Here is a 72,089-nt window from a genome sequence, read left to right as displayed (position 1 = left end):
CCGTTAATCAAACAACAACTCTTTGTTCATGGTTAGGAAACATAACCATCTTTGATTAACGAGCTAGTCAAGTAGAGGCATACTAGTGACACTGAGTTTGTCTATGTATTCACACATGTATTATGTTTCCGATTAATACAATTCTAGCATGAATAATAAACATTTATCATGATATAAGGAAATAAATAATAACTTTATTATTACCTCTAGGGCATATTTCCTTCACTTCACACCTTGTAACACAGGCAAGAACTTCTTCTTTGACTGTTCCATTTTGAACTACTTCAAAATCTTGTCAAGGTATGTACTCATTGAAAAACTTATCAAGCATCTTGATCTATCTCTATAGATCTTGATGCTCAATATGTAAGCAGCTTCACCAAGGTCTTTCTTTGAAAAACTCCTTTCAAATATTCCTTTATGCTTTGCAGAATAGTTATACATTATCTCCGATCAACAATACGTCTTTCACATATACTTATCAGAAATGATGTAGTGCTCCCACTCACTTTCTTGTAAATACAGGCTTCACCGCAAGTCTGTATAAAACTATATGCTTTGATCAACTTATCAAAGCGTATATTCCAACTCCGAGATGCTTGCACCAGTCCATAGATGGATCGCTGGAGCTTGCATATTTTTTTAGTACCTTTAGCATTGACAAAACCTTCTGGCTGCATCATATACAACTCTTCTTTAATAAATCCATTAAGGAATGCGGTTTTGTTTATCCATTTGCCAGATTTCATAAAATGCAGCAATTGCTAACATGATTCGGACAGACTTAAGCATAGATACGAGTGAGAAACTCTCATCGTAGTCAACACCTTGAACTTGTCGAAAACCTTTTTGCGACAATTCTAGCTTTGTAGATAGTAACACTACTATCAGCGTCCGTCTTCCTCTTGAAGATCCATTTAATCTCAATGGCTCACCGGTCATTGGACAAGTCAATCAAAGTCCATACTTTGTTCTCATACATGGATCTCATCTTAGATTTCATGGCCTCAAGCCATTTCGTGGAATCTGGGCTCATCATCGCTTCCTCATAGTTCGTAGGCTCGTCATCGTCAACTAACATGACCTCTAGAACAGGATTACCGTACCACTCTGGTGCGGATCTCACTCTGATTTACCTACGAGGTTCGGTAGTAACTTGATATGAAGTTACATGATCATCATCATTAGCTTCCTCACTAATCGGTGTAGTAGTCACAGGAACAGATTTCTGTGATGAACTACTTTCCAATAAGAGAGCAGGTACAGTTACCTCATCAAGTTCTACTTTCCTCCCACTCACTTCTTTCGAGAGAAACTCCTTCTCTAGAAAGGATCCATTCTCAGCAACGAATATCTTGCCTTCAGATCTGTGATAGAAGGTGTACCCAACATTTTCTTTTGGGTATCCTATGAAGACGCACTTCTCCGATTTGGGTTTGAGCTTATCAGGTTGAAACTTTTTCACATAAGCATTGCAACCTCAAACTTTAAGAAACGATAGCTTAGGTTTCTTGCCAAACCATAGTTCATATGGTGTCGTCTCAACGGATTTAGATGGTGCCCTATTTAACGTGAATGCAGCTGTCTCTAATGCATAACCCCAAAACGATAGTGGTAGATCGATAAGAGACATCATAGTTCGCACCATATCTAATAAAGTACGGTTATGACGTTCGGACACACCATTATGCTGTGGTGTTCCAGGTGGCGTGAGTACTGAAACTATTTCACATTGTTTTTAACTGAAGGCCAAACTCGTAGCTCAAATATTTTACTTCTGCGATCATATCGTAGAAACTTTTATTTTTGTTATGATGATTCTCCACTTCACTCTGAAATTCTTTGAACTTTTCAAATTTTCAGACTTGTGTTTCATCAAGTAGATATACCCATATCTGCTCAAATCATCTGTGAAGGTCAGAAAATAACGATAGCCGCCGCGAGCCTCAACACTCATCGGATCACATACATCAGTATGTATTATTTCCAATAAGTCAGTTGCTCGCTCCATTGTTCCAGAGAATGGAGTCTTAGTCATCTTGCCCATAAGGCATGGTTCGCAAGCATCAAGTGATTCATAATCAAGTGATTCCAAAAGCCCATCAGCATGGATTTTCTTCATGCACTTTACACCAATATGACCTAAACGGCAGTGCCACAAATAAGTTGCACTATCATTATTAACTTTGCATCTTTTGGTTTCAATATTATGATTATGTGTATCACTACGATCGAGATCCAATGAACTATTTTCATTGGGTGTGTAACCATATAAGGTTTTATTCATGTAAACAGAACAACAATTTATTCTCTTACTTAAATGAATAACCGTATTACAATAAACATGATCAAATCATATTTATGCTCAACGCAAACACCAAATAACACTTATTTAGGTTCAACACTAATCCCGAAAGTATAGGGAGTGTGCGATGATGATCATATGAATCTTGGAACTACTTCCAACACACATCGTCACTTCACCCTTAACTAGTATCTGTTCATTCTGCAACTCCCGTTTTGAGTTACTACTCTTAGCAACTGAACCAGTATCAAATACCGAGGGGTTTCTATGAACACTAGTAAAATACACATCAATAATCTGTATATCAAATATACCTTTGTTCACTTTGCCATCCTTCTTATCCGCCAAATACTTGGGGTAGTTCCGCTTCCAGTGACCAGTTCCTTTGCAGTAGAAGCACTTAGTATCTGGCTTAGGTCCAGACTTGGGCTTCATCACTTGAGCAGCAACTCGCTTGCCGTTCTTCTTGAAGTTCCCTTTCTTCCATTTGCCCTTTTCTTGAAACTAGTGGTCTTGTCAACCATCAACACTTGATGTTTTTCTTGATTTCTACCTTCGTCGATTTCAGCATTACGAAGAGCTTGGGAATCGTTTCCGTTATCCCTTGCATATCACAATTCATCACGAAGTTCTACTAACTTGGTGACTAGAGAATTCTGTCAATCACTATTTTATCTGGAACATCAACTCCCACTTGATTCAAGTGATTGTAGTACCCAGACAATCTGAGCACATGCTCACTACTTGAGCGATTCTCCTCCATCTTTTAGCTATAGAACTTGTTGGAGACTTCATATCTCTCAACTCGGGTATTTGCTTGAAATATTAACTTCAACTCCTGGAACATCTCATATGGTCCATGACGTTCAAAACGTCTTTGAAGTCCCGATTCTAAGCTGGTAAGCATGGTGCACTAAACTATCAAGTAGTCATCATATTGAGCTAGCCAAACGTTCATAACGTCTGCATCTGCTCCTGCAATAGGTCTGTCACCTAGCGGTGCATCAAGGACATAATTCTTCTGTGCAGCAATGAGGATAAACCTCAGATCATGGATCCAATCCGCATCATTTCTACTAACATCTTTCAACACAATTTTCTCTAGGAACATATCATAATAAACACAGGGAAGCAACAACGCGAGCTATTGATCTACAACATGATTTGCAAAATACTACCAGGGCTAAGTTCATGATAAATTTAGGTTCAATTAATCATATTACTAAAGAACTCCCACTTAGATAGACATCCCTCTAATCCTCTAAGTGATTACGTGATCCAAATCAACTAAACCATGTCCGATCATCACGTGAGATGGAGTAGTTTCATTGGTGAACATCACTATGTTGATCATATCTACTATATGATTCACGCTCGACCTTTCGATCTCCGTGTTCCGAGGCCATATCTGTATATGCTTGGCTCGTCAAGTATAACCTGAGTATTCCGCGTGTGCAACTGTTTTGCACCCGTTGTATTTGAACGTAGAGCCTATCACACCCGATCATCATGTGGTGTCTCAGCACGAAGAACTTTCGCAACGGTGCATACTCAGGGAGAACACTTCTTGATAATTATTGAGAGATCATCTTAAAATGCTTCCGTCAATCAAAGCAAGATAAGATGCATAAAAGATAAACATCACATGCAATCAATATAAGTGATATGATATGGCCATCATCATCTTGTGCTTGTGATCTCCACCTTCGAAGCACCGTCATGATCACCACCGTCACCAGCGCGACACCTTGATCATCATCGTAGCATCGTTGTCGTCTCGCCAATCTTATGCTTCCACGACTATCGCTACCGCTTAGTGATAAAGTAAAGCATTACAGCGCAATTGCATTGCATACAATAAAGCGACAACCATATGGCTCCTGCCAGTTGCCGATAACTTGGCTACAAAACATGATCATCTCATACAATAAAATTTAGCATCATGTCTTGACCATATCACATCACAACATGCCCTGCAAAAACAAGTTAGACGTCCTCTACTTTGTTGTTGCAAGTTTTACGTGGCTGCTACGGGCTTAAGCAAGAACCAATCTTACCTACGCATCAAAACCACAACGATAGTTTGTCAAGTTGGTGTTGTTTTAACCTTCGCAAGGACCGGGCGTGGCCACACTTGGTTCAACTAAACTTGGAGAAACTGTCACCCGCTAGCCACCTTTGTGCAAAGCACGTCGGGAGAACCGGTCTCGCGTAAGCGTACGCGTAATGTCGTCCGGGCCACTTCGTCCAACAATACCGCCGAACCAAAGTATGACATGCTGGTAAGCAGTATGACTTATATCGCCCACAACTCACTTGTGTTCTACTCGTGCATATAACATCAACACATAAAACCTAGGCTCGGATGCCACTGTTGGGGAACGTAGTAATTTCAAAAATTTCCTACGCACACGCAAGATCATGGTGATGCATAGTAACGAGAGGGGAGAGTGTGATCTACGTACCCTTGTAGACCGACAGCAGAAGCGTTAGCACAACGCGGTTGATGTAGTCGTACGTCTTCACGGCCCGACCGATCAAGCACCGAAACTACGGCACCTCCGAGTTTTAGCACACGTTCAGCTCGATGACGATCCCCGGACTCCGATCCAGCAAAGTGTCGGGGAAGAGTTCCGTCAGCACGACGGCGTGGTGACGATCTTGATGTACTACCGTCGCAGGGCTTCACCTAAGCACCGCTACAATATTATCGAGGATTATGGTGGAAGGGGGCACCGCACACGGCTAAGAATATGATCACGTGGATCAACTTGTATCTCTAGGGGGTGCCCCTGCCTCCATATATAAAGGCTCAAAGGGGGGGCGGCCAAGAGGAGGCGCACCAGGAGGAGTCCTAAGTAGGACTCCTCCCTTTTCCTAGTTGGAATAGGATTCGTGGAGGGGGGAGAGAGGAGGAAGGGGGGCCGGCCCCCTCTCCTTGTCCTATTCAGACCAAGGGGGAGGGGCGCGCGGCCCATCTCTGGCCACCTCTCCTCTCTTCCACTAAGGCCCACTAAGGCCCATATACCTCCCGGGGGGTTCCGGTAACCTCCCGGTACTCCGGTAAAATCCCGATTTCACTCGGAACACTTCCGATATCCAAACATAGGCTTCCAATATATCAATCTTTATGTCTCGACCATTTCGAGACTCCTCGTCATGTCCGTGATCACATCCGGGACTCCGAACTACCTTCGGTACATCAAAACGCATAAACTCATAATATGACTATCATCGAAACCTTAAGCGTGCGGACCCTACGGGTTCGGGAACAATGTAGACATGACCGAGACACGTCTCCGGTCAATAACCAATAGCGGGACCTAGATGCCCATATTGGTTCCTCCATATTCTACGAAGATCTTTTATCGGTTAGACCGCATAACAACATACGTTGTTCCCTTTGTCATCGGTATGTTACTTGCCCGAGATTCGATCGTCGGTATCCAATACCTAGTTCAAACTCGTTACCGGCAAGTCTCTTTACTCGTTCCGTAATACATCATCCTGGAACTAACTCATTAGTTGCAATGCTTGCAAGGCTTAAGTGATGTGCATTACCGAGAGGGCCCAGAGATACCTCTCCGACGATCGGAGTGACAAATCCCAATCTCGAAATACGCCAACCCAACATGTACCTTTGGAGACACCTGTAGAGCTCCTTTATAATCACCCAGTTACGTTGTGACGTTTGGTAGCACACAAAGTGTTCCTCCGGCAAACGGGAGTTGCATAATCTCATAGTCATAGGAACATGTATAAGTCATGAAGAAAGCAATAGCAACATACTAAACGATCAGGTGCTAAGTTAATGGAATGGGTCATGTCAATCACATCATTCTCCTAATGATGTGATCCCGTTAATCAAATGACAACACATGTCTATGGTTAGGAAACATAACCATCTTCGATCAACGAGCTAGTCAAGTAGAGGCATACTAGTGACATTTAGTTTGTCTATGTATTCACACAAGTATTATGTTTCCGGTTAATACAATTCTAGCATGAATAATAAACATTTATCATGAAATAACGAAATAAATAATAACTTTATTATTGCCTCTAGGGCATATTTCCTTCAAGCACCTCCACCGCCGTGTGGAATTTTTTAACTCACATGTCATCTGTTGAGTTCTCCACACAAATATAATATTTTCTATGAGCGTCCTTCTCCTTTTATCAATGCTTGAAAATGATTACCAACGAGTGGTGTTTTATTTGCAGATATGATGATTTAGGCAATACCGCTAGGAAGAAAAAGATGATGGGCTATCAACTCAAATCTGATGGTGCAAGTCCAATTGGTGGCTGCCCTTTTGTTGTGTTAGTTGTTGGATGCTGGCTCGTTTTAATTTTCCTTCTTGTCAATTGTGCTCTCACAAGTTCTATAATGTTTATATGGTAACCTCATCTCAGCTTCATATAAATTAATTTTTCGGAAGTTACTACCATCCTTGGATTTGTCGGGAATGGGAATCTCTACTATTAAAGAGGGATCAAACATCGTGATGGTTCGACCTCGTTCGATGGTTCGACCTCCTTCGATGCCCCACCTCCCTTCCTACGAGAACCATCCCGCCAGGGCCAAATCGCTGGGGGAAAAAAACCACGTTGGAAACAGCCTGCACGTTCTCCACCTCCTCCCCAGATTACTCTATCCTCTAGCTAACTCGAACCACCTCGGTGCCCCCGCTCCTGCGATCGCCCGTGCCATCCGTCTCTCCCTCTCTATCCTCCCTGCTATCTCCAACACTGCCGCTCCAGCAACCAGGCCGCCGCCATCTCACATCCCTGCAACCTATCTTGGCGTAGATGTCGTAGTTTGCCGAGGATGACGCCCAGGTAGAGCGCCGCCTCACTGTCTGGAAGGACTGCCGCCACCTTCGCTTCCCGGGCAAAGATGGAATAGGCGCCGCTACCTAGGCCGATGATCTTCCGGCGTGCGTGCACTGCTCAGGGGAGCATCTGCATCAACCTGGCATGGTGTCCATCGATCTTCCATGCGTCCGCCTGACCCCAATCTGCAGAACTGCTGCTCCATCTTCTCTATGCATTATTCCCCGATTCTCGTTGCTCTTGCATGGAAACCGTGTCATTTTACTCTCCTTAGCCTCCTAATCTTCCTCTCCCATCTCTCAAGCTCCGGCAATGGCTGCCTCCAGAGGTGCAAACATCCGCAGTGAGTGGCTGCAACGAGAGGCGGAGAAGAAGCTGACTTTTGTACTTGGCACCTCCACCGCCGTGTGGAATTTTTTAACTCACATGTCATTTGTTGAGTGCTCCACACAAATATAAAGCATTTTCTATGAGCGTCCTTCTCCTTTAATCAATGCTTGAAAAATGATTACCAACGAGTGGTGTTTTATTTGCAGATATGATGATTTAGGCAATACTGCTAGGAAGAAAAAGATGATGAGCTATCAACTCAAATCTGATGGTGCAAATCCAATTGGTGGCTGCCCTTTTGTTGTGTTAGTTGTTGGATGTTGGTTCATTATAATTTTCCTTCTTGTCAATTGTTTTTTAGGGACCAGCAGGAGCACTGCCTTTTCTTTATAGAAGGAAAGCGAGAAACGCGATGTACAGAGGGGCGCACATTTTTAGGGAATGCGGCATAAACCACCAGAACATGGTACTAACCTAAAGCTAAATTAGTCAATCCCCTCGGTTGGCCTGGCTCCGGCAAATGCCAATTCGCATTGTTTAATTGCCTCCAAGGCCAGCATGGCAATCTCCATATGCGTCGAACGAATACCGGTGAAAACTCGCCTATTTCGCTCCTCCCATACTGACAATAAGGTGTAGATGATCCTCCCGTTGCGTTGCCGACGCACCTGCTTTGATTGGTTTGCAAGCAAGGTATCCCACCAATCTGACGCGCTTCCGGGCTCAGATAGGAACCCCGATATTGGCAAGCCCTCTAGACGACAAAGTAGACAGAGACAGGTAGATCCAGTCGTGCCAACGCTGGATGAACCCCAGACGTTGGAGAACCTCTAGCAGGAATACCCAATTGACAGAGTCGGAAGCCTTTGAAATATCAAGCTTGAGGAAGAGACCCGGGATGTTTCAGCGGTGTAGGTCTTTGATGAGGTTCTGAACATGCATGAAGTTATCGTGAATTGAGCGCTTTTGCACGAAAGCACTCTAGCAATTGGAAACAAGGTTGGGCAGAATGGGAGCCAGCCTGTTTGCTAGCAACTTGGAGAAAATCTTGGAAAGGCTATGACTGAGGCTGATTGGTCTGTAATCCCCAACGACCCTGGCGTCGGCCTTCTTGGGTAGGAGAATGATGTTGGCCGAGTTGACGAGGAAGGCGCAGTCACCTCCGAGGCTGGCAAGCGGCAAAATAGCTACCACGATGTCTTGCCTGATGATCTCCCAACATGACTTGAAGAAGGCTCCAATGAAACCATCTGGACCTGGCGCTTTTACAGAGGGCAGTGAAAAAACCGCGTCTTTGATCTCGGCCTCGCCGAAGGGAGCATCCAGCTCAGAAAGGTCATGCGGCGTCATCTCAAGGTTGTCCCAGATAAGACTCGCAGTTCGGGGCATCGGTGTTCCGAGGTGATCGCGAAAATGAGAGAGGAGGACCCGCTCCTTGTCCTCGGCCGTGATAGCAAAACCCTGGGTCATGTGAAGCGTCTGAATGTAGTTCTTTTGTCGGCGGCCATTTACCTTCGCATGAAAGAATTTAGAGTTGACTGATCCCAGTGAGGCGAGAACGCTGGCGAAGCTTCACCTTCTGGAATGACAGCAGGCCGAGGTACGACTTCCTCAATCTGCGTCGAAGCTCTAGCTCGGCAGGGGAGAGGGATCTCCCCTCCTCGGCAAGATCAAGCCTCCAGATCACCTCCTTAGCAATGTCAATCTAGGTTTTCAGGACCCCAACACTTTCCCGTTGCCATTTCTTCATAGCCTTCGCGGTGCGCGCTAACTTGATGTGGATTCTGCGGATGGCATTTTGTGCCTGAACAGGCTTCCCCCAGGCCGCACCCACCGTGTCTTTGAAGCCTGGAAGCCAAAGCCAGAACTCTTCGAACTTGAAGGAAGGCCTGCGCCGCACCTTAGTGTCCCCTTGCAGGAAAAGAGGGGCATGATTCGAACATGTGGATGAGATGGCCTGGAGGTGCGCATTGGGGAAAAGCATGTCCCAATCGTCGATGTGGAAGAAGTGGTCTATTTTAGTAAGCACCGGGTTTTCCTGAGCATTTGACCATGTGAACTTCCGACCGGATAGCCGGATCTCCTTTAGCTGCAGGTGGTTTAGCGCAGCCCAGAAGTGTCCAATGAGGCGCTTGTTGATGTTCTGATTGTTTTTGTCAGCCGCCTTAGTGATTAGGTTGAAGTCACCGAGGATGAGCCACCGAGGCTTCACCACGCTCTTCAATCCCCTAAGCTCATCAATGAAGAGTTGCTTTTCTTGCTCCCCTTGAGGGCCATAGACACCAGATAGGGTCCAGACCAGGCCCTCGGCAAGCATGGTGATGGTGGCCGAAATCGATCCAGGCGAGGTGTGGAAATCAGACATCTTGAAGAAAGCGTCTGAGACGGCCATGATCATACCACCCCTAGAGCCCGCAGCGGGGAGTGCCGAATAGTTCGCAGTGAAGGAGGGCCCAAGCATACTTGTAATTAATGCGTCATCGACGATCGCCAGCTTAGTCTCTTGGAGACACACGATGCAGGCTTTCCAATCTCGGATGATGTCCCGCACCGCGTCGCGGCGGGCGGGCGTGTTTAGGCCACGCACGTTCCAACAGACAATCTTGACATCAGGTTGCACCATATGGGAAAACAAGGGACACGTAGGGCTTGGCAAGGGCTTCAATCGCGTAAACACGCCCGCCCGAGACACGTCTCCGGTCAATAACCAATAGCGGGACCTAGATGCCCATATTGGTTCCTCCATATTCTACGAAGATCTTTTATCGGTTAGACCGCATAACAACATACGTTGTTCCCTTTGTCATCGGTATGTTACTTGCCCGAGATTCGATCGTCGGTATCCAATACCTAGTTCAAACTCGTTACCGGCAAGTCTCTTTACTCGTTCCGTAATACATCATCCTGGAACTAACTCATTAGTTGCAATGCTTGCAAGGCTTAAGTGATGTGCATTACCGAGAGGGCCCAGAGATACCTCTCCGACGATCGGAGTGACAAATCCCAATCTCGAAATACGCCAACCCAACATGTACCTTTGGAGACACCTGTAGAGCTCCTTTATAATCACCCAGTTACGTTGTGACGTTTGGTAGCACACAAAGTGTTCCTCCGGCAAACGGGAGTTGCATAATCTCATAGTCATAGGAACATGTATAAGTCATGAAGAAAGCAATAGCAACATACTAAACGATCAGGTGCTAAGTTAATGGAATGGGTCATGTCAATCACATCATTCTCCTAATGATGTGATCCCGTTAATCAAATGACAACACATGTCTATGGTTAGGAAACATAACCATCTTCGATCAACGAGCTAGTCAAGTAGAGGCATACTAGTGACATTTAGTTTGTCTATGTATTCACACAAGTATTATGTTTCCGGTTAATACAATTCTAGCATGAATAATAAACATTTATCATGAAATAACGAAATAAATAATAACTTTATTATTGCCTCTAGGGCATATTTCCTTCAAGCACCTCCACCGCCGTGTGGAATTTTTTAACTCACATGTCATCTGTTGAGTTCTCCACACAAATATAATATTTTCTATGAGCGTCCTTCTCCTTTTATCAATGCTTGAAAATGATTACCAACGAGTGGTGTTTTATTTGCAGATATGATGATTTAGGCAATACCGCTAGGAAGAAAAAGATGATGGGCTATCAACTCAAATCTGATGGTGCAAGTCCAATTGGTGGCTGCCCTTTTGTTGTGTTAGTTGTTGGATGCTGGCTCGTTTTAATTTTCCTTCTTGTCAATTGTGCTCTCACAAGTTCTATAATGTTTATATGGTAACCTCATCTCAGCTTCATATAAATTAATTTTTCGGAAGTTACTACCATCCTTGGATTTGTCGGGAATGGGAATCTCTACTATTAAAGAGGGATCAAACATCGTGATGGTTCGACCTCGTTCGATGGTTCGACCTCCTTCGATGCCCCACCTCCCTTCCTACGAGAACCATCCCGCCAGGGCCAAATCGCTGGGGGAAAAAAACCACGTTGGAAACAGCCTGCACGTTCTCCACCTCCTCCCCAGATTACTCTATCCTCTAGCTAACTCGAACCACCTCGGTGCCCCCGCTCCTGCGATCGCCCGTGCCATCCGTCTCTCCCTCTCTATCCTCCCTGCTATCTCCAACACTGCCGCTCCAGCAACCAGGCCGCCGCCATCTCACATCCCTGCAACCTATCTTGGCGTAGATGTCGTAGTTTGCCGAGGATGACGCCCAGGTAGAGCGCCGCCTCACTGTCTGGAAGGACTGCCGCCACCTTCGCTTCCCGGGCAAAGATGGAATAGGCGCCGCTACCTAGGCCGATGATCTTCCGGCGTGCGTGCACTGCTCAGGGGAGCATCTGCATCAACCTGGCATGGTGTCCATCGATCTTCCATGCGTCCGCCTGACCCCAATCTGCAGAACTGCTGCTCCATCTTCTCTATGCATTATTCCCCGATTCTCGTTGCTCTTGCATGGAAACCGTGTCATTTTACTCTCCTTAGCCTCCTAATCTTCCTCTCCCATCTCTCAAGCTCCGGCAATGGCTGCCTCCAGAGGTGCAAACATCCGCAGTGAGTGGCTGCAACGAGAGGCGGAGAAGAAGCTGACTTTTGTACTTGGCACCTCCACCGCCGTGTGGAATTTTTTAACTCACATGTCATTTGTTGAGTGCTCCACACAAATATAAAGCATTTTCTATGAGCGTCCTTCTCCTTTAATCAATGCTTGAAAAATGATTACCAACGAGTGGTGTTTTATTTGCAGATATGATGATTTAGGCAATACTGCTAGGAAGAAAAAGATGATGAGCTATCAACTCAAATCTGATGGTGCAAATCCAATTGGTGGCTGCCCTTTTGTTGTGTTAGTTGTTGGATGTTGGTTCATTATAATTTTCCTTCTTGTCAATTGTTTTTTAGGGACCAGCAGGAGCACTGCCTTTTCTTTATAGAAGGAAAGCGAGAAACGCGATGTACAGAGGGGCGCACATTTTTAGGGAATGCGGCATAAACCACCAGAACATGGTACTAACCTAAAGCTAAATTAGTCAATCCCCTCGGTTGGCCTGGCTCCGGCAAATGCCAATTCGCATTGTTTAATTGCCTCCAAGGCCAGCATGGCAATCTCCATATGCGTCGAACGAATACCGGTGAAAACTCGCCTATTTCGCTCCTCCCATACTGACAATAAGGTGTAGATGATCCTCCCGTTGCGTTGCCGACGCACCTGCTTTGATTGGTTTGCAAGCAAGGTATCCCACCAATCTGACGCGCTTCCGGGCTCAGATAGGAACCCCGATATTGGCAAGCCCTCTAGACGACAAAGTAGACAGAGACAGGTAGATCCAGTCGTGCCAACGCTGGATGAACCCCAGACGTTGGAGAACCTCTAGCAGGAATACCCAATTGACAGAGTCGGAAGCCTTTGAAATATCAAGCTTGAGGAAGAGACCCGGGATGTTTCAGCGGTGTAGGTCTTTGATGAGGTTCTGAACATGCATGAAGTTATCGTGAATTGAGCGCTTTTGCACGAAAGCACTCTAGCAATTGGAAACAAGGTTGGGCAGAATGGGAGCCAGCCTGTTTGCTAGCAACTTGGAGAAAATCTTGGAAAGGCTATGACTGAGGCTGATTGGTCTGTAATCCCCAACGACCCTGGCGTCGGCCTTCTTGGGTAGGAGAATGATGTTGGCCGAGTTGACGAGGAAGGCGCAGTCACCTCCGAGGCTGGCAAGCGGCAAAATAGCTACCACGATGTCTTGCCTGATGATCTCCCAACATGACTTGAAGAAGGCTCCAATGAAACCATCTGGACCTGGCGCTTTTACAGAGGGCAGTGAAAAAACCGCGTCTTTGATCTCGGCCTCGCCGAAGGGAGCATCCAGCTCAGAAAGGTCATGCGGCGTCATCTCAAGGTTGTCCCAGATAAGACTCGCAGTTCGGGGCATCGGCGTTCCGAGGTGATCGCGGAAATGAGAGAGGAGGACCCGCTCCTTGTCCTCGGCCGTGATAGCAAAACCCTGGGTCATGTGAAGCGTCTGAATGTAGTTCTTTTGTCGGCGGCCATTTACCTTCGCATGAAAGAATTTAGAGTTGACTGATCCCAGTGAGGCGAGAACGCTGGCGAAGCTTCACCTTCTGGAATGACAGCAGGCCGAGGTACGACTTCCTCAATCTGCGTCGAAGCTCTAGCTCGGCAGGGGAGAGGGATCTCCCCTCCTCGGCAAGATCAAGCCTCCAGATCACCTCCTTAGCAATGTCAATCTAGGTTTTCAGGACCCCAACACTTTCCCGTTGCCATTTCTTCATAGCCTTCGCGGTGCGCGCTAACTTGATGTGGATTCTGCGGATGGCATTTTGTGCCTGAACAGGCTTCCCCCAGGCCGCACCCACCGTGTCTTTGAAGCCTGGAAGCCAAAGCCAGAACTCTTCGAACTTGAAGGAAGGCCTGTGCCGCACCTTAGTGTCCCCTTGCAGGAAAAGAGGGGCATGATTCGAACATGTGGATGAGATGGCCTGGAGGTGCGCATTGGGGAAAAGCATGTCCCAATCGTCGATGTGGAAGAAGTGGTCTATTTTAGTAAGCACCGGGTTTTCCTGAGCATTTGACCATGTGAACTTCCGACCGGATAGCCGGATCTCCTTTAGCTGCAGGTGGTTTAGCGCAGCCCAGAAGCGTCCAATGAGGCGCTTGTTGATGTTCTGATTGTTCTTGTCAGCCGCCTTAGTGATTAGGTTGAAGTCACCGAGGATGAGCCACCGAGGCTTCACCACGCTCTTCAGTCCCCTAAGCTCATCAATGAAGAGTTGCTTTTCTTGCTCCCCTTGAGGGCCATAGACACCAGATAGGGTCCAGACCAGGCCCTCGGCAAGCATGGTGATGGTGGCCGAAATCGACCCAGGCGAGGTGTGGAAATCAGACATCTTGAAGAAAGCGTCTGAGACGGCCATGATCATACCACCCCTAGAGCCCGCAGCGGGGAGTGCCGAATAGTTCGCAGTGAAGGAGGGCCCAAGCATACTTGTAATTAATGCGTCATCGACGATCGCCAGCTTAGTCTCTTGGAGACACACGATGGAGGCTTTCCAATCTCGGATGATGTCCCGCACCGCGTCGCGGCGGGCGGGCGTGTTTAGGCCACGCACGTTCCAACAGACAATCTTGACATCAGGTTGCACCATATGGGAAAACAAGGGACACGTAGGGCTTGGCAAGTGCTTCAATCGCCTGGATCACAGGCGCGGCCATGGGCGTGTTGAACAGAGCCGCATAGGCGTTCTTCACGCCCTCGTTCATCACCTCGTCAGGCCCAAGCAGGCCGCAAGCCCGGGCCAGCAGCTCCTGCACCACTGAGCTGCCCTGGAGGCACTACTTGGTCTTCTGTTGCGCCAAACGACCACTTCTCTGAGGCGAGGACAGATTGATGCCCTTGGCCCTGGGTGGCTTTTGCACCGGAGTCGGCAGCAGGGGGGCCGGCGGGGTGCCGACGACCGTGCTCAGGAACAAGTCTAGAGCCCCCAAGGTAGGCAGGGCAGCATCTCCACAGGTAACATCAGTGCCCAGCGCCATGGCCGCAACCCTGGGGAAAGGTCCCAGCAGCGCGGAAGCAGGCAGGGGCGTAGCCTCCGGGGTACGGACGGGGGACACAGGGGTGCAGGGGGGGCCACCGCGGCCTGGACGGGGGGTGGTTCGGGTGGCGCACTGCACGATCGCTGCCGGCAAGGGGCGGTCAGGGGACACGCAGATGGCTGCAGCAACAGGGCAAGACAAGGATGGCTCGTGCGTGGCCGAGCCAAACTCCGGAGGGGGAGCCGAGGGAGAGCGCCCCCAGCCCGCAGGCCAGCCCCGCGCCCATGTCGGAATCGTCCCAGGCTTCAGTCACAACCAACAAAGGCGCCACAGCACCGAGCATCATGGGAGGGCCGGAGGGGGAGCCGCGCAGGGCCTTCACAGGAGGGGCAGGTGACACGGCCGGCGCGGCCGGCGGAGCGGGCAGACGGCGGAGGTCAGCCGCATCCTGCAACATAGCCGCACGCAGGACCACCCGATTGTCCTCCTCGCGTGAGCCAAAGACACGGCGGATTTTGGCCTCGGCGAGCGCGATGACGCCCATCTGCCGGAAGCAGCCACCAGCCTCAGACGAGGGCGGAGGCAGCCCAAAGACATGGCGCCGGCCGCCATCGCCGCGAGAGCCGCCGTCGCGCCGACGAGGGGAGCGTGAGCGGGGCCGCGGGGGAGCATCATTGTCACGACCCGAGCATCTGTTGTCGCGGTTGCGGCCCCAGCATAGCCTTCGTGGTCGTCACGGTCGTCATCGTGGCGACACGTGCGGAAGTGCTGGCAACCATCGCCGCTGCCGCGCGCACGGGGTGCGCCACCCGTCGTAGTGCCACGGGAGTCGAACTCCCCCGGGATAAGGACGCCGTCAGTGGAGACCGGGGCATGGCCGTCGATGGTGCCGCGGTGGCACGGCGGGAAGACCGAGGTTGGCGGGGAATAGGGCACGGGCCTGCCGTCCTCCGTCTCCCAGTCGAGAGGGGCCGAGGTGTAGTCCTCGACGCGCTCCAGGTGCACCAGAACCCGGAAAGTGGCGCCACGGAGACAGCGCGTCGGCTACCTCGGAGTGACACGCACGCCGTCCGGCGCGTGCGACATAAACGTCAGCCAGATCACCTTCGAAATCCGACTCGGGTTGCTCATCCATGCCCACAGACCGATCTCGCGCCTGTCCGTCATGGAGATGGAGCGCTCGTCCATGACGTCGAGGGCGCGGGTGTGCCCGATGACCCGCTCAACGATGGAGTGCGTCTAGACGTAGGTCGGCACCCCATCCAGAAGCAACCTCGCGCGGAAAGGCATGGCCGCGCCCAGCGCATGAGCCAGAGGCCTCCACGGCTTGACGAAGACTTGCATGCTGTCATTCATCTTCAGCCGGCCATTGTCCAGTGCGACAGTGCACATCTCCTTGCTCTCGAACTTGAGGAGGAATTCCTCCGAGTAGTGGTTGCTGACGACCACGTAGCCAAACGCAGGCGGAGACGGTCTCGAAGGAGGCGCTCCACAGCAGCAGGAGCGAGTCGGCGCGATGCATCCGCAGCCCAGGCGATGGTCGCCGTCTACTCCCAGGTGCGCCTGTCGCGGTCGAGCTTGAATGTGGCGGCGGTGATGCAAGTGTCCTCCTCGGGCCTGGACTCCGGCGTGCCAAGGCCGTGCTGCGCCATGGCAACAGAGGCCAGCTCGGGGAGACGTCGGGGAGGGGGAGGGCAGCCGTGGCGTGGGGAAGAGACAACGTCCACCCAGGACCACCCGTCGCCCGGCCTGCCGGAGGAAGGAGGGCGAGGACGAGGTGGTGGAGGAGGCGGCGGCACGTCGCACACCGGGCAGAGGCAAGCGCGGTGACCAAGCCCGTCGCAGTCCAGGCTTCTATAATGTTTATATGGTAACCTGATCTCAGCTTCATATAAATTGATTTTTCAGAAGTTACTATCATCCTTGGATTTGTCAGGAATGGGAATATCTTGCTATGAAAGGGATAGGAAATGACATGGATAATGGGCTCAAGAAGTTCACTTATTTGCGGTAAAATAATGTTTATGATAACTGATGGATTCCATAATCACTGATCAATTGTTGGTGCTTGTGCAGGTGTTCGTTAGTTATTGTTTATGTTCTCTTTTATTTCATCTGAATTGGAGTTTTCCTCCCGTGTTTCATTGAACTGCATGTTGGATGGTTCATGAAATGGATGATGTACACACATCAAGATTTTTTTTGTCTAGCTGGCTGCAGGTTCTGTGACTGGTTGGACGATGCCATCGCCTAGCAATGGCAAGGACTGATCGCCTGCTGCTGCACTCAGTCACTACTGGTCAAGACCTTGAGTTATAGCGCAAGCATAATTCATGGGCTTATGGTAAGGATGTGACATTGTTGGTTTATGGCGATTCATCCCTGTTTAATTCTATGATTTGGTCAGTTTATGGCAAGGATGTGGTGGTTTATGATTTCTTGGGTACATAGATTTCACAGTCAATTCTGAGTACATGGATACTGGCCTCAATAAGTTCATCCTTGCTCACCGCCAGAACCACGAGAAGTTCCTCCATAAATTGACCCTGACATATGGATTGAGCGTCTGAATCCACATAGTGGTAGACGTATTCTACCAAATGTATCGTCAGATAGACAGTTCAATGGCTGGTGTACATCAAGATTTATTAGAACTAGAGTAAACACTTGATCATTTTGGTATGTCTTATTATGCTTCACATTGCCATATTTTATGCTTCACATTGCCATATTCCTGTGTAAACTTGGTTTTCCTCATGTATTCTATGGGCATGCTCTCCAAATTAATGAACCTGACAAACATTCACCAAATTATGACCATCTTCATGTGAAAAGAGAGACCATGTGATGAAGGTTTGTAACATCCCAAATTTTCAATTGGGAATGTTATACATTAGATCATCACTGCATAGCATATTTTTATTTGCTCTTGTCCTGATCCAGAAATTCTATGCAATTCAAGGACCCACAAAGAGAGTTGGGGATTTTGTTATTTTCATATTTGAGTTTTCTCAAATTTTGAAAATAGGATCATTTGATTTTATTTACTTTATCTTTAATTATTTCTATTATACAAATATGAGAGAGGGAAAAAAATGACTTTCCCAAAATGAAGAAATATTGAAGATTTAATAAAAAAATCAAATAAGATTTTATTTTGGACTTTTTGGCTAGTTTATTTCAATTTAGGAAAAATTGCACGTTTTTCAAAACTGCATTTTAGGGCCAAGAAAATATTCATCTCGTTCTAAATTTTTTATTTAGGTGGTGAAAATTTATTTTGGCATTTCTAGAATTTTTCTTAGTTTCGGCGGGATTGTTTTTAAAAAAAACTGTTCGCGCGCCTGACTGGGCCGAAGGCCCAGCCGAGCCGGGCAAAGCCCGCGCCACCGCCCGAGTCCGGGAGGAACACGCCTCCCGAGACGGCCCCTTCCCCAAGCCGCGTCGCCCCCCCCCCCTCTCATAAATAGCCGCCGCCACCCCACCCTGCCACCTCGCCTCGCCCCGCCCCACCTCCCGCAGGCGCCTCGCCGCCGCACGCCGCCGCTTGCCGCGCCGCTCGCCGCCTCCTGCCGCGCCCGCCGTCGCCGACGCCACCCCAGCCTGCCGGAGCCCCGAGTCCCGCCGGAGTCCGACGAGGTAGCCGAGCCGTTTCGCCGCCGGTTTTCCGAAGAAAAACCGATCCGGTTTTTTCGAAAACCCTAGGTTTTATTTATTTATTTTATTAGATCGGTTTTATCGGTTCTTTTATTTAGCGAGCGTTCGCTCGTTCGTTCATTTTAACGGACGAGTTCACCGTTTAGTCTCAGATAACGAACGTTTGTTCGTTAATTTGTTCGTCAGTTTTTCTTTTTCTCGGATTTTCCACGATTATTTCTGATCGCGATTTCTAATCCGATTTCCGTTTTAGTTTAACTTTTCGCTCGTTTGTCGGAATGAGGCGATTCAAGCGCCTAGAGTTTTGTCTCAAAACCCTCTTTCCGTTTAACCAACCCAAACAAGTTTTTGCTTCTGTAAAATTTGACTTAGTTCCAGATTAGTAATCGAAGCTTGTTTTCTCTCGCCGTTTGACTTTCGTTGTTTCGTTTGATTTGTTTCTTTTGCAAACCAGAGTTCTTAAGTTGAACTTTCTGGTTAGATCTCTTATTTGAGTTTTATCTATGCATTAGATGAGTACTCATTGTATGCTTGTTTGTTTGTTTGCACTAGAGTACCCGGAGTGCGCCGCTTGCTACTTTGAATCTCTAGGTTTCGCGAATCATCGGCAAGGCAAGTACACTTTGATCATACCTCTTACTACCCAGTTTTATTGCATTAGATCAATCCTCGAACCGTTGCATGATTAGGATCTGTTTAATATGTGGGTTTTGGGAAGTAGATGAGGTAGTACCTATTACCTGTTTTATTATCAAACACTGGAAGTTACTTCTACGTTTGCTTATGCCATGCTATGCTTGTAGACGTGGATTGGATTTGAGTGTATCCATGACAGATGTGAGAATGTTAATTAATGGTTCAACTTAAGGTGGCAACTTTAATACACATCTGGGTGGATTGAGGCACCTGGGTATTCCAGCGATTGCCTGTTGTTTTCTTTATGGACCGCCACCCAGGCTCAAAGGGATCATGAGATTATTCATACTAGAAACTTCCGTGTGCAGCCACAAGCTACTATGGGCTCTAGCATAGTTGATTAAGTCGTGCGAACTCTTACAGTGGTAGACTAGCAGATGTATGGGAAAGTAGGTTAACGGTCTACCCGATCGTAAGGTGCTAGCGCTTCTAAAAGACTATGTCTCGGTCATCCATTTCGCAAACACCATGTAGTGCGAGAATCCCAACGGAGGAGATCGAGTCTTGTGGGGAAAAGTGCGCAAACCTCTGCAGAGTGTATAAACTAATCATGGTTAGCCATGTCCCCGGTTATGGATGTCTTGAGTATCTAGTACTTGGATTATCATGTGAATCTCATCATGTGACTTTAATTAATTCGGTTGGGTTTTAATGATGATGTTTAATTGGGATTGAGAGGGTGTCTACGCTCTCAATGTTTAACAACTACCATGATAGTTAAATAAAATTTATTCCTTTGCAGTAGGGAAAAATTGGCTTTACGCAAAATGTAACCATAGAGCTTTCCACCAGCCATATATGCATGTAGTATAGCCTATTTATGTTCATTACTCTCTATGTGTTACATTGCCAGCATATTCCATGGGCTGGCCCGTTTTCGGGTTGCAACGTTCATGTTGTAGACTTTTCAGACGATGAGTAAGGAGCTTTAGGTCGTGGTTCTATACTCAGTGATGCCGTTGGAGTTGATAGACTCACTTATCTTCCAAGCCTTCCGCTGTTATCGTTATTAGATGGCCTTAAGCCATATTATTTGTAATAAGTTCTCTTTTGAGACACTCGTTGTAATAAGTGTGTGATTGCTACTCTATTATAAATCCTTCAAGTACTGTGTGTGTCAGCATTACTGATCCAGGGATGACACTAAAGCACAGAGATCAGATTGTTTGAGGTTTGGTCGCTACAAGATGGTATCAGAGCACATGCTGACTATAGGACACGACCACTAAGATAAAAACCCAGATCACTATTCTCTTCTCATTTCTGACTTCTCATCTTTTCTACTCTTTTAGGATGGAGGATGCAAGGATAAAGTTCACGCAACCGAATGAAGATACACCCTTTGGACGCCACCTGAAGGAAGTCACTAAGTACCTGAACATCGGAGTACCAAGATTCATCGGGACATACAATGCCACCTTACCCGAAGAGGAGCACTGGATGATTCAAGTTCAAGTTCCAGGAAGGACATTCGTGCCAGTCACCGAGCCCATAGAGTTTTCCTTTGATGCACCAACCTGGAGTCTAGGAAAGAGCATGGCAACCCACATCGCCATGGGACGTATTGGAGAAGTTTACCGCAATGATCTCAAGGATACTATCTACCAGATTTGTAGGCGCCGAAATGAGCAATGGGAGATGATCAGCACCAGGAAGGATTGATCAATCGCAGATTTTATCCAGGAGTTAAACCAGCACATTCGACGTCAGGAGAACCAGATGTGCGCAGGCATGATAGATCTAAAGAAGGCGATGACAAGAATCATGGAGCTGGAGGAAGAACTCAAGGCTACACGTGAAGATTATGAGGAGGAAATCGTTGTACTAGTGGAGAAGAATGACGACCTGATTAAGAAGATCGGAATATTCATGGGAGACCCCACACCAGTAGAAGAAGACGAAGAAGCCAAGGAGATTCGCCCGGAAGACTACATCATCATCGACGACACAGACTCTGACCTGGGCGATGATGACTATGAAGACGAAGCTGGAGCAGATATCATGGAGTCTGCCACCGAGGAATATTTCTAGTAGACCACCACATCAGTAGTAGTATTCCACCATGTAAATAGAGTAGTCCGAGCACTTTTGTGATAGTTCTAGATCGATTGTATGCCCTTGTTTGATTTGAGTGAAGTGATTTTGTTTGCAATTGCCTCATGTGCATATGGGTAGTGTTTTCTCTCTAGACCTCGCTCTATTCTTAATTCTCATCTTTTCTAAACCCTCATATGCCTCCGAGACGTGACAATGGATTTGCATTTCCACCGGAGCTCACTCAGTTGATCCAGCAGCAGAATGCATTGATGCAGTTGCTAGTCCAGAATCAGAATCAGGGGAACAACAACACAACCCACCACCACCACATGTTGATCACTTAACTTGTTTCCTTAGAATGAATCCGCCGGTGTTCTCCAGTAGCACCGAGCCTATAGTAGCAGATGATTGGCTTCGCAAGATTGGAAGGGAGTTAACCACTATAGGATGTACTAATGCTGAGAAGGTGCATTTTGCCGCACATCAGTTGGATGGACCAGCAGCATCATGGTGGGAGAATTACACTGTCACCTACCCTATAGCCACGGTGACATGGGACCAATTTCAGCAGGCTTTCCGTACAGCCCATGTTTCAGCAGGAGCTATGGCCATGAAGAAGCGTGAGTTTCGCAACTTGCGCCAAGGAGGACGGACAGTTGGCCAATACGTGGGTGACTTTAGTAAGTTAGCACGTTATGCCCCGGATGACGTTGCTACGGATGTAGCCAAGCAGGAGAAGTTTTTGGAAGGACTGAATAATGAGTTGAGCATGCAGTTGATGGTAGCAACTTTTAACAACTACTAGGAGTTGGTAGATCGTGCTCTCATGATAGAAGGGAAGCAGCAACAGATTGAGAACCGCAAGAGGAAGTACGGACAAGGGAAATACAATTCAGGAGCTCAGCAGAAGCTACATTTTACCCCAAAAACGGGAGGACATTTTCAGCATACCCATGGAGGAGGGAGTTCGCATAATCATAATGGCCCCAAGAATGGTAATGGGAATGGGGGGAGCAACGGTCAGAATCGTACCAACCCATCAACCCCATGTTGGGGAATGTTGCAGAAAACAAAAAATTTCCTACGATTTCACCAAGATCCATCTATGAGTTCATCTAGCAACGAGTGATCGGATTGCATCTACATACCTTTGTAGATCACGTGCGGAAGCGTTCAAAGAACGGGGATGAGGAAGTCGTACTCGACGTGATCCAAATCACCGGAGATCCTAGCGCCGAACGGACGGCACCTCCGCGTTCAACACACGTACGGTCAGCGTGACGTCTCCTCCTTCTTGATCTAGCAAGGGGGAAGGAGAGGTTGATGAAGATCCAGCAGCACGACAGCGTGGTGGTGGATGCAGGGGTCACCGCAGCAGGGCTTCGCCGTTCTACTACGAGAGGGAGAGGTGTAGCAGGGAAGAGGGAGGCGCCAAGACTCAAGGGTGCGGCTGCCCCTCCCTCCCCCCCTTTATATAGGCTCCCCAAGGGGGGCGGCGGCCAAGGGTGGAGTGGCCCCCAAGGCAAGTGGGGCGCCCCCCCCCCCACCCTAGGGTTTCCAACCCTAGGCGCAGGGGGTGGGCCAAGGGGGCACATCAGCCCACTATGGGCTGGTTCCCCTCCCCACATCAGCCCATGGGGCCCTCCGGGATGGGTGATCCCACCCGGTGGACCCCCAGGACCCATCCGGTGGTCCCGGTACAATACCGGTGACCCCCGAAACTCTCCCGATGGCCGAAACTGCACTACCTATATATAATACTTCACCTCCGGACCATTCCGGAACTCCTCGTGACATCCGGGATCTCATCCGGGACTCTGAACAACTTTCGGGTTACTGCATATTCATATCTCTACAACCCTAGCGTCACCGAACCTTAAGTGTGTAGACCCTACGGGTTCGGGAGACATGTAGACATGACCGAGACGTTCTCCGGTCAATAACCAACAGCGGGATCTAGATACCCATGTTGGTTCCCACATGTTCCACGATGATCTCATCGGATGAACCACGATGTCGAGGATTCGATCAATCCCGTATTCAATTCCCTTTGTCTAGCGGTATTGTACTTGCCCGAGATTCGATCATCGGTATCCCGATACCTTGTTCAATCTCGTTACCGGCAAGTCTCTTTACTCGTTCCGTAACACATCATCCCGTGATCAACTCCTTGATCACATTGTGCACATTATGATGATGTCCTACCGAGTGGGCCCAGAGATACCTCTCCGTCACACGGAGTGACAAATCCCAGTCTCGATTCGTGCCAACCCAACAGACACTTTCAGAGATACCTGTAGTGTGCCTTTATAGCCAGCTAGATGCAGTAATCGGTAACTTTTTGGTTGAGTCTTTTACTGCAATCATTCTTTTTGATACTGGTGCATCGCATTCATACATATCAAAGGGATTCATGGATAAGTATAAACTACCCACCAAGGTTCTTAGAACACCTATGTTAGTAAGCTCACCAGGAGCGGAGTATATGGCTAGTAAAGGATGTTTTCAAGTGCCATTGAGTATAGGTAGGCATGTGTTTCCCTCGGATTTAATCATTTTGCAATCGCAAGGTTTGGATGTAATTCTGGGTATGGATTGGCTATCGATGTATGGAGGAAACATCGATTGCGCCAGTAAGTCGATTTTGCTTACCACCCAGAGGGAAGAAGGATCAAGTATGTATCACGGCATGTGCCGAATAGGACTCAAGTAAATTCCTTATCAGGAGTTGTATAGGAGGAGGTACCGGTGGTAAAGGATTTTTCGGATGTATTTCCAGAAGAATTGCCAGGCATGCCGCCGGATAGAGACATTGAGTTTTTGATTGAGCTTATGCCAGGCACAGGACCAATATCTAAGAGACCGTATAGAATGCATGCAAAGGATTTGGAGGAGATTAAGAAGCAGATTAAAGAGTTACTGGACAAGAGATATATTCGCCCAAGTTCGTCACCTTGGGGATCACCAGTACTTCTAGTGGAAAAGAAGGATGGATCGTTAAGGATGGTTGTTGATTATCGAGGATTGAATGAAGTGACGATCAAGAATAAGTACCCACTGCCGATGATCAATGATTTGTTTGACCAATTGCAAGGAGCTAAGGTATTTTCCAAGATCGATTTGCGATCAGGATACTACCAGTTGAAGATTCAAGAGCAGGACATACCTAAGACAGCTTTTACAACAAGGTATGGGCTGTATGAGTATACCGTTATGTCATTTGGTCTGACTAACGCACCTGCCTATTTTATGAACATGATGAACAAAGTGTTTATGGAGTTTTTGGATAAGTTTGTTGTAGTGTTCATTGATTACATACTGGTTTACTCGAAGAATGAAGAAGAACATAAAGAACATTTGTGTTTGGTACTTGGTAAGCTCAGAGAACATCAGTTATATGCCAAGTTCAGCAAATGTGAGTTTTGGTTGAAGGAAGTGGGATTCCTCGGACATGTTATATCCGGAGAAGGAATAGCTATAGATCCCACCAAGGTTGTCACTGTGACAAATTGGGAAGCCCCAACAATAGTTGGAGAGATCCAGAGTTTTCTTGGACTCGCAGGATACTACCGGAGGTTCATTGAAAATTTCTCGAAGATTGCAAAACCTATGAAGGAGTTGTTGAAGAAGGATACCAAGTTCAAATGGACTGAGGAATGTGAGGCCAGCTTCCAGGAGTTGAAGAAACGCTTGGTTACCTCGCCAGTGTTGATTCTGCCAGATCAGCACAAGGATTATGAAGTATATTGCGATGCTTCATGTCGAGGACTTGGAGCAGTGCTTATGCAGGAGGGAAGAGTTGTTTCATATGCCTCACGACAGCTTAATCCCCATGAGTTGAATTATGCTACACATGACTTGGAGTTAGCAGCAATAGTGCACGCTTTGAAGATGTGGAGACATTTTCTCATCGGAAACCATTGCGAGGTGTACATGGATCACAAGAGTTTGAAGTACATCTTCACGCAGAAGGAGTTGAATCTCAGGCAAAGAAGATGGTTGGAGCTCATCAAGGATTATGATATGAGATTACATTATCATCCCGAAAAGGCTAACGTAGTAGCTGACGCATTGAGCCGCAAGAGCCATGTTAACACACTAATGACCGGAGAGTTACCAAAGGAGTTAGCCTAGGATCTTCGTGAGCTATGTTTGGAGATAGTTCCAAGAGGTTATGTAGCAGCATTGGAGATTCAGTCTACTCTGATGGATAAGATCAGAGAAGCTCAGAAGACCGACAAGGAGATTGCCACCATAAAGGAGAAGATGAGCAAGGGAAAAGTTAAAGGATTTCGTGAGGATGAACACGATACCTTATGGTTTGAGGACCGCGTTTATGTGCCTAATGACCCGGAGATCAGGAAGCTAATTCTGCAAGAGGCCCATGATTCGCCGTACTCGATTCACCCAGGAAATACCAAGATGTATTTGGATTTGAAAGACACATTCTGGTGGACCGGAATGAAGAAGGATATTGCAGAGTATGTAGCAGTTTGTGATGTATGTCAAAGAGTAAAGGCAGAGCATCAGAAGCCAGCAGGATTGCTACAGGCATTGCCGATACTCGAATGGAAGTGGGATAAGCTAGGCATGGATTTTATCACGGGATTACCCAGGACCCATTCAGGCTATGACTCGATATGGGTTGTAGTCGATCGCTTGACGAAGATAACTCATTTCATCCCAGTGAAGACCACTTACACCAGTGCTAAGTTGGCAAAGATATACATGACCAGGATCGTATGTCTGCATGGAGTTCCGAGAAGCATTGTATCAGATAGAGCAACCCAGTTTACCTCAAAATTTTGGAATCAGTTGCATGAAACTTTGGGTACCATACTAGAGTTCAGTACAACTTTTCATCCGCAGACCGATGGACAGACTGAGAGAGTCAATCAGATTTTGGAGGATATGCTGGGAGCTTGTGCGCTAGATTATGGATCTAGTTGGGATGACAACTTGCCATATGCGGAGTTCTCTTACAACAGTAGTTATCAATCCAGTTTGAAGATGGCCCCTTTCGAAGCCTTGTACAGAAGATGGTGCAGAACGCCATTGTCGTGGGACGAAGTTGGAGACCGCCAGTTGTTTGGACCAAATTTGATTAAGGAGTCTGAACAGAAGGTGAAGTTGATTCGCGATAGGCTCAAGGTAGCCCAGTCTAGGCAGAAGAGCTATGCAGATTCTAAACGCAAGGAGATAGTTTACGAAGCCGGAGATAGAGTTTATCTTCGTGTGTCTCCACTTTGAGGAGTTACGCGCTTTGGAGTTAAGGGAAAGTTAGCGCCACGTTTTGTGGGACCATACAAGGTTTTGGAACGCATGTGAGAAGTTGCTTATAAGTTGGAATTGCCTAAGGGATTGTCGGGAGTTCACGGCGTGTTCCATGTTTCCCAGTTGAAGAAGTGCCATGCAGAGATGGCGGATATACTGCTGAGAGATAGAGTGCCGCTGGAAGCGATTCAGTTGGATAATGACTTGACCTATGAGGAGAAACCAGTCAAGATTCTCGAGTATGCCAGCCGAGTCACCCGCGGCAAGGTTATCAAGTTTTGCAAAGTTCAGTGGAGCCATCACACCGAGGATGAAGCCACCTGGGAGCGAGAGGAAGATCTGCTGAAGGACCACCCTCACCTATTTTCTAGCCAACCCGAATCTCGAGGGCGAGATTCATCTTAAGGGGGGTAGGTTTGTAACATCCCAAATTTTCAATTTGGAATGTTATACATTAGATCATCATTGCATAGCATATTTTTATTTGCTCTTGTCCTGATCCAGAAATTCTACGCAACTCAAGGACCCACAGAGAGAGTTGGGGATTTCGTTATTTTCATATTTGAGTTTTCTCAAATTTTGAAAATAGGATCATTTGATTTTATTTATTTTATCTTCAATTATTTCTATTATACAAATATGAGATAGGGAAAAAATGACTTTCCCAAAATGAAGAAATATTGAAGATTTAATAAAAAGGGTTTTTATCATTTATGCCACTAGTTGTGTCCCGCTACTCAGTTTTGCCATTAGAAGTTACAACTGCTCAAAAATGCCATCAATCTGTGAGATGCTTGCTCAAAAATGCCATTAGATATCTAAAAAATGTCATCATTCTGTTAGATGTTTGCTCAAAAATGCCATTAGACATTGTTATTTTTACGTCAAACCCGTTGACCATGTTCTATGACAAAAATAAGCCTAGACCCACATGTCAGTTCTCTCTATCTCACAATGATATGGGTGGCCCCACTTGTCAGGAGTAACCAAGCAAATAATTTTATAGGAAAATAAGAATGCTGTTGGGATCAAGTGGGCCCCATACTTTATTGTAGTGAGATAGAGGGAGAGCTGGCATGTTCGTTCATAGTGTTGGGGAACGTAGCAGAAATTCAAAATTTTCCTACGTGTCACCAAGATCTATCTATGGAGAGACCAGCAATGAGGGGAAGGAGAGTGCATCTACATACCGTTGTAGATCGCTAAGCGGAAGCGTTCAAGAGAACGGGGTTAAAGGAGTTGTACTCGTCGTGATCCAAATCACCGGAGATCCTAGTGCCGAACGGACGGCACCTCCGCGTTCAACACACGTACAGCCCGATGACGTCTCCCATGCCTTGATCCAGCAAGGAGAGAGGGAGAGGTTAAGGAAGACTCCATCCAGCAGCAGCACAACGGCGTGGTGGTGGTGGAGGAGCATGGTGATCCAGCAGAGCTTCTCAGAATAATCTGGATTAGTGTCGAAGTTTGCATCGGCGTAACCCTTTACGACGAACTCTTTTACCACCTCCATAATCGAGAAAATTCCTTAGTCCACTAGTTACTAAGGATAACTTTGACCGTTGTCCTGTGATCCATTCTTGGATCACTCTTGTACCCCTTGACTGACTCATGGCAAGGCACACTTTAGGTGCGGCATACAGCATAGCATACTGTAGAGAGCCTATGACAAAAGCATAGGGGACGACCTTCGTCCTTCCTCTTTCTTCTGCCGTGGTCGAGCTTTAAGTCTTAACTTCATACCTTACAGCTCAGGCAAGAACTCCTTCTTTGACTGATCCATCTTGAACACCTTCAAGATCATGTCAAGGTATGTGCTCATTTGAAAGTACCATTAAGCATTTTGATCTATCCTTATAGATCTTGATGCTCAATGTTCAAGTAGCTTAATCCAGGCTTTCCATTGAAAAACACTTTTCAAATAACTCTGCATGCTTTCCAGAAATTCTACATCATTTCTGATCAACAATATGTTAACAACATATACTCATCAGAAATTCTATAGTGCTCCCACTCACTTCTTTGGAAATACAAGTTTCTCATAAACTTTGTGTACACCCAAAATCTTTGATCATCTCATCAAAGCATACATTCCAACTCTGAGATGCTTACTCCAGTCCTTAGAAGGATTGCTGGAGCTTTGCATACTTATTAGCATCTTTCAGGATTGACAAAACCTTCCGGTTGTATCACATACAACCTTTCCTCAAGAAAATCGTCGAGGAAACAATGTTTTGATATCCTATCTGCAAGACTTCATAAATATTGCAGTAATCGCTAATATAATTCCAACAGACTCTGAGCATCGCTACGAGTGAGAAAGTCTCATCGTAGTCAACTCCTTGAACTTGTCGGAAAACATCTTAACGACAAGTCGAGCTTTCTTAATGGTGATACTTACCATCACTGTCCGTCTTCCTTTTAAAATCCATATGTACCTAACAGCCTTACGACCATCAAGTAGTTCTTCCAAAGTCTACACTTTGGTTTCATATATGGATCCTCTCTCGGATTATATGGCCTCGAGCCATTTATCGGAATCCAGGCCCACCATCGCTTCTCCATAGCTCGTAGGTTCATTGTTGTCTAGCAACATGACTTCCAAACAGGATTACGTACCACTCTGAAGTAGCACGCATCCTTGTCATCCCACGAGGTTTGGTAGTGACTTGATCTGAAGTTTCATGATCACTATCATAAGCTTCCACTTCAATTGGTGTAGGTGCCACAGGAACAACTCCCTGTGCCCTGCCACACACTAGTTGAAGAGACGGTTCAATAACCTCAACAAGTCTCCACCATTCTCCCACTCAATTCTTTCGAGAGAAACTTTTCCTCGAGAAAGGACCCGATTTCTAGAAACAATCCCTTATTGCTTTCGGATCTGAGACAGGAGGTATACCCAACTATTTTGGGTGTCCTATGAAGATGCATTTATCCGCTTTGGGTTCGAGCTTATAAGCCTAAAACTTTTTCACATAAGCGTCGCAGCCCCAAACCTTTAAGAAATGACAACTTAGGTTTCTCTAAACCATAGTTCATACGGTGTCATCTCATCGGAATTATGTGGTGCCCTATTTAAAGTGAATGTGGTTGTCTCTAATGCCTAACCCATAAAATATTGTGGTAATTCGATAAGAGACATCATGGTATGCATCATATCCAATAGGGTGCAGTTATGATGTTCGGACACACCATCACACTATGGTGTTCCAGGCTGTATTAGTTGTGAAACAATTTCCACAATGTCTTAATTCTGTGCCAAACTCGTAATTCAGATATTCATCTCTATGATCATATCATAGATATTTTATCCTCTTATCACGACGATCTTTCAACTTCACCCTGAAATTACTTGAACCTTTCAACAATTCAGACTCGTGATTCATCAAGTAAATATACTCAACATCTACTCAAATCATCTGTGAAGTAAGAACATAACGATATCCACTACACGCCTCAGCACTCATTGGACTGCACACATCAAAATGTATTACTTCCAACAAGTTGCTTTCTAGTTCCATTTTACTGAAAACGAGGCTTTCAGTCATCTTGCCCATGTGGTATGATTTGCATGTCTCAAGTGATTCAAAATCAAGTGAGTCCAAATGGTCCATTTGCATGGAGTTTCTTCATGCATATACACCAATAGACATGGTTCGGATGTCTCAAACTTTTCAAAACGAGTGAGCCCAAAGATCCATCAACTTGGAGCTTCTTCATGCGTTTTATACCGATATGACTTACGTGGCAGTGCCACAAGTAGGTGGTACTATCATTACTATCTTATGTCTTTTGGCATGAACATGTGTATCACTACGATCGAGATTCAATAAACCATTCATTTTAGGTGCAAGACCATTGAAGGTATTATTCAAATAAACAAAGTAACCATTATTCTCCTTAAATGAATAACCGTATTGCGATAGACATAATCCAATCATGTCTATGCTCAACGCAAACACCAATCTCGATGGTAGAGGGAGCGTGTGATGCTTGATCACATCAAGCTTGGAAAAACTTCCAACACATATTGCCAGCTCACCTTTAGCTAGTCTCCGTTTATTCCGTAGCCTTTTGTTTCGAGTTACTAACACTTAGCAACCGAACTGGTATCTAATACCCTGGTGCTACTAGGAGTACTAGTAAAGTACACGTTAACACAATGTATATCCAATATACTTCTATCGACCTTGACAGCCTTCTCTTTTACCAAGTATCTAGGGTAATTCTGCTCCAGTGGCTGTTCCCCTTATTACAGAAGCACTTAGTCTCGGGTTTGGGTTCAACCTTGGGTTTCTTCACTAGAGCAGCAGCTGAATTGCCGTTTCATGAAGTATCCCTTCTTGCCCTTGCCCTTCTTGAAACTAGTGGTTTCACCAACCATCAACAATTGATGCTCCTTCTTGATTTCTACTTTTGTGGTGTCAAACATCGCGAATATCTCAAGGATCATCATATATGTCCCTGATATATTATAGTTCATCACGAAGCTCTAGCAGCTTGGTGGTAATGACTTTGGAGAAACATCACTATCTTATCTGGAAGATCAACTCCCACTTGATTCAAATGATTGTTGTACTCAGACAATCTGAGCACAAGCTCAACAATTGAGCTTTTATCCCTTAGTTTGCAGGTTAAGAAAATCATCGGAGGTCTTATACCTCTTGACGCGGGCACAAGCCTGAAATCCCAATTTCAGCCCTCGAAACATCTCATATGTTTTGCGACGTTTCAAAACGTCTTCGGTGCCTCAACTCTAAACCGTTTATCTGAACTATCACGTAGTTATCAAAATGTGTATGCCAGATGTTCGCAACATCCACAGACGACGTTCGAGGTTCAGCACACTGAGCGATGCATTAAGGACACAAGCCTTCTATGAAGCAATGAGGACAATCCTCAGTTTACGGACCTAGTACGCATAATTGCTACTACCAACTTTCAACTAAATTTTCTCTAGGAACATATCTAAACAGTAGAACTGAAGCGCGAGCTACGACATAATTTGCGAAGACCTTTTGACTATGTTCAGGATAATTAAGTTCATCTTATGAACTCCCACTCAGATAGACATCCCTCTAGTCATCTAAATGATTACATGATCCGAGTCAACTAGGCCGTGTCCGATCATCACGTGAGACGGACTAGTCAACATCGGTGAACATCTTCATGTTGATCGTATCTACCATACGACTCATGCTCGACCTTTCGGTCTCTTGTGTTCCGAGGCCATGTCTGTACATGCTAGGCTCGTCAAGTCAACCTAAGTGTTTTGCATGTGTTCCGAGGCCATGTCTGTACATGCTAGGCTCGTCAACACCCGGTGTATTCGAACGTAAGAATCTATCACACCCGATCGTCACGTGGTGCTTCGAAACGACGAACTTCCGTAATGGTGCACAGTTAGGGGGAACACCTTCTTGAAATTTTAATGAGGTATCATCTTATTTACTACCGTCGTTCTAAGCAAATAAGATGTATAAACATGATAAACATCACATGCAATCAAAAAGTGACAAGATATGGCCAATATCATATTGCTCCTTTTGATCTCCATCTTCGGGGCTCCATGATCATCATCGTCACCGGCATGACACCATGATCTCCATCATCATGATCTCCATCATCGTGTCTTCATGAAGTTGTCTCACCAACTATTACTTCTACTACTACAGCTAACGGTTAGCAATAAAGTAAAGTAATTACATGACGTTTATGTTGACACGTAGGTCATAAATAAATTGAGACGACTCCTATGGCTCCTGCCGGTTGTCATACTCATCGACATACAAGTCGTGATTCCTATTACAAGAACATGATCAATCTCATACATCACATATCATTCATCACATTCTTGTTGGCCATATCACATCACATAGCATACCCTGCAAAAACAAGTTAGACGTCCTCTAATTGTTGTTTGCATGTTTTACGTGGCTGCTATGGGTTTCTAGCAAGAACGTTTCTTACCTACGCAAAACCACAACGTGATATGCCAATTGCTATTTACCCTTCATAAGGACCCTTTTCATCGAATCCGATCTGACTAAAGTGGGAGAGACAGACACCCGCCAGCCACCTTATGCAACTAGTGCATGTCAATCGGTGGAACCGGTCTCACGTAAGCATACGTGTAAGGTTGGTCCGGGCCGCTTCATCCCACAATGCCGCCAAATCAAGATTGGACTAGTAACGGTAAGCATATCGAACAAAATCAACGCCCACAACTACTTTGTGTTCTACTCGTGCATAGTAACTATGCATAGACCTAGCTCTGATACCACTGTTGGGGAACGTAGCAGAAATTCAAAATTTTCCTACGTGTCACCAAGATCTATCTATGGAGAGACCAGCAACGAGGGGAAGGAGAGTGCATCTACATACCCTTGTAGATCGCTAAGCGGAAGCGTTCAAGAGAACGGGTTTGAAGGAGTCGTACTCGTCGTGATCCAAATCACTGGAGATCCTAGTGCCGAACGGACGGCACCTCCGCGTTCAACACACGTACAGCCCGGTGACGTCTCCCATGCCTTGATCCAGCAAGGAGAGAGGGAGAGGTTGAGGAAGACTCCATCCAGCAGCAGCACAACGGCGTGGTGGTGGTGGAGGAGCGTGGTGATCCAACAGAGCTTCGCCAAGCACCGCGAGATATGAGGAGGGAGAGAGGTAGGGCTGCGCCAGCAAGAGGAGAGTAACTCGTGTGTATTGGGCAGCCCAAACCTCAACTATATATAGGGGGGGGGAGGGGCTGCCCCCACCTAGGGTTCCCTCCCTAGGGGTGGCGGCAGCCCCCTAGATCCCATCTAGGGGCGGCCAAGGGGAGGGGAGAGGGGGAGGCGCACCAGGGTGGGCCTTAGGGCCCATCTGCCCTAGGGTTTGCCCCCTTCCCCTCTTCCTTGCGCCTTGGGCCTTGGTGGGGGGCGCACCAGCCCACCTGGGGCTGGTCCCCTCCCACACTTGGCCCATGCAGCCCTCTGGGGCTTGTGGCCCCACTTGGTGGACCCCCGGGACCCTCCCGGTGGTCCCGGTACGTTACCGATAAAACCCAAAACTTTTTCGGTGACCAAAACAGGACTTCCCATATATAAATCTTTACCTCCAGACCATTCCGGAACTCCTCGTGACGTCCAGGATCTCATCCGGGACTCCGAACAACATTCGGTAACCACATACAAACTTCCTTTATAACCCTAGCGTCATCGAACCTTAAGTGTGTAGACCCTACGGGTTCGGGAACCATGCAGACATGACCGAGACGTTCTCCGATCAATAACCAACAGCGGGATCTGGATACCCATGTTGGCTCCCACATGCTCCACGATGATCTCATCGGATGAACCACGATGTCAAGGACTTAATCAATCCCGTATACAATTCCCTTTGCCTATCGGTACGATACTTGCCCGAGATTTGATCGTCGGTAACCCGATACCTTGTTCAATCTCGTTACCGGCAAGTCTCTTTACTCATTCCGTAACACATCATCCCGTGATCAACTCCTTGATCACATTGTGCACATTATGATGATGTCCTACTGAGTGGGCCCAGAGATACCTCTCCGTCACACGGAGTGACAAATCCCAGTCTCGATTCGTGCCAACCCAACAGACACTTTCGGAGATACCCGTAGTGCACCTTTATAGTCACCCAGTTACGTTGTGACGTTTGGCACACCCAAAGTATTCCTACGGTATCCGGGGGTTGCACAATCTCATGGTCTAAAGAAATGATACTTGACATTAGAAAAGCTTTAGCATACGAACTACATGATCTTGTGCTAGGCTTAGGATTGGGTCTTGTCCATCACATCATTCTCCTAATGACGTGATCCCGTTATCAATGACATCCAATGTCCATGGTCAGCAAACCGTAACCATCTATTGATCAACGAGCTAGTCAACTAGAGGCTTACTAGGGACATGGTGTTGTCTATGTATCCACACATGTATCTGAGTTTCCTATCAATACAATTCTAGCATGGATAATAAACGATTATCATGAACAAGGAAATATAATAATAATCAATTTATTATTGCCTCTAGGGCATATTTCCAACACATAGGTATTTATATCATTATAACATGGCAAAAGAGATTTGAGATCACAATAATGATGTTTAGTGGCATTTTTGAGCATGTGTCTAATGAAGCGATGGCATTTTTGAGCAGTTGAAATTTCTAGTGGCAAAACTGAGTAGTGGGACACAACCGGTGGCATAACTGATAAAAACCCTAAAAAGAAAATCAAATAAGATTTTATTTTGTAGTTTTTGGCTAGTTTATTTGAATTTAGGAAAAATTGCACGTTTTTCAAAACTGCATTTTAGGGCCAAGAAAATGTTCATCTCATTCCAAATATTTTATTTAGGCAGTGAAAATTTATTTTGGCATTTCTAGAATTTTTCTTAGTCTCGGCGGAATTGTTTTTTAAACTGTTCGCGCACCTGACTGGGCCGAAGGCCCAGCCGAGCTGGGCCAAGCCCGCGCCGCCGCCGTTTCCCGCACCGGCTCGGGAACGGAGTCCCGAGCGCAGCCGCCGCCGCCGCTCGAGTCCAGGAGGAACATGCATCCCAAGACGGCCCCTTCCCCAAGCCGCGTCGCCCCCCTCTCATAAATAGCCGCCGCCACCCCACCCCGCCACCTCGCCTCGCCCTGCCCCGCCTCCCACAGCCGCCTCGCCGCCGCCTGCCGCGCCCGCCGCCACCGACGCCGCCGCCGACGCCGCCCCACCCCGCCGGAGCCCCGAGTCCCGCCGGAGTCCGACGAGGTAGCCGCGCCATTTCGCCGCCGGTTTTTCGAAGAAAAACCGATCCGGTTTTATTTTTTGAAAACCCTAGGTTTTTATTTATTTTATTTTATTAGATTGGTTTTATCGGTTCTTTTATTTAGCGAGCGTTCTCTCGTTCGTTCGTTTTAACGGACGAGTTCACCGTTTAGTTTCAGATAACGAACGTTTGTTCGTTAATCTATTCGTTAGTTTTTCTTTTTCTCGGATTTTCCGCGATTATTTCTGATCGCGATTTCTGATCCGATTTTTGTTTTAGTTTAACTTTTCGCTCGTTTATCAGAATCAGGCGATTCAAGCGCCTAGATTTTTGTCTCGAAACCCTCTTTCCGTTTAACCAACCCAAACAAGTTTTTGCTTCTATAAAATTTGACTTAGTTCCAGATTAGTAATCGAAACTTGTTTTCTCTCGCCGTTTGACTTTCGTTGTTTCATTCGATTTGTTTCTTTTGCAAACCGGAGTTCTTAAGTTGAACTTTCTGGTTAGATCTCTTATTTGAGTTTTACCTGTGCATTAGATGAGTACTCATTGTATGCTTGTTTGTTTGTTTGCGTTAGAGTACCCGGAGTGCGCCGCTTGCTACTTTGAATCTCTAGGTTTCGCGGATCATCAGCAAGGCAAGTAACACTTTGATCATACCTCTTACTACCCTGTTTTATTGCATTAGATCAATCCTCGAACGATTGCATGATTAGGATCTGTTTAATATGTGGGTTTTGGGAAGTAGATGAGGTAGCACCTATTACCTGTTTTATTATCAAACACTGGGAGTTACTTCTATGTTTGCTTATGCCATGCTATGCTTGTAGACATGGATTGGGTTTGAGTGTATCCATGACAGATGTGAGAATGTTAATTAATGGTTCAACTTAAGGTGGCAACTTTAATACACATCTGGGTGGATTGAGGCACCTGGGTATTCCAGTGATTGCCTGTTGTTTTTCTTTATGGACCGCCACCCAGGCTCAAAGGGATCATGAGATTATTCATACTAGAAACTTCCGTGTGCAGCCACAAGCTACTATGGGCTCTAGCATAGTTGATTAAGTCGTGCGAACTTTTACAGTGATAGACTAGTAGATGTAGGGGAAAGTAGGTGTAGCGGTCTACCCGATCATAAGGTGCTAGCGCTTCTGAAAGACTATGTCTTGGTCATCCGTTTCTCAAACACCATGTAGTGCGAGAATCCCAACGGAGGAGATCGAGTCTTGTGGGGAAAAGTGCGCAAACCTCTGCGGAGTGTATAAACTAATCATGGTTAGCTGCGTCCCCGGTTATGGACGTCTTGAGTATCTAGTACTTGGATTATCATGTGAATCTCATCATGTGACTTTAATTAATTCTGTTGGGTTTTAATGATGATGTTTAATTGGGATTGAGAGGGTGTCTACACTCTCAATGTTTAACAACTACCATGATAGTTAAATAAAATTTATTCCATTGTAGTAGGAAAAAATTGGCTTTACGCAAAACTGTAACTATAGAGCTTTCCACCAGCCATATATGCATGTAGTATAGCCTATTTCTGTTCAGTACTCTCTATGTGTTACATTGCCAGCATATTCCATGTGCTGACCCATTTTCGGGCTGCAACGTTCATGTTGCGGACTTTTTAGACGACGAGTAAGGAGCTTTAGGTCATGGTTCTATACTCAGTGATGCCGTTGGAGTTGATGGACTCACTTATCTTCCAAGCCTTTCGCTGTTATCGTTATTAGATGGCCTTAAGACATATTATTTGTAATAAGTTCTCTTTTGAGACACTCGTTGTAATAAGTGTGTGATTGCTACTCTGTTATAAATCCTTCAAGTACTGTGCGTGTCAGCATTACTGATCCAGGGATGACACTGAAGCACAGAGATCAGACTGTTTGAGGTCTGGTCGCTATATGAAGGTCTCCACAAGGTATATTTGTTTCCAAGGAATTATGAGAAGTGCTTACTTTTTCGATCATTTTACCGTGCATTCTTCTTATACAGTGTATTTCAGGGTTCTTATACCATGTTGGTATTTACACAAAGTGCAATCTGATACCCAAAGATTTGACAGTCTTATTTAGACAATTTAGAGATTTTCCCCCCTCTGTTAGTTGTTTCCTCTTCAAATTGAGGAAATAAATGTATTCTTAACAATCATGCTCCCATTCTCCACAATGGAATTGTTCATTATAGCCAACTAGGAGTATTAGTTTTTCTAATGGATAACTCTTTGGGTTCAAATACCTTTTTTCTCCTGCTGGTGATAATGAATATAGAAGGAGTTTGGCTCTGGAAAGTAAACACACATGTAAACTTAATTAAATCTCATTGTTATGGCAAACAGTATCTGAAATGCTAAGAAGTTGTGAGTGATGCCTACATGTATGAAGAAATAGGTGGATCATTTGTCCTTCTAACAAACAGGGTCATGTCAGATATTGAGATGATCCTTTGTCAAGATATATAACCACTAGCAGATACTGAAACCAATGTTTAAGTTGTCCCTCTTAACAAACAGGGTAATGTCAGAGTATAAAATTCTGAAACCAATATTTCACTTAGCCATGCCCTTTAGCAGACAGCAATACGTGCACGTAGGAAACCTCACTTGTCTTGAGATGGATTGAATTTTATAGTAGCGTAGGTAGCCAAAGCTAGCTCGAATCACTGGATTGATTGATGGACTAGCAAGATATGCATATATGAAAGTTGATTGGGAGGCCATTGTCGACGCCGGAAGTAATAGCTGCCCGATGAATGCGCGGGAAGAGATCCCTGCGGAGCAATGGCGTCCACGAGCAGCTCTCATGGTCATGGGCGTGCGAGGAGCTTGCACAAGGAAAGGATGGCATGCAGCCAGCTACGGTCGACGCGGCCGCTAGGGTAGCCTGTCGAGTCTTCTCTAAATTAACCTTCATTTAACATGTTGTATTATATGATGTGAAAAAGATGCCATAGAATTTGTAGTTAAAATCATTTTGCAATAGTCGCGGTTCTGTAAATAAAAAATATATTCTATGTTTAAAATTCTATTACATGAATTTTATGGTTCCAGTTACATTTGTGCACTAGAGTGTGGCTGATCGTTGAAGCAATGGAGAAGAAAATGGTGAATTTTATAGTCATGACCCTGACAACTTATTTTACATAGACAATGGTGAGCCAAGCGATAGCACATCCTAGATGGACATTCAAGGGCGAGGAAACAAGGAAGAATACACATTGTATTTCTACAAGATTGGGGTTGTAGAAACAGATGGATAGCATAGGCAACGTAGAAGAAAAAAATTAATATTCTGTGGCAACGCATGGACATTCAGCTAGTAGATATTATAGAAAAAGAAGTTGTACGAGATCTGACAAAAGTAGCTCTAAGTAAACTTTTTCTAAAAACTTAGAGCATCTTCAACAGCCGCGCCAAAAGGCGCGCGCGATAAACCGAGTTTTTAGCGCGCGGGACGTTTTCGCGCGCTCCAGCGATGGCAGGAAACTAGCGCGCGAGAATCGTTTGCGCGCACGTGGAAAAAGGCGGCAGCTCGCACGCTATTTTTGGCGCACCGCTTCCGGCGCGCCTTTAAATTGTGGCGCTCGCCACACGGCTATTCCACACTCTCTCTTCCTCTTCCGCTGCCAGGCGTGCCTCCCCCGCTTCCTTGCTGCTTCCTCGCCGCTCCAGCGTCCCGCCACCGACACACCACCATGCCGCCGAGGAGCATCGGGCTACCGCGGCGTCCGCCAGCGCCCCAACGGCTCGTACTACGCCGAGATCCGGTCCGGCGACGTCCGGCTCGGCCTCGGCACCTTCCTAACTGCGCACGAGGCCGCCCACGCGTACGACGCGGCGGCGTGGCGCCTAGACAGGCTGCATGCGTAGATGAACTTCCAGGACGTCCACACGCGCCAATAGGTGCATGACGTCGCCCCTCCGCCTCGTCTTATCACGGACCAGGACCGTGCGGAGCACGCTTGGCGGCAGCACCGCCTCCTCATCGCTGAGGAGGACGAGCCGGCCATGGCGAAGTGGCGCCGGCGCCACCTGGAGGACGTCGCCGACGAGCAAGCTTACTGGGCGAAGCAGACGGCAAAGCGCCGCGCGGAACGGTTGGACAGGCGTCGGCGGAAGGCCCTGGCGTTATCGCAGTACGATATCGTTGAAGTAGGTGGGCAGTCGATCTTTACGGATAATGATCCTCGTTGGGACGACATGTGGCTCGATACCTCGGACCAGACGAGCGAGGATGATGATGATAATGATGAGTGGGAGTAGGTTGTAGTTGCATTGCACTATCTAGTAGTTTTTTTATGTCGTTGGACCGTAGTTTTATCTATTTATGATGCGAAACTATATAAAATATCTATGTATCGTTTTTACCTATGAATTTTTATTTAGTATCGTTTTTACTTAAAAAGTATGTGCGCAATGTTCGGCTGTTGGAGCTACGCGCGCGCTGCATGTGAGCGTGGCTGCTAGAACTACACGCACGCTAAATTTTAGCGCGGCCGCTGGAGCCAGCGCTGGCCGCCATGCTTTTCCCTCCATTCCTTTATCTAAAGTGTATTATTTTCAACACAGTGACCAAGGCATATAGTTATGTAATAGATAGGACAAAATTACCCTTGTCTAATTTGTATATTAGCGGCAAGTAAATCATTTAGGCTAGAAAAGGAAGAGATACACACAATCGGGAGAGAGATATTTTTTCTTTTCTTTCTCTACAAAGAGAGATACATGCAATCAGGTGAGAGATACTTTTCTTTTTCTGAAGGGCCAAGATTGGAATTATGAGAAATTAGAACAAATGCACCTTACATTATGAAATTTTATAAAAAAGACAAATACAACTTATATAAAGAAACTGAGGGAGTATTTTTTGGGCGGGTGTTGGAGATGCTTTTAGCAAGTGGCAACTGAACCGAGGAGCGGCTAGGCCCATGAAGAGCCCACAACGTTTGCTTGCTAGAGTTAGGGTTCCACTTCCACCGCACCACCTCCCCTCCTCTCTCGCCCTCGCCCTCGCCCTCGCCGTCGCCGCCGCCGCCGCACAGCACAGCACAGCACAGCACAGCAGGGGGGGTTTGTTGGGTGGTGAAGGATGAGGCCGGTGTTCTGCGGCAACTTCGACTACGAGACGCGGCAATCGGACCTGGAGCGCCTCTTCTCAAAGTACGGACCCATCCGCCGCATCGACATGAAATCCGGTACGATTCTCCCTCCCCTGCCTGCCTGCCCTCTGCTCTGTGGATTATCACGTCATAAAATCTTCCCTGCTCTGCTCTGCTCTGCTCGTGTCCATAGATGATATTCAATTGCTCTGCTCTGCTCTGCTCGTGTCCATAGATGATATTCAATTGCTCTGCTCTGTGTACTACCTACACTAGTATGCTCTGCTCTATGGATGAATGGATGAATGGATGAATGTTTCTACTGCCTGCAGGCTACGCCTTTGTCTACTTCCAAGACGAGCGCGATGCGGAGGATGCTATAAGGCGCCTTAGCAACGCCGAGTTTGGCCATACCAGCCGCAGGCTCTCCGTCGAATGGTCAAGGGTAACCTGCTCTTCTCTGTCTGTCTCTCTCTCTGTACCCTGATGATTTCGTTCGTGCTACAAGCAGACTCTTCTCCTCCTCTCATGCATGTCTCCCTTTCCTCCAGCAAGAGGAGCCGGTGCCCAAGAACCGCGACAGGCCTACAGGGGCTGATGCAAAGCCCACCAGGACGCTCTTTGTTATCAACTTTGACCCCATCCGCACCAAAGTCGTTGATATCGAGAGGCATTTTGAGCCCTACGGCAAGATTGCAAACATTCGTATCCGCAAGAACTTTGCTTTCGTGCAGTACGAGGCGCAGGAGGACGCCAGCGTAGCCGTCAACAAGACCGACAAGAGGTACTGCCCATCCTCCATCCAGTATCAACAAATCAACAAACAATGCTGCAAATCTTGTATGACTCTTTACTTGTTGCCAAGTGCATTTCCACTTTGCTCTACACTAGAGCCCTGGGCAGGCATGGCATTGCTGCTATTACTACTGCATCTAACAATGCACTGATTCTTCCGTCATTTCATTTGGGGTCCATAACATCTTCATACTGGATTCCCTCCCCCCCGACTAGTTAGGTTATTTCGCACTGTGCTGAGGTCTCAAATTCTCTGCTACATCATGTGACTGATGCAATACCTGACATGCATTTTCATATGATAATTGGATGGGCTTTGTTCTTACAATAATTATTTTTACATCAATACGAAAGCAAAACTGTTAGGTAGGCTGCAATTTTTAGGCCCTCAAATATTATCTGCGCGCTTGCTCCACTGAAGCACCGTCAAGTCATTAACTCTCCAATATCGTAGGAATGCTTGCTCTGCTCCACTGACCCATCGTCTAGTTCTGCTTCATGCACTTTGGCAAGTAGATTTGGTAACCAGTTATTCTTTTTGGGTCTTGAGCTAGTTTCATGTGGATGGCCTCAGTTTTGGTTTGCTGAATTTGCACTGTCATGCCACATGCAGTTGCAATTTCCCCTTGTAAATTTGTAGCTACTTTTCTAGGAATTGAAATTTGACCAAGTACGTTTGCTGCTGAAGCTTTTCTCATTGTCTATTCTGCTTCATATTATCTGCAACCCCCTCTTATATCATTCATAACATACATGGTGATTATTTTTGGGATAGTAGCTTCTAGGCTGTTCTTCCCATCAAGTCTGATGTATCTGTAAACTGTAATATTGTCGGCATCTTGCTTTGCTCGTGCAGACTTTTACGTCACATTTCTCATTGCTGGGTGTCATCCCTTCCTGTTTCTGTGCAGCACGATATTGGACAGGGTAGTGACGGTTGAATACGCCTTCCGGGATGATGACAATGAAAGAGATGACAGACATGGCAGTCCCAGGCGAGGCGGTGACAGATACGGCAGCCCGAGACGAGGGGGTGACAGATATGGCAGTCCCAGACGAGGCGGTGACAGATATGGCAGTCCAAAAAGAGCTGACCAGGGCAGGCGTCCCTACGTGCGCTCCCCTAGCCCTAGGTACCGAAGTCCAGATTACGATCGCCGTCCACGTAATTCTGGGTATGATCGCCGCGATGGAGCACCCTATGGTAGGAGCCGAAGCCCTGTGTATGATCATTATGAAAGAGGCAGGAGCCCCGGCTATGGTCGTTATTAGGTAAGAATACTGAGTGAGTTTCTGAAAGAAACCATTATTATTATTATTGTTATTATTATTATTATTGTTGTTGTTGTTGTTGTTGTTGTTGTTGTTGTTATTGTTTTTTACTACCTTTCCTAGCATATCTTTGAAGTGCTTATTCCGTTTGGCGGTGCTACATTTGATTTTCTATCCCGTTGGATGTTGTTGACCCACACTTTTCAGGGTGGATTGATTTCGAAGGATCACAAAGGAAGGAATCCCAGGGAGGAAGGAGGGTGCATACGCTCAGACCCTTTTTGTCCGTGTGCTAGAAGAGCGAGGGAAGTGAAGGGCAATGCGATGCTATTTTTTTCATATCAACACCACCTTGTGTATTTGAGACGAATAGTTGATATCAGGTGGGATCAAGATGTTTTAAGCGATTGTTGGTCGAACTGGCATGGATGATGTACGCGGTTACGCCTCTTAATGGCCTCTTGACAAACTAATGACCTGACACTTTGGAGAAGTAGTTTGTTTGTTTGTTTGTTTGTTGTGATGATGGATCCCTGTATGGTATTGGTTTTGGTATTGGTATGCCTTCCAGTTGATTGACAATAAGATGTTAGTAACGCCCAAAATATGTATGTATTGGTTTTTGTTGCTATGTTTGTTTGTTGTGGTCTGCCATCCATTTCCATTGGCTAATAATGAAAGTTAGCATGGCCTGGAGATTTGTTTTCCCAATGACCGATCATAATTCATTTTCTAGATAAAATTCAGTTAGGTGGGGAAAAAGAAAAAGGGACTGAATTTATGTATCAGGCAGGCCATGCTGCTTACTCCTGTCTGCTCGGGAACTTAGAACATCTACAGCCGGACGACTCAAATCTGCGCCATTTGTCGCCAACCCTTTCTCCCCCAAGGTCCGCCCTGTCGCTGCACGCGAGGGAGGCCTGTGTGGTGGGTGTGGCCTCCATCCAAACACAACATGCACTCAAAATTCATAGTTTACTTTTGCAAGACCATGTATAGCTCGTGCCAAATTCAGTAGGGGGCCTTTCTAACATGTGGAGATTGATATCTGCAAGGGCTAGGCCAACACTGTCAACTGTATGTTTGTTTCTGAATATCAATCAAAATTATGGAGGAAATGCTACAATTATTCAAGGTAAAGTGATCTTGTGTCTTTTTTGTTGTTGTGTATTTATTATGCCTGCATTAAGCTACTGATTATCCATGGTTTTCACTGGTTATCTTTGTTTTAGGCTCATGGACCAGTTTCTGAGGTTTTTTTTACAGCAAATAGACTTTATTTCTCATATGATGGTCATGTCATTTACAAATAAATAAGAAACAAAGTCAGGGATTACATTCAGACACCAATGCAACGTCGGGTCCTAGATAAGAGTCCATTTGTTGCGTTGCCTCCACGCAAACGAGATATCAGATTCAATCTTCACATTGTTGCACCCCAAATTTGCCAACAAGTATATTCCATTTCTAATTGCCATGAGCTCCGCTGAATCAACATCTTGGATATGCAAAAGAAACCAAGTCGTTGCCGCTAGAAAGTCACGCCGTTCATCACGCACGACCAGTGGTGAGTCCAGGACGGAAGTGGAGGGTGGGCTCAAAGTTAACGGCGAAAAAATGAAACATTCGTTTGAAGAAAAAACATCATCTCGTAATTCTCTTTTTTTTCCAAATAAGCTGAGATTTTTCTAGATTACTACTGGAAACATGTACTCCCTCCGTTCCGAATTACTTGTCGCAGGTATGGATGTATCTAGATGTATTTTAGTTTTAGATACATCCATTTCTGCGACAAGTAATTTGGAACAGAGGGAGTAGTATTTACTGGAAGTTTTGAAAAAAAAATTGGAACCAAAATTTCAATCTGCTAGATAAATAGCCATTATCCCTCTGTCCAAATGTGCTCAAACTTTCCCAAATACTACTGGAAACATGTAGTTTTTACTGTAATTTGTTTGAATTTTTTGAAAATAAATAAATTTTGAGTCTGCTTAGCTAAAAGCCATTATCTCCCAATCCATTTGTCCAAATGTGCTCAAACTTTCCCAGAATACCACTAGAAACATGTAGCTTTCTTTCACATCCAAGATCAAACGCATGGGTTGAACAATATTTTGATTCTTTCTTTGCAAAGCTTGATATATATTATTTGTGTAGACATGATGCAAACTTACAGTAGACAATATGCAAAGACTATATTGAATTCGGAATCAAATTACCCACTGCTTTTGTTGCCAATTTGGTACAAGAGAGCTGCTAGCCTGTAGGTTGCAGAGTTGTTCAACTCCTCTTGACTCTGTTCACCATGCACCGAAGGTAAGCCAGTAGAACTCACTGGTGTAGAATTGGCCATTAGTCCTGGTTCGTAAGGGCCTTTAGTTCAGGTTTACCAACCGGGACTAAAGGGTCGAACTAAAGCCCCTCTTTAGTCCCGGTTTGCCACGACCAGGGACCAAAGGCCCACCACGTGGCCTGGGCCCGGGCCGGGGGTTGGGGGTCCTTTAGTCCATCCCGGTTGGTGATACCACCCGGGAGTAAAATGTTTAGGGGTTTATGCTTTATTTTTCCTTTTAATTTTGTGTTTTCCATTTAATTCTTTATCATTTCAAACATATTTTACGCTACTACATACTGTACATGTCATGCATATATAAATAGAATTTCTCGTAGAACTAATCATATATCATAGCATTTCTCGTACGACCATATGCGCGTGCACACACACACACACACATATATAGGGTAACGCTATTCTAAGCGTGAGTGTAGATTAGCTTATTCTACACCCCTAGTAACGCTATATACAAAATCTAGTAAACAATGTACAAATTGTAGTAATTTTGAAAATATTTTTTTTACTATCCAAGTTTGTAATTTACTATATTTTCAGAAAATTACTATATTTTATATATTGCGTTACTACATTTTGTATGTATCGTTACTGGGGTGTAGAATAAGTTATTCTACACTCACGCTTAGTTTAGCATTACTATATATATACACGTCAAACTCCCACTGAAGCTCGGTGGCGTCTCTTGTGTCTGACTCAGTGATACCTGCAATAGTGTTTGTAGTAATCTGTGAGCCACGGGGACTCAGTAATCCTATTACCCACTGTGTCAAAACTAACAAAGCTTAAGATGGGTATGGAAGGTTAAGTGGTGAGGTTGCAGCAAGCACTAAGCATTTGTATGATGGCTAACTTACGAATACAAGAATAAGATGAGAGACTATGCATACGGTCGCAAACTAGTACTAATCAAGAAGTGATCCTGTACTACTTACGTTGCAATCACAACCTGACCGTGTTCTCTTCCCGAACTTCATCGAAAAGAGAGGATCACGGTTACACACGCGGTTAGTGTATGTTAAATGAGTTTAGTGTCAAGTTCACTACAACCGGATATCATAAATTTCTCATCTGCCACATAACCGCAGGCACGACTCTTGAAAGATTTAACCATGCAGGGGTGTCCCAACTTAGTCCTTTATAAACTCTCAGGATCCGCAGCGGCAAATCTCCATCTCTGGACACCCCGATCAAACTCGGAATCCCGGTGCACAAGACGTTTCAACAATGGTAAAAGAAAACCAGCAAGACCTCCCGGCGTGCCGACACAACGACTGGAGCCGTGCGTATCTCGAAATCAGGCCACGATCGGATGGGACATCCTACGAGTAAAACCAATCCTTGAGTTTCCCCGAGGTGGCCCTGCAGTCTACCCGGTTTGGACCAACACTTATGAGGAGCACTAGCCTTGGTTGTTTATTAAGAATCCTTGGGTTAATTACTCCCTATGCAAATTTTAGTTGTTATTAGGCAAATTGTAAAACCAAAGTTGGGCCTTGCTGGAAGAGTTTTATTCAAAGCGAACTGTCAAGGGGCCCCATAAAACCCGACCGTGTTAGGAACGCAAAATCAAGGAACATAACACCGATATGTTGGAAAATAGGGCAGCAAGAGTGGAACAAAACACCAAGCAAAAGGCCAAGCCTTCCACCCTTTACCAAGTATATAGATGCATTAATTAAATAAGAGATATTGTGATATCCCATGATATCCATGTCCCAACATGGAATAACCTGCACTGCACCTGCAACTAGCAACGCTATAAGAGGGGATGAGTAAGCGGTAACATAGCCAAACAACAGTTTGCTAGGAAGTCGGGTTAGAGGCTTATCATGGCAATTTGGGAGGCTTGATAAACAAGTGGTAGGTAGTGTGACACAACGATAGCAATGAACAACTAGCAATCAAAGATAGTAGTGATATCAGGGGTAATGATCATCTTGCCTGAATTGTCCTTAGTGGTATGGAAAACTTGCTCCTCGTGAACGTACTCGACAGGGTCCTCAGACTCGAACTCGTCTCCCGGTACTACCCACAAGAAAGAGCAAGCATACGATAAACAAACAAGGCATGGCAATGAACATATTCTACAGGCAAGTCTATCATGAATGAATATGAAGAATTTTACGAAAGGGGCTACGGTTCTACTGGAACGAGGGATACGTCAACGGGAAGGAATCGATGGGGATAAGATGGATATGGGCAAAATCTTGGTAACCAAGTGAGGAATCCTGGACTAAGGGGTCCTCGGGCGTCTGGCCTGTTAGCCATGGGCCGGACTGATGGGCTGTGAAGATACGAAGACCGAAGACTGCACCCGTGTCCGGATGGGACTCTCCTTGGCGTGGAAGGCAAGCTTGGCGACCAAATATGTAGATTCCTTTCTTTGTAACCGACCTTGTGTAACCCTAGATCCTCCCGGTGTCTATATAAACCGGAGGACTTAGTCCAGAGGGGAGATTCCTTATCATAGTCATACAGGTTAGACTTCTAGGGTTTAGCCATTACGATCTCGTGGTAGATCAACTCTTGTAATACTCATACTCAACTCTTGTAATACTCATATTCATCAAGATCAATCAACTAGGACGTAGGGTATTACCTCCATAGAGAGGGCCCGAACCTGGGTAAACATCATGCCCCCTGTCTCCTGTTACCATCGACCTTAGACGCATAGTTCGGGACCCCCTACCCGAGATCTACCGGTTTTGACACCGACATTGGTGCTTTCATTGATAGTTCCACTGTGCCATCCCCAAAAGGTTTGATGGCCCCTTCAATCGTCAACAACGATGATGTCCAAGGTGAGACCTTCCTACCTGGACAGATCTTCGTGTTCGGCAGCTTCGCACTGCGGGCCAACTCGCTTGGCCATCTAGAGCAGATCGATAGCTATGCCCCTGGCTACCAGGTCAGATTTGGGAGCTTGAACTATGTTGCGGACATCCTTGGAGACTTGATCTTCGCCGGATTCGAGACCGCGGCAACCGCTCCTGGCCACCCAGTGGACATGACCTAAATCTGTCATCGGACCGCATCCAGGAGATAGCTCCTGTAACCGCTCTGGCCTTAGATCCGGAGCAGACAACGCCATCCAAGGACGAGAAGCTCAACCCCGCCACAGAGGCCACAGATTCCCCGGGTTGGAGCCGCGCATAGACTTGATCTCACACGACACCTGTGCCACCGGAACTCCAGACTCATCTCCGGTCATAAGTTCCGAACCATGTGAGCCCGCGGACGCCGAACTTGATCGTTTATCGATCTTCAAATTCAGCGCCGCAGACATCTTCCAGCACTCGCCCTTGGGTGACATGCTAAACTCATTAAAGAACCTGTCCTTGGGGGAGGACTCACAGCCGAACTATATCCGGTTCGAACTAGGGGCTGATGATGGAGAATTTTGCTTCCCACCCGCCACCCACTCCATAGCCACTGTTGAGGACTTAACCGACATGCTCGATTACGGCTCTAAAGACCTCGACAGTATAGACGACGATGTCGATGAGGAGCAGGGCCAAAACCCGCTGTTTACCGGACGTTGGACGGTCACTTCTTCATACGACGTGTACATGGTGGATATACCTAAAGAAACTAATGACGATGACAAAGAAGATCCAGTCGAGGATAAACCTCATGAGACACAGCCTAGACGTCAGCGTCAGCAGCGCTCTCTAAGTCACGTCATGCAAAAGACAGCAATGCCGGCACCGGCGAAAACAACACCCCGGAGACCCTATTGAGGCAACGTCCGAACAGGATGAACGGGAAGACGGGCATGATGGCCTTGATGAACATGCCATACACGAAGACTCAGATGACAGTAATTATCTTCCGCTCTCTGAGGATGAGGAGAGCCTCAAAGACGAGGATTTCATCATGCCTGAGGAACCTCTCGAGAAGGAACGCTTTAAACACTGGCTATTGGCCACTGCAAGGAGCCTGAAAAAGAAGCAGCAGCAGCTCCAAGCTGACCAAGACCTGCTCAACGGTAGATGTACATACATCATAATAGCCGAAGAATACGGCCTCAAGTGCACAACCAAGGGTTACCCGAAGCGCAGATTGCTACCTCAGCTCGATGAGGAGGCGCCTGAACCTGTACCACGTGACCGGGACAATACGGTTAACCAACCACCATGCGGTCGGGATAAAGCGACAGCTCAAGCCGAACAGCAGCCCGCTTCAACCCAAAGAAAAAACAGAGATAAAACAGCTCGGGAGCATACATATGACCGTCGACAGGACCTGGCTAGTAGAGCAGAACATACCAGATCGATCTACGGATCACGAGGATGTGCCTTGATGTGCAACGTCGGCTACCTATTCGAACGCAACAAGTCTAGTCACGACCGGGCCAAAAACTGCAGATGGACTCCATCTAAGCTATGTCGCGACGTGGCCTAATATAGAGGCGCCACACACCCACTCTACTTCACTGACGAAGTAATGGAGCATGAGTTCCCAGAAGGGTTTAAACTCGTGAATATTGAATCATACGACAGAACAACAGATCCCATGGTGTGGATTGAGGATTTCCTTCTCCATATCCACATGGCCCGCGGAGACGACCTTCATGCCATCAAATACCTCCCATTAAAACTCAAAGGACCAGCTCGACACTGGTTAAACAGTCTGCCTGAAAACTCAATTGGCAGTTGGGAGGAGTTGGAAGATGCCTTCCGTGATAACTTTCAAGTTACATATGTCCGGCCATCGGATGCCGATGACCTAAGTCACATTGTCCAACAGCCCAGAGAGTCCGCCAGAAAGCTCTTGTAACGCCCTGAGACCCATGTGCCAGGTGTCCTCCAGTTATTCGCTGTTGTTGCCTTGTCATTGCTTGCGTGTCATGCATCACATATCATGTCATCATGTGCATTTCATTTGCATACATGTTCGTCTCATGCATCCGAGCATTTTCCTCGTTGTCCGTTTTGCAATCCGGCGCTCCTATGTCATCCGGTGTCCCTTTCTACCTCTTTTCGCGTGCGGGTGTTAAACATTTTAGGATTGGACCGAGACTTGCCAAGCGGCCTTGGTTTACTACCGGTAGACCGCCTGTCAAATTTCGTGCCATTTGGACTTTGTTTGATACTCCAACGGTTAACCGAGGGACCGAAAAGGCCTCGTGTGTGTTGCAGCCTAACACCCCTCCAAAGTGGCCCAAAACCCACCTAAACCTCCTCCATCATCCCGGTCGTTCGATCATGATCGCGTGGCCGAAAACCTCACCTCATTTGGAGCTTCCTAGCTCCCTCTACCTATAAATATGTGATCCCCTTCGAAATTCGCGGTGCAAACCCTACCCTAACTCTCCCCGCCGCCGCCGGACATTTCTTCCACCGCGCCGGACACGTCCGTTTCACCGTTCGCTGCCACGTGTCGCTCCGCGACTGGCCGAGCCGACGCGCCGGCGTGCCCACATGGCCGCGGCCCGCTCGGGCCCGCGTCCGGACCTCCCGGCCCGCAACCGCGCCCCGCGCCCCGCCGGAGCTGCTCACCGCTACCGCGCCCTCGCCGGCCGGAGCAAGCTCCGCCGCGGCCGGTCCGCGCCTTGCCGGCCCACGCCTCCTCCGCCTCCTCCGCGGCTCCCCATCGCCGCTCGGCTCCCCGCCGGCCGGATCCGGCGAGATCCGGCCCGGGAGCACCTCGCCACCCCTCTTCCCACCGACTCCGGCGAACTACGAACGCCGGCGAACCTCGGGCCGTGTGTAGCTACAGTACCCATCAGATCTGGATCCAGATCCGGTTGACTTTCTTCCTGAAACCCTAATTATTTTGCAATCTTCGTCATGTCATAACTCATCACCCGTTGCTCTGATTTGTGCGTGTAGCATATCAAAATGTTCGTCTCGACGAGTACATCACTTAATCTCATTGCATCATTTCATTTGAGCTCTTCTTGATGCCCGAAATGCTGTTGGAAGAGGGCTATGTGATGACTATTTCAGATCTGTTTCAGCAAATGGCATTTTGTCATTTTTGCCATGATTAATGTGGGCATGCTATGATCCTGAGCTCTACATGTGTTTTGTTATATGCCATGCCATCTTTACAAGGGCGTATGCCATGTATGTTTGTGATATTCATGGTGACTAGCACAAGCACTCAATGAAGCTGATTTCAGGGACTTAGAATTTCACCAAGTCCTTGCCCTGTCCTTATTTTTATGCCATTTGTTCATGTTGTTTCCTAGTGATCCGTGCCTCTTTTGAGATGATCACTATGGATGTTTTGTTAATATTGTGGTGCTCTATCCATCCATGTCTTTGTTTGCATTTATGGAGCACCCTAGCTTGAGTCAATCGAGCTCTACTTTTGCTATAAAATGTTCCTGGCAGATTGTTAACATGTTTAGCGATTTTGCCGAGGTTGTTGCTATTGATCCGTGCATGCTATGTTGTTGTTCTTGCCATCTCTAGCTTCTATGCCATGTCTTCTTGCGGATGTATGATTAGATTATCATGCCATGCTTTGTAGTGAGTGCATCGAGCTCATAAACATGCCTACTCGTTATCTGTTTTTGCCATGCTCCAGTTTTTCACTAAGTCTGAATCTATTTATGTTTTGCTATGTTCTCATGCTTGCAATTGTATTTTCTGATCCCTTTTGGCTCATGGTCACTAAGGGACTTTTGTTATATGCTTTGAGTAGCTTCATGCCATGCCTTGCTTTGCCAAGATATGTTCCTATAGCATGTAGTTATCATGCTCTAAAGATTGCTTCCTGATGATAAATTCCAGACTTCTTGTTAATTTCACTAAGTCTGTAACCTGTTATCATTTGCATTTTTTGCCATGCTTGTTTGAACCTGCTATTGAGTGAATTAGCTGTAGCTCAGTGTTCATCTTTTGTCAAGCATCATGAGTGGACCCCTGCCATGTATTTTGTTGCTATGTTGGAGTACTGTAGCATATTTATCTTGATGAATTTAGATGGCTACTTGCTGTTAATCGCAGACCGGTGCCATACTTGTTTTGCTGGCCATTTTCAAACCGTGCATCCGATTCCGGTGATCTTTATATCGATTTCAACCGAAATCATCTCCTCTATCCAGTGGCACTCTTGGATTTCCAAGTTGAGGCCAGGTTCAATCATTCCTTTCCAAATCATGCATATGCATCACATACCGCATCCCGCATATCATGCCATGTTCATGTGTTGGTTGTTTACTATGTCGTGTGCTTCTTTCTGGTGTTGCTTCTTCGGGTTGGTTCCGATAATGTTGCGTTTGTGAGGACCCATTCGACTATGTCTGTTTGTCTTCTTCATGGACTCGTTCTTCTTCCTTGCGGGATCTCAGGCAAGATGACCATACCCTCGAAATCACTTCTATCTTTGCTTGCTAGTTGCTCGCTCTTTTGCTATGCCTATGCTGCGATACCTACTACTTGCTTATCATGCCTCCCATATTGTTAAACCAAGCCTCTAACCCACCTTTTCCTAGCAAACCGATGTTTGGCTATGTTACCGCTTTGCTCAGCCCCTCTTATAGCGTTGTTAGTTGCAGGTGAAGATTGGAGCTTGTTCCATGTTTGGAACATGGTTATTTTGTTGGGATATCACAATATCTTTTATTATATTAATGCATCTATATACTTGGTAAAGGGTGGAAGGCTCGGCCTTATGCCTGGTGTTTTGTTCCACTCTTGCCTCCCTAGTTTCCGTCATATCGGTGTTATGTTCCCGGATTTTGCGTTCGTTACACGGTTGGGTTATAATGGGAACCCCTTGACAGTTCGCCTTGAATAAAACTCCTCCAGCAAGGCCCAACATTGGTTTTACCATTTGCCACCTAGCCTTTTCTTTCCCTTGGGTAGGCCTGCCCAAGGGTCATCTTTATTAAACCCCCCGGGCCAGTGCTCCTCTGAGTGTTGGTCCAAACTGAGCGATGTCCGGAGCTACCAGGGGCAACTCTGGGCTGGCCCACCCGGCGTCTGGCTCATCCGGTGTGCCCTGAGAACGAGATATGTGCAGCTCCTATCGGGATTTGTCGGCACATATGGGTGGCTTTGCTGGTCTTGTTTTACCATTGTCGAAATGTCTTGTAACCGGGATTCCGAGCCTGATCGGGTCTTCCTGGGAGAAGGAATATCCTTCGTTGACCGTGAGAGCTTGTGATGGGCTAAGTTGGGACACCCCTGCAGGGATTTGAACTTTCGAAAGCCGTGCCCGCGGTTATGGGCAAATGGGAATTTGTTAATGTCCGGTTGTAGAAAACCTGAAACTTATCTTAATTAAAATGCATCAACCGCGTGTGTAACCGTGATGGTCTCTTTCCGACGGAGTTCGGGAAGTGAACACGGTGTTGGAGTTATGCTTGACGTAGGTTGTTCTAGGATCACTTCTTGATCATAGATTCTCGACCATGCTTTTGCCTTCTCTTCTCGCTCTCATTTGCGTATGTTAGCCACCATATATGCTAGTCGCCTACTGCAGCTCCACCTCATACCTTTTACCCTTCCTATAAGCTTAAATAGTCTTGAACGCGAGGGTGTGAGATTGCTGAGTCCTCGTGACTCACAGATACTTCCAAAACCAGTTTGCAGGTGCCGATGATACTGTGCAGGTGACGCAACCGATCTCAAGGAGGAGCCCGATGAAGACTTTGTTCGTTGGGTTGTTTCGTTCCAGTTGATCAGTAGTGGAGCCGAGTTGGGACAATCGGGGATCTGCGTAGCAGTTGGGGTAGTCTTCTTTTATTTTGGTTCCTTAGTCGGACCTTGTGTGTATCTGGATGATGTAATGCTTTATTCATGTATTGTGTGAAGTGGCGATTGTAAGCCAACTATGTATCTTATTCCCTTATTGTATTACATGGGTTGTTGTGATGATTACCTCACTTGCGACTTTGCTTTCAATGCGGTTATGCCTCTAAGTCGTGCTTCGACACGTGGGAGATATAGCCGCATCGAGGGCATTACAGCTCTGGACTAGGTTTTTAGTTAAAAAGAACCAAATTGTTGACTGTCCGAATGCGAAAGCCCTCGCGGCCTTCAAACACAACGTCCGGGACGAGTGGCTTGCCCGCCACCTCAGTCAGGAAAATCCAAAGTCTATGTCAGCCCTTACCGCTCTATTGACCCGCTTTTGTGTGGGAGAACACAGCTAGCTGAAGCAATAGCGCCAGCGATCTGGGCACCTCCAAAGTGCGGGACGGTAATGGAAAGCCACGACACAATAAAAACAAACGTCGCAATAGTAATGAGGGCACACAGGACACAACGGTCAACACTGGATTCAGCAGCCACAAACCCGGCCAATGGAAAAAGCCATTTATGGCAAACGAAGACGGGCCATCCAATTTAGACAAAATATTGGATAGGCCCTGCCAGATCCATGGCCACCCCAATAAACTAGCTAATCACACCAACATAAGCTGCTGGGTCTTCAAACAGGCCGGCAAGTTAAATGCCGAACACAAGGGGAAGAGGCCGCCCGACGATAGCGACGATGAACAGGCTCACCAACCGAACAACGGGGGTCAGAAGCAGTTTCCCCCCGACGCAAAAACAGTAAGCATGGTATATGTGACACACACCCCTAGAGGTGAGCGCACGAAACACTCCCTCCGTACAGGAGATCATACTACGGCTACCTCAGCCGAACTAAGCAACGGCCTTGTCATGCCGCATACCATGTCGGCCATCATGTCACCTGTCTCCATTCAACATGACCGATCAATGTTCATATTGGACTAGCAATTCGGCTTCCGCTGTTCGCCTAATATGCCTTCGAAGTGGGTACCTCGCATACATAATTATGCACTTGAAATACCCTGGGCATCGTCAGAAGCACAATGAGGGTGGACCTGCAAACCCCTATAACCCTACTTTTCTAACTGCCCTTTTCCTTTTTCCCTCTACAGGTAGCTCAAGGGCCGGTCACCCTGAGGACTCTACCAGAGTTCGAGTTTGTACAATCACCCAAGGGTTATTCCTGTCAAGGAATCCCTTAATCAAGGAAAGGCGGCGCAGACGTGCGAGAGGAGGTCCAAAATAACTTTTTGCAGACCGCACTCTCTATTCTGAGCCTGTAAAGTGCCTTTTTCCTCAGCCTTCGACCCCTGGCATGTCAAATAGCCAGAGTCCCGGCTTTGTTATCTATATAATAATTGGCATATCACTCAGCTCCCAGTAAAAGTAACCAGTGTCCAATATTGACTTTTTCCTAATCGATCCGAATTTTTTCTCCTGTGGTTGTTTTACACACACACCTCGACATAACCCGCCAGGGGCTCGGTATGGGAACAAATGAGTTGCCGGCAAGTCCGAACAGCTTTATAGCATACTTCGGCGTTGCGAGTTTGGCCTTATATGCATCAGCTCCGAATCATGTCTTGGGTCAATAGTTGGGTTGCCCGGCTCCTGTGCTTGCTACCCTACGTTCCGCTCTATCGGCTAGGGTAGTAAAGGGAGAACTACTGCGATTGTGCTTCTGGTTCATCTGGTCAAGCACCTCAGTAGAGAAAGCCGAAAACTGACTGTCATGATGCGGCGAGAGCTGGTCAACCACCGGACAACTTATCAGAATCTTTAGCGATTCTCTCCGTGTCATACGAAGGATCTTTTTCAAATCATTTTTTGCAATGCATCTTATTAAAAATAAGCCGCGTATATACCAGTCACCACTAGGAAAAGGGCTATAGATGAAATGGATACTAATGGCACACCTGACATGTGGTGCACCACTACAATATAGCAGTGGCGCACCATGTGCAGGTGCGCCATTAGTGTGGAAGACACTAATGGTGCACCAGATACATGGTGCACCACTAGTAACAATTTTTTCTTCTTCATTTTTTCAAACATATTAATGGCGCATCATGTAGACAGTGTGCCATTACTAGTTAAAACTAATAATGGCGCACTGTCCACAGGTGAACCATTATTAAGTTCCCCCCTAGCTAATGGCGCACCGCCAGGGGGTGCGCCATTAGTAATCTTCCCCCTAGCTAATTCGCCCGATCCCTTCGTCCCTCTCTCCACTTCCCCCTCGCTCCACACCCACTGCGCCGCCGCCCCACCCACGTCGCCGCCGTCGCCGACAGCCTCCCCGCGTCGGCCCCTGCACTACGCCGCCTCTACCTCAGCCCGGGCACGGGGTGCAGGACGACGACCGCGGCCGCCGGCCTCCCCACGACCTGATGAGGACATGACTACCTTGGATATGACCAAAAAGATTGCATATATGCATATTTGTCAGGTGATTTCTAGTGCAAACTATTCAATAATCTATTTGTGTTATCTAGAACAAAAATACTTCACACACTTTTGTGTTTTGTCTAATTGCAGGTGTATGGGACATTTGTACAATCCACATATGAAGATAAGTAAGAAAGAGATGTTTATTTGCTGTCCAAAAAGTTCTCTCACGTCACTTTTGGCCCAAGAGAAGATAGAGTCCAAGTCTCTCACGTTCTGGATTCAGATTCGGACTGCACAGACATACGTGACTCAAAGCGCACACAAGTTTTTCGTACGGACTCCGAATTGGGTGATTCTTTTTTTGTTGGAAACTAGATTTCGTGCACTTTCCAACCCAATTGGAATCACCTTCAAATTCGTCCGGAGCGTTGAGTTGTGGACGAAACAATCTGATGCTGCAGCAGAATCCGAGTCAAACTACAAGTCCAAAGGTGTTACATCACCTCCACTTGGGCCCATTGGCCTTGTACGACCTAGATTTAGTTTTAGGCTGCCTTGGGACGTCCTCCCACCTCCTTGGCCGCCACCCCTTGCTCCTATATAAGTAGATCAATCTAGTAGCTTTTCCTTGGGATTTGTTTAGTTAAAAGTTAGCCATTGCAACTTCGTGTACTTCGTTTGTGTCCAATGGCCAGACCAAGACCGCTTACGGATCCCCACCTTTATCAATACTTCATACATACTCGCAATATTCAGATTGCTTTTATCATATTCTTGCTTGTTCTTCGATTGCTTGCAGGAATAGACCTTCGTGGTCAGGTTGATTGTGCTCCGGCGTGGTCAATAACCTCTCGGAGTTGGTTTAGCGATTGCTAAGGCGCAACGTCGTGCACGTTTGTAGTCGGATCGTCAAAGTCGTCTCCACCAAATCGATAGTTATCATCTCATCGAAAGATCGGGACCCTCGCCTCTATCAAGTGGTATCAGTTTTCAGGTTGCTCGGTGAGAATTTCCAGTTTTCCTAGATTAGATTTATTTTCTTACCTATTGTCCAAGAAAAAGCCACACACAAAAAAAGTTAGATCTGTTCATCCTTTATCCAAGCCAGTCTGAGCCTTTGCAATTTTCTATTCACTGCTTGCATAGTTGAATTATCGGTTGCATCGTCGTGTCAGTTGCTGGTCTTAGCGTCTAGTTCCTTTAGAGTTTCGAGTTCTGTTCACATTAGTCACGCCGCCGCTGCATCATTATTCCTTCCACTGTCCACCATCCCATCTATTAATTTCCACCACGTGCTACGCACTGTTCATTGTCATAATCATAGTTGAGGTCATTCACATCTTCGCCTGATCCAATCTGCATCTTATCTAGTTTGTTTTGGAAAGAAAAAAAAGATAGAAAAAAAAGAGAAAAAAAGGAAAGAAAAAAAAGAAAAAAAGAGAGAAGAAAAAAAATTGGATCTATCTAGAATCAATCTCGTACCTGAATTCGGATTGGAATCTGTTTTGTGCACTGTTCAGTAAAACAGGTGTATCTTCCTCATACGAAGTCCGTTTTGGCTCCGTGAGTACTCAAATTGAAGATAGCGACGAGCCGCATCTAAATAGTTGCAGAAGCTAGTTCAATATTTGACACCTCAAAATCGGCTTCTAAATAGGTCTTTTTGCCCTCCGAAGTTCGTGAACACAGCTTGTTCCAATTTTTCAGGCCAGTTTTAGAATTCTTTGACTCCTCATATCAACTCGGAATTGAGTGATTCTTTTTGCATTGGAAAGCTTGAGTTAGTAGCATTCTTTGAAAGAATTTATCAGAAAATTGTCTCAAACTTTTCAAGAGGAAAGTTGGAGAGAGAGTTGTTGTATATCCTGCTTGGCAGTTGTTTTTCATCATTATCTTCACTGCCGTTGTGATCTTCACTTATATCTTGCTGTCAAGAGCTACTTAGTATCCTTCATTGATGCTAGTTGTGCTACGCCGTGACCTTATTAGTGTTCTAGGCTCGCGTCTCTAGTCCGGTCTAGCCTAGGACCAGCACAGTACCGTCGTTGAGCGTTTATTCAACATTGCATCTTTGAATTGATTATTGCTAATCTTTTGCTACCATATATAGCCAACCCAGCTCCACATATTTCTACACCGTGTATACGTACGCTCCCCTGGCAATCGCTTTACTCAATATTCGGAGTTACTTGACACCGCTGGTTGCCGATCACCGCCTGCTGCATGGTAAGAACTTGTAAGACATTGATATTTGCTTTACTGTGAGCGTTTTACCACCACATCCTAGTATTTATAGGAACATTATTTTTGGGTTTTGTTTCTTGTTCTGCTAATCATGACAGGATCCAGAGTCAATTCATGGGCTTTGTCGATCGCGGGAGACGTGCCACTACCTTTGCAAATACCACAACCGTCACGAGAGGTGCACAAACATCCAAATGCACATGATCAGGTTAATGTATCTATACCACCATTTAATGGCCGTTTTAAACCTGCTTTATATATTGAATGGGAGTTCGACATAAAAAATATATTTGCTTCCCATAATTTCGATGAACATAAAAAGGTTAAGGTTGCAGTTGGTTCTTTCACTGGTTATGCTTTGGTTTGGTGGAGTGAATATTGTTGGTTACACCCTGATTATATACCTACTACTTGGGAAGATTTGAAACTTGCCATGCGACATACTTTCGTCCCTGCTTATTATACTCGTGACATGATTAAGAAGTTGCAACACTTAAAACAAGGTCGTGAAACTGTAACAAAATATTATGATGATTTACAAACTACCTTGTTGCATTCCTCTTTAGAAGAAAGTGAAGATGATTTTATGGATAGATTTTGGGGAGGATTAAACCGTGATATTCAAGAGATACTAATTCATGAAGAGTGTTATCCTATGGACCATTTGTTTCATCTTGCTTGCAAAGCTGAACAGGAAATAAAACGACGTGTTGGCCACGAGGAGAACAAGCGCACGGTGCACATTCCAAGAGTTGATATGATTGTTCCTTCAACTACTAGGCATACTATGACAACCACATCCGTTGTTGTCAGGACTACATCACCTCCACCATGTGACACATCGCCCCCGAGAGTGGCTACATCATCTGAGTTGATCATAAGAGGTAATGACAAAGGTACTGATCTTCCATCTCTACATGAGAATGATGAATGCCTTGTCAATTTGAATGCACCATCTGATGAGCTACCCACTACTTTGATCACACCACCTATTTTAGAGGACTACGTTGATAATTTGACTTTGCCATGTGATCAAACAACTGAAATACCAACAATGTTGAGTGCACCCATTGAATTAACTATTGATGCAAAAGAACCAATGTTTAATCATTTTGATATGACCTCTAATCTTGGTGATGATTCTGTGTTGAATGACTTATTGCATGTTTGCTTATTTAAGCATGTTGTAGCATGTAAATTTGATGCAAGTAAGGTTTATTCACCAATGTTGGGATGGTTTAATGATGAACATTGTCAATCTTTTGAAATGAATAAGAGCTTCACTTATATGTGCAAACTGAGTTGCAATATTTTCATGCCTTCTACTTCTTGTGCTAATTTTTTGGCTTTAGATTTTATGAACTATGCAAGTTACTCATCTATTCATGTGTCATATATGCAAAAATCAAGGGAAGTAAAAATGGATGACATATACATATACAACATGTACACCTTGTCTCTTTTGTTAGCCACATTTCAGATTAAGCAACGCCGAGGACGGCTTTATTTTCAAGAAGGGGAGGATGATGAGGACATGATTACCTTGGATATGACCAAAAAGATTGCATATATGCATATTTGTCAGGTGATTTCTAGTGCAAACTATTCAATAATCTATTTGTGTTATCCAGAACAAAAATACTTCACACACTTTTGTGTTTTGTCTAATTGCAGGTGTATGGGACATTTGTACAATCCACATATGAAGATAAGGAAGAAAGAGATGTTTATTTGCTGTCCAAAAAGTTCTCTCACGTCACTTTTGGCCCAAGAGAAGATAGAGTCCAAGTCTCTCACGTTCTGGATTCAGATTCGGACTGCACAGACATACCTGACTCAAAACGCACACAAGTTTTTCACACGGACTCCGAATTGGGTGATTATTTTTTTGTTGGAAACTAGATTTCGTGCACTTTCCAACCCAATTGGAATCACCTTCAAATTCGTCCGGAGTGTTGAGTTGTGGACGAAACAATCTGATGCTGCAGCAAAATCCGAGTCAAACTACAAGTCCAAATGTCCCATACACCTCGCCTCTATCACGACCAACCGAGGCATCCCTGCATCCCTTCGATGCCGCCGCCGCCACTGACCCTGACCCCAACCCCGACCCCAACCCCTCCGGCGACCGGCCGCGCCCGCCTAGGTACCTCTCCTCCTTCTTCCTCCCTCTCCACCCTTCCTCCGCATTCCCTTCCCATGAATCATTTTAGCACCACACATATTGTTCCCCTGCCCATGAATGATTATTCAGAGAACAGTAAGGTTTTTGATTTTTTAGTAAGTGTTTGTGTCAGTGACAGGTACAATGACAAATCAAACATTCATATATTGTGCTTACAATCTGAACATAGTCGTGTATCATGTCTTGATAAATAGTTCCATCTGGCATCAGATTCATAGTGTCGTCATACGGCACATCAAATTCTATTAAGATAGTGAATTTTTTAATCAAATGCAAGTGCAAGGAAAATTTAGATTAAGACTTCATATGCATCTGACTGAATCATACCAGTCTGGCAATATCCCAAATTGTAAGGGAACGATTCCTTATCAAATGCTGGATATTCTTTGGCATGAAACCTGCTTCAGAAAATAATCAACATGGCTAGACCTAACAACTAACACACTGTTTCAGGGAGACATAATATTTCTAGTGGCATAGTAAAGATCATCTCTCAATGGAAACAATCTTCACAATCCTATGATCAAAATGATTAGTCCTACCTATCTAACTAGACTAACAAGACCCCGCAAAAGAAGGACCTCGACTAACAAGAGCTTAGAAAGTCGTATCTCCATTTTACTTTCTCCAAGAGGAAGCTAACTTCTATTTTAAGTTTGCAAGCAATTAATTTTATGCTATAAGTACAGATTGGCATGCTAAACTCAACAAATTGTGATGCTACCAAACCTGCGCAGATCGTAAAAACTGTTGTGTTATAGTTATCGAAAAGAAGCTTGAATCTTAACAATAAGCAGTACACTTGCTCAGAGTTTAAGTTTACTGAACCTATTCATTTTTGTGGACTTAGTGAACATGATAAGACAAGCCAAATGCTCTATTTTTAATTAATAGTAATCCATGATCAGCAACAGTTTCTTTAAGTAATTTTCAGTTAACAGCAATCCATGAATTTTTTTCAGCTAAAACTATTGATGATTTTTTGTTGGGTGACCTATTAGATCTGGAATGGAAGCTCAGATAAGTTGAGCTGATTTTTGTCCATATGAAAGCAGAGGACCATATGGTCTGTGGCCTTCTCATCCATATGAAAGTAGAGGCCCTTGAGTTTGCTGGGTTTTGTCTCCGACCATCGTGTCATGATGATTTTGCAGGTACCCCGAGAGGCCCTTGAGTTTGCCGGAATGTCGATTAACTTCCGTTCCATCAAATTCGGGTACTCCATATGTCCTATTTTCAGCAAAGGTCATGCTGAAATTTTCCGTGAATTTTAGCATGACTTTGCTAAAAATCGGACATATGGGGTACTTTCTACTAATGCATGGGCAGGGGTATCTTAGTACTTAATTAAGTAGGATCAACTGCCTCTTGTGTTATACATATTCTATTTGGATGGCCCTGCTAATCCTTGACCATAAATACTTGAGATGGATGTAGCAGGCCTAAAGAAAGAAATGTTTTTAGGCCAACTCCACTGGGCCTGGCTGAAAATGCACAAGTGTGCATGACTAACAATATTCACCTAATGCAACGCAAGAGATGATGTAGTTTTGAATTATGAATGTAGGATATGTCGTCATTGGACGACGAAAGTCTCCCGGGGGAGTGCGGCTGGTGCCACGACGATCGAGGTCTGTGCAACATGCCTCACCTGGACGATGATCGGCGCTTCAGCATTAAGCTCGAGGAGACCTTCAAAGTTGAAACGGTACACAACAACGACAAGTGTTATTTTCATAATTAAGCATGACTTCAACTATTTCAATGTGTAATTTTCATCTTTTACAATTCGAGTATAGCTTATCCCATGCCATGCAAGACACTATGTCTTGGAGAGGATGGATTTTGAAGACCATGAAATTTCTGAAACAACGAAAATTCACCTAAGGACTCATCACGATGTGGACTTTGAAGTAAATCTGTATAATTCTGAGAGCATAACCCATTTTGGTTGCAAAAATTGGGAAGCATTTTGCAAGATGTATGGTTTTGATGAGGGTATGCTTATCACCATGGATCTTGGTAATCCTGACATCGACCAAGACAATATGGACATTTGGGTCCTTGTTGATACGCCTCCAGTTCTACCGCTATGTGAGTTTCTCAAACATAGTTATTAGCTAATTTATATTGTTTATTTCAAAATAGTTGACAGCTTATTTCCATTGACAGCTTATTTTTATTGTTCAAAGAATATGCGGGAGATGGTAGACAAAACCCACTACACCGATGGCTCCGAATTAACAACTTACAAGAAGAAAAATCATCTGGTCGGATTTTGTACTGACGTTCTATACCCAAGAGATCCCATGTTGGGGCCTTTTCAGGAGCTCCGCCGGAGGGGGCATTGATCATGGAGGGCCTCTACATCAACTCCATGGCCTCTCCGGTGATGTGTGAGTGGTTTACTTCAGACCTACGGGTCCATAGTTATTAGCTAGATGGCTTCTTCTCTCTCTTCGGATCTCAATACAAAGTTCTCCTCGATTCTCTTGGAGATCTATTCGATGTAATCTTATTTTGCGGTGTGTTTGTCGAGATCCGAAGAATTGTGGGTTTATGATCCAGATTATCTATGAACAATATTTGAATCCTCTCTGAATTCTTTTATGTATGATTGGTTTATCTTTGCAAGTCTCTTCGAATTACCAGTTTGGTTTGGCCTACTAGATTGATCTTTCTTGCAATGGGAGAAGTGCTTAGCTTTGGGTTCAATCTTGTGGTGCTCGATCCCAGTGATAGTAGGGGAAACGATACGTATTGTATTGTTGCCATCGAGGATAAAAAGATGTGGTTTATATCATATTGCATGAATTTATCCCTCTACATCATGTCATCTTGCTTAAGGCGTTACTCTGTTCTTATGAACTTAATACTCTAGATGCATGCTGGATAGCGGTCGATGTGTGGAGTAATAGTAGTAGATGCAGAATCGTTTCGGTCTACTTGTCGCGAACGTGATGCCTATATATATATGATGATGCCTAGATATTCTCATAACTATGCTCAATTCTATCAATTGCTCGATAGTAATTTGTTCACCCACCGTAATATTTATGCTATGTTGAGAGAAGCCACTAGTGAAACCTATGGCCCCCGGGTCCATCATATTAATCTACCATTATTTCCATTACTCTTTATTTTGCAATCTTTACTTTCAATCTATATCATAAAAATACCAAAAATACTTATCTTATTATTATCATCTCTATCAGATCTCACTCTTGCAAGTGGTCGTGAAGGGATCGACAACCCCTTTATCGCGTTTGTTGCGAGGTTCTTATTTTTTTGTGTAGGGATGAGGTGACTCGCGTGTGGTCTCCTACTGGATTGATACCTTGGTTCTCAAAAATTGAGGGAAATAGTTACGCTGCTTTACTGCATCACCCATTCCTCTTCAAGGGAAAACTAAAGTAGTGCTCAAGAGGTAGCAAGAAGGATTTCTGGCGGCGTTGCCGGGGAGATCTACGCCAAGTCAAGACATACCAAGTACCCATCACAACTCTTATCCTTCGCATTACATTATTTGCCATTTGCATCTCATTTTCCTCTCCCCCACTTCACCCTTGCCGTTTTATTCGCCCTCTTTTCCTCTCGCCCTCTCTTTTTTCGTTCGCCTCTTTTTCCCTTCCCGCCTTCCGTGTGCTTGTTCTTTTTGCAATTTGTTGCCATCATGTCTGAAACTGTGGAGGTTATCATTGATAAGGATAATAATATGGAGAACTTTGATTCTCTTGAAAATCCTATTGTTTTGCACACTAAAAAGTTTTGTATAGGCAGCGGTAGTATTATTGGGAAGGGAGTTATTCAAGATTTCTTTACTTGTGCCGGTGCTTTGCCCACTATGAGTGGATCTATCCTTCATAGAACTAGTAGTCTCGCAGATGCTATATCCTTGCTCATAGTTGAACTCGAGAGACAATTTTTACATATGCATCCTTCCATACAAAGGATTTTCCTAGAATTTTCTAATATTGAGCATTCTTCTGTTAAGCAAGCGGCGACCATCTTTTTAGCTCATGAGTTCAGATTTATAATAAAGGAGGCCAATGAAATTTTTGCGCATTATAGGGTGGATGCCGGCCGTCCTCCCATAGAAGAAATTCTTTTCTATCAAGAATATATCATGCGTTTACGATCTTTAGATCATGTTGCCTTTAATGAAAATCTTAGAAAAAAGGTTCCCACCGATGCTCTTTTTTTTGAAACCTTTCCCACCGATGCTCTTGTTAATAGGATCTCTGAACTTAATGATATTTTTTCCATCCAAAACAATGGGCTAGGTTTTTCCCTTGAACAAAGGCTCATGACTTTCTGCCAAAAGAATGCTTATAATGATGAATTGATTGTGCAATATGAGGGGCCGAAGGAGGAACCAATACCTCCCGAGCTTGATCTTGGGGACTTTTGTCCCATTAAATTTAGCCCTTTTGATTATTTTTGCTTGCCACAAAGGAAGCTCGCTACTGAACGTAGGGAGTATGAGATGAGCTTTCGCGATTTATCTTATCATTATCATGGCAAGACCTAGATCTATCCTTGCTTTTATGCCTAGCTAGGGGCGTTAAACGACAGCGCTTGTTGGGAGGCAACCCAATTTTATTTTTATTCCTTGCTTTTAGCTCCTGTTTAGTAATAAATAATTTATCTAGCCTCTGTTTTGGTTGTGTTTTTTGTGTTTAATTAGTGTTTGTGCCAAGTAGAACCGTTGGGAAGACTTGGGGAAAGTCTTTTTGATCTTGCTATGAAAAACAGAAACTTTAGCGCTCACGAGAATTTCTGCCATTTTTATTTGGAGAGTGATATTTAGTTAATTCTTTTTGAATATGATTAATAGATAAATTCCTCACCTCCATCAATTTATTTTAGTATTTTTGGGGTTCAATAAGTTTGTGTTAGCTACAGATTACTATAGACTGTTCTGTTTTTCGTGTGTTGTTTGCTTATTTTGATGAATCTATGGCTAGTAATGGAGTTTATAAACCATCGAGAAGTTGGAATACAGTAGGTTTAACACCAATATAAATCAAGAATGAGTTCATTACAGTACCTTGAAGTGGTGTTTTGTTTTCTTTCACTAACGGAGCTCACGAGATTTTCTATTTTGAGTTTTGTGTTGTGAAGTTTTCAAGTTTTGGGTAAAGATTTGATGGATTATGGAACAAGGAGTGGCAAGAGCCTAAGCTTGGGGATGCCCAAGGAACCACAAGGTAAATCCAAGGACACCAAAAAGCCTAAGCTTGGGGATGCCCCGGAAGGCATCCCCTCTTTCGTCTTCATCTATCGGTAACTTTACTTGGAGCTATATTTTTATTCACCACATGATATGTGTTTTGCTTGGAGCATCTTGTATGATTTGAGTCTTTGATTTTTAGTTTACCACAATCATCCTTGCTGTACACACCTTTCGAGAGAGACTCACATGATTTGAAATTTGTTAGAATACTCTATGTGCTTCACTTATATCTTTTGAGCTATATAGTTTTTGCTCTAGTGCTTCACTTATATCTTTTAGAGCACGGTGGTGGTTCTATTTTATAGAAATAATTGATCTCTCATTCTTCACTTATATTATTTTGAGAGTCCTTTAGAACAACATGGAAATTTGCTTTTAGGAATAATAAGAACTTTCATATAAGTGCATTGAATACTATGAGAAGTTTGATACTTGATAATTGTTTTGAGATATGGAGATGGTGATATTAGAGTCATGCTAGTTGAGTAGTTGTAAATTTGAGAAATACTTGTTTTGAAGTTTGTGATTCCCGTAGCATGCACGTATGGTGAACCGTTATGTGATGAAGTCGGATCATGATTTATTTATTGATTGTCTTCCTTATGAGTGGCGGTCGGGGACGAGCGATGGTCTTTTCCTACCAATCTATCCCCCTAGGAGCATGCGCGTAATAGTTTGCTTCGATAACTAATAATTTTTTGCAATAAGTATGTGAGTTCTTTATGACTAATGTTGAGTCCATGGATTATATGCACTCACCCTTCCACCATTGCCAGCCTCTCTAGTATCGCGCAACTTTCGCCGGTACCATAAACCCACCATAGACCTTCCTCAAAACAGCCACCATACCTACCTATTATGGCATTTCCATAGCCATACCGTTATTATGACATGCTTCATCATTGTCATATTTCTTGCATGATCATGTAGTTGACATCATATTTGTGGCAAAGCCACTGTTCATAATTCTTTCATACATGTCACTCATGTATCATTGCACATCCCGGTACACCGCCGGAGGCATTCACATAGAGTCATGTTTTGTTCTAACTATTGAGTTGTAATTCTTGAGTTGTAAGTAAACAAAGTGTGATGATCATCATTATTAGAGCATTGTCCCAGTGAGGAAAGGATGATGGATACTATGATTCCCCCACAAGTCGGGATGAGACTCCGGACGAAAAAAGGAAAAAAAGAGAAAAGAGGCCAAAAAAAAGAAAGAAGGCCCAAATAAAAAAGAATGAGAGAAAAAGAGAGAAGGGACAATGTTACTATCCTTTTTCCACACTTTTGCTTCAAAGAAGCACCATGATCTTCCCGATAGAGAGTCTCCTATGTTGTCACTTTCATATACTAGTGGGAATTTTACATCTGGGGACCTTTTCCCTCGATCTAACGGAGGGGGATTCAATCACAGAGGGCCTCTACATCAACTCCATGGACTCTTCGGTGATGTGTGAGTAGTTTACTTCAGACCTACGGGTCCATGGTTTATGGCTTCTTCTCTCTCTTTGGATCTCAATACAAAGTTCTCCTCGATTCTCTTGGAGATCTATTCGATGTAATCATCTTTTGCGGTGTGTTTGTCGAGATCCGATGAATTGTGGGTTTATGATCCCGATTATCTATGAACAATATTTGAATCTTCTTTAAATTCTTTTATGTATGATTGGTTTATCTTTGAAAGTCTCTTCGAATTATCAGTTTGGTTTGGCCTACTAGATTGATCTTTCTTGCAATGGGAGAAGTGCTTAGCTTTGGGTTCAATCTTGCGATGCTCGATCCCAGTGATAGTAGGGGAAACGACATGTATTGTATTGTTGCCATCGAGGATAAAAAGATGGGTTTTATATCATATTGCATGAGTTTATCCCTCTACATCATGTCATCTTGCTTAAGGCGTTACTCTGTTCTTATGAACTTAATACTCTAGATGCATGCTGGATAGTCGGTCGATGTGTGGAGTAATAGTAGTAGATGCAGAATCGTTTCGGTCTACTTGTCGCGGACATGAGCCTATATACATGATCATGCCTAGATATTCTCATAACTATGCTCAATTCTATCAATTGCTCGACAGTAATTTGTTCACCCACCGTAATATTTATGCTATCTTGAGAGAAGCCACTAGTGAAACCTATGGCCCCCGGGTCTATCTTCCATCATATTAATCTACCGTTATTTCCATTACTCTTTATTTTGCAATCTTTACTCTCAATATATATCATAAAAATACCAAAAATACTTATCTTATTATTATCATCTTTATCAGATCTCACTCTTGCAAGTGGTCATGAAGGGATTGACAACCCCTTTATCGTGTTGGTTGCGAGGTTCTTATTTGTTTGTGTAGGTACGAGGTGACTTGCGCGTGGTCTCCTACTGGGTTGATACCTTGGTTCTCAAAAACTGAGGGAAATACTTATGCTGCTTTACTGCATCACCCTTTCCTCTTCAAGGGAAAACCAACGCAGTGCTCAAGAGGTAGTAGGCACCCCATGTCTGAAAACTGCAGCAGTTCTCCAATGCTAACACAGCAGGAATTCCACCACAGACACAGGTCAATGGCATACAGGGACACATCACACATCACAAACTCCACCACGGGCACGGACACAAATCAACATATGCCAGTGGGAGGACGAAAGCTGAGGATGTTGGGGACTGCTGCACCGCCACTACGAAAGAGGACGCGAGGTCATGGTGGATGGGCGAATCAGGAGGCCGCGGTGAGTGGCGGATCAATAGGCGTACGATGGATGCTGCACGAATTTGTCGATCATCCATCCATCCTAGCTAGATGCACTCTCCAGCCGAGAACCACAAGCGTCCATCCATACATCCATGATCCATCCATCAAATTCGTGCGTGTGTGCACCCGTGAGCAGAGTGATGCGCCAGTGCATGCGTGTGTGTGTGTGCGCCAAGTCATCGCAAGAATGGATGCGTTTTGACTGCCAAGCCTGCGTGCGGCTGTGCGCTGCGCTGGTGCAGGGAGGTAGTGCAGGGGTGGGAAGGAAGGACGAAGGAGAGAGGAGATTGCTTACCTGCTCGTGCCGTTCGGCGAGAAATCAGGGAAGACGCGTTCGCCCGCGTCCAGTATGGCGAGGGAAGGTGGCGTCGTCGGTTGTCGTCGGTGCCGAGCCCGATGTGTCCAGCTTGCGGTGCGGTGAGGAGAGGGGTGACGACGCCAGGCAGAGAAAGGGGGAGTCGGTAAGGAAATCACAGCGTGTGCGTGCTCTCTCTGTTTTTTTTCTTTTGAGATCAACGTGCTCTCTCTGTTGTAACCTAACGCTCGGCTTAGTCATGTGTCGGGGCCGATTGGATTGGGCTAGGCCTCAGCGAGGCACCGAGTTGGACCGGGAAAAAATTGGCTCAGCTCGCTTCAAGCTTAGCCTATTTGGACATCCAGGCTTAGCTATGTACGGCTTGACCACTCACGGATATGCGAACAAACGAAACATTTTTTCTTTATTCTTTTTGAAATCTCAGCCATCAATCTTTGTTATTAACTCAAAATTAATGGATATCAAGCGATGGAGGATGGAGAACTATGAAAGCTTCCGTCTTTTATTATTATGTATAGACTATCCATATGAGATTTATTTTCTCGCTTTCTTCTTGTGTGTTTGAAAAACTTTTAGAAAATTGCAAAAAAATGTTTCTTGCTTCTTTTCGTTCTTTCTTTCTAGTTTAGTTAGTTGTAGTATTAAAAATAAAACCCAAAAAGATTTCCTTGTTCTTCTTTTGATTGTTGGGAGCTCTCCTGTGTAAATACTTTTTCTTGTTTTTGTTTTTTCCATTTTACCTTAATTTACTTTCTTCAATAAAAACTAAAACTCCAAAAATATTTCAGTGTGTTTATCTGAATTTCTTTTCCTTTTATTTGAGTCGTACCAAAAAGAAGACCATGATGAAAATGTCGAGTGGCTCTCATATGCATTGATATTGGTCTAACAAAGAGTGCATATTACCTTGTCTTCTCCTTCTGAATAAAATGTTTGCAGATTCCAGCTTAGTCCACAACAATATTGCACTATTATTATTTTCATATCATTCGATCGTGCAAGTGAAAGGAAATAATGACAATATTTGATGAATTGGCTATGGTAGAGAGAAACTGGTATGAACTCAACTCGTTTTGTTTTTTGTAAATATGTTTAACCTAGTATCCATGATTCAGCATATTATGATCAAACATGTTTTCAATGACAATTAGAGATTATAGTTTCTCATGCCATGCTTAAGTAGGTAGGAGTGGATAATGATTTATCTTGGATGTCAACATGCATTATAATGGTTGTGATGTAGTATGATGACATGGTATCCTCCTTTGAATGTTTCAATTGGCTTGACTTGGCACATGTTTATGCATGTAGTCGAATCAAAACCAACATAGCCTCTACGATATTTATGTTCATGGTGTCCATATTCCTACTCGTGCTAGTATTTAATGTTCATTATGCATAACGCTTGTTCATGACCGTTTTCACTCTCTAGCTGGTCGCTTCTCAATCTATTTGCTAGCCTTCACCTGTACTAAGTGGGAATAATACTTGTGCATCAAAATCCTAAAACCCAAGTTATTCTAGATGAGTCCACCATATCTACCTATATGCGGTATTACCCTGCCGTTCCAAGTAAATTTGCATGTGCCACCTCTTAAAACTTCAAATAAACTTCTATTTTTGTGTGCCTGGATTTTTCATAGAGCGACAGCGGGTAGTCGGTATCTTCAATGCTAAGCGGGTTATTCTCATGATGAGTGTTCATTCACTCATTCTTGCATGAGAGTGGCGGTAATAGGGATTCCCAGTCCCGAAATCAAAAATTGCAAATAATTAAACAAAACTCCCCTAGGAAGGAAGTTGGTACGGATGGTACCCGTGGATTCGGCTAGCTGTGGAATGTGTTTTTGGTGGAGGGGGAGTAAACCTTTACTTTTATCGCTTGGGAACCGCCACTAATGTATTTACCATGGAAGATACTGATAACTTTCAGTCATGACGTAAACAGGAAGGGTGCATTTCCCAAAATTACATTTATCTCTGTTTTAAAAATATGAGCTTTGGCACCGCCGCAAATCCCTACTTCCGTCTGCGAAGGGACTATCTATTTAATTTTATGTTGAGTCATCACCTTCTCAAATAAGCGCCAGATCTAAGAGCACTATTGTCATCCTCATGCATTATGCATAGTTAACGTCAGATGCATCATGACTGGATCTTTTCTACCATGAATTACAATGTTTAGTCGCTGCTTGAACTTTGGAGGTGCTCTGCATTTATGTTTTGCGGTCTCAAAAAGGGCTAGTGAGATACCACTGTTCTCATATTATATCATGGCTGTTTTGACAAAGTGTTGTCATTTGACATATTTTATTATTGCTCGCTAGTTGCTTATGCCATTGATATCAGTTAATATAATTTTTAGGATATATCGATGACATGGTTAGTCACGATCTTTGCTAAAAACCTGGGTGCTACTCAAGCTTATTTATGTAAACAAGAACAAAAGAGTTCGTAAAAGTTTTTCTTTTTCACTTTCAGTTTATCAACTGAATTGCTTGAGTTCAAGAAAGGGTTTAAGCTCGGGGGAGTTGATACGTCTCTGTCGTATCTACTTTTACTAACCCTTTTACTCTTGTTTTGGACTCTAATTTGCATGGTTTGAATGAAACTAATCCGGGCTGACGCTATTTTCAGAAGAACTACCATGGTGTTGTTTTTGTGCAGAAATAAAATTTCTCTGAATGGAATGAAACTTTTTGGAGAATTATTTTAGAATAAAAGAAAAAAATACTGGAGCCAGGAACCACCGGAGGAAGGGAACCTGGGTGAGCACAAAACACCAGGGCGCCCCCTCCAGGTGTGCCCAGGTGGGTTGTGCCCACCTGGTGGCCCCTGATACGTCCATTTTGCATCATGTTTTCTTGCTGTTATTTATAATGTTTGTATCCATAATAATTCTTTTTGGAGTAATTCTAATGCCTTTTCTCTCATAATTTGCAATGAACACACCAAGAGGGAGAATTCCGGTAGCTGGAAATCTGGACCTGAAAAAGCTACGTCAAGCTACCTATTCTGCACAACTCCAAATAACCTAAAACTTCACGGAGATTTTTATGGAATATTTAAGAAATACTGGAGCCAATAACCAGCATAGGGGGGCCACCAGGTGGGCACAACCCACCTGGGCGTGCCAGGCCCCCCAAGCGCGCCCTGGTGGGTTATGGCCTCCTCGGCCCATCTCCGGTGCCCATCTTCTGGTGTATAAGT

General features: G+C 45.1%; 1 protein-coding gene across 2 annotated transcripts; it reads left to right on the top strand.

The window, feature by feature from the left end:
• The first annotated feature begins 40,390 nt into the window (after positions 1 to 40,390).
• On the top strand, positions 40,391 to 43,169 carry LOC123106211 (serine/arginine-rich splicing factor RS31). Of its 2 annotated transcripts, none has more exons than XM_044528438.1 (5): positions 40,391 to 40,675; positions 40,912 to 41,024; positions 41,131 to 41,363; positions 42,286 to 42,646; positions 42,872 to 43,169. In XM_044528438.1, exons 1-4 carry the CDS (start codon positions 40,570 to 40,572, stop codon positions 42,644 to 42,646), a joined length of 813 nt encoding a protein of 270 aa, XP_044384373.1. In that variant the 5' UTR covers positions 40,391 to 40,569; the 3' UTR covers positions 42,872 to 43,169. The 2 variants fall into 2 exon arrangements, with proteins under 2 accessions (XP_044384373.1, XP_044384372.1); XM_044528437.1 differs by having other exon boundaries at positions 42,854 to 43,169.
• The last annotated feature ends 28,920 nt before the right edge of the window (positions 43,170 to 72,089 follow it).

This window comes from Triticum aestivum, chromosome 5A (assembly GCF_018294505.1).
Source record: "Triticum aestivum cultivar Chinese Spring chromosome 5A, IWGSC CS RefSeq v2.1, whole genome shotgun sequence".
Lineage (NCBI taxonomy): Eukaryota > Viridiplantae > Streptophyta > Magnoliopsida > Poales > Poaceae > Triticum > Triticum aestivum.
This window is presented reverse-complemented; position numbering and strand designations above follow the sequence as displayed.

Bases quoted from the DNA above. Each gene is read 5' to 3' on its own strand.
- LOC123106211 (XM_044528438.1), top strand. From the start codon at position 40,570: ATGAGGCCGGTGTTCTGCGGCAACTTCGACTACGAGACGCGGCAATCG. The intron at 40,676-40,911 runs GTACGATTCTCC...TACTGCCTGCAG, and splicing joins CCGCATCGACATGAAATCCG to GCTACGCCTTTGTCTACTTC. The intron at 41,364-42,285 runs GTACTGCCCATC...GTTTCTGTGCAG, and splicing joins GTCAACAAGACCGACAAGAG to CACGATATTGGACAGGGTAG.